Below are 69,709 nucleotides of genomic sequence, written 5' to 3' on the forward strand. Positions count from 1 at the left end.
TTACAATTACTTTCCAATACCTATCACCTATGTTAGAAAATATTTACAGTTACTTTACAATATTTACCAAAGAATATTTACAATTACTTTCCAATACCTATCACCTATGTTAGACAGTGAGCTTCTACTCTAAACCAATCTAAAAGTGCCACCATCACAGCAGAAGATGAAGAAGAAGGAGAAAGGCTGGGCACACCCAGATTCCTCCATCTTGTTCCCTGAACCCCCATTCTAAAAACCCCAAAAAATCTATTTTCCACTCTGTGGTGAATTCACTGTCATTCTGCTTTAACTGTCGTGGCTTGTAATTCTTCATACAAGGTTGGTAATTGTTTTTTCCAAGGGCTAAATCAGAGGCACAGGGCAGCCAGAATAATTTCCTGGGTTCCCACAGGCAGGAGATATGGGGGGGGATGGATGAGATTTCTGCCTCTGCATTGCAGAACTTGGTGGGGTTTGGGCACTGGGTCAGGCAGTGGAGGTGGAGGGTGATGCACAAGGGGCTGACCTGCTGTGGAGGTGCTGTCAGCAAAGCTTGGCTCCAATTCCCTGGCCAGAAGGAAAAATGAGTGTTCAAGGGGCTTTGGGGGTGAGGTTTCCTGTGGGGTCGAGAGGAGAGAAGGAAAATCTGAGTTTTTAAGAACGAGGAGCAGAGTCAGAGGCTCGTGATGGAGCCCAGCCAGGAGCTGGTGGAGCTGAGCACCAGAGGCTCCTTGGCTTTTCTCTGGCTGCCTCTGCTGCTGCAGAGCTGTTTGTAGAGTGGGTGCAGATCCCAAAAAGGGAGAAAAAGAGACAAGGAGCAGAGAAATGACTCGGGAAGTCACTTGGGTGACTCCTTCCCACAGCGCTGGGCCAAACTCTGAACTCAGATAAGCAGTGGTGGGCTGGGGTCAAACCCTGATGCTAACGGGGTGGGAAAGGGGGATGAGTCACTCACTGCAAGTGTTCTGCCTCGGGCTGTGGTTTGCTGAGGGCTGGGGGCTCTAACTGATGCCTTCACTTGGGAAAAATGTGAGAAACAGCTCGTCTGTGATAGCACCGAGCTGGGAGTCAGCATCCTGCAGCCAAGAAATCCAGAGCTGCTGCTGGGGGATGTGAAAAACGCCAATCGCTTGTTTTTAAAATTGTAAAAGTTTAATAGTAATAAAATGGTTATGAAAATAGTAATGCAATTAGAGTAATAATAATTTGGACAAACTGAATTAGGACAATATGAGACAATAGAGACAAAGAGTTATGGACATCCGGGTACCTTTTTCTGGGCAGCACCTGCCCAAAAAAGGACCCACGTTAACAAAGGATTAACCCTTATAAACAACAGCCTGTTGCATATTCATACACTTCATACATGATGCATAAATTCCATTCAAACACAGGATTCTGTCTGGTCATCATCAACTTCTTCCTCTGAATCCTGACAGCGCCTTTGAGGCGGGAAGAAGTTAATTTCTTGTGATAAGAGGGCAATAAATTCTCTTTCTCTGAAAGATTGAGATGTCCTGTGGCTGCTATCTCACTGCAAGTCCTTTCTTTAAAAAAAAGTATCCTACATAGCATCGTTTCTATTTTAACATTTTGTTATAACCTAAAACTACTTAAGAGAATTAATCCAGCATTACTTTCTAACACAACACATACCATATTCATTTGAATATTTGCGAAAAGCCAGTCATAAAATACATGCATTTTTCACAGGGGAGAACAGGATGTGCTTCTGCAGCCGTGGGCACAGGAAGGGTGAGGGAGGGAGATGACAGACTCCCTGAAGAGCCTCGGACCCAGCCCATATCCCTGGGGAGATGCAGGGAGGAGTTTGCTGTGCTGCTGCTCCAGTTTAGCCTCCCTCAGCCCGGCAGAGCAAAGCTACGGGCACCTTCTGCTCATCACAGCGATGATCACAAAGTTCTGAGCATTCTGAGCTGGAAGAAGCGTTGGGGAAGATGGAACAGGAAAGCCTTATAAATGTGATTGTCTGGCAAAAGATTTTGAGAATATAGAAACTATAAGTGAGATTGAAATGAAAGGAAGCTTTGAGATCCTTTAATTACTGAACACCTGGAAAACAATGGTGTGCTCACTGAAGGTAATCCCCTTTTGATGGAACAACACCCTCTGCTTGCAGACAGCTCCAAGGCTCAGAGCAGACCCTGCCAGCTTGGCAGAAGGGGTCCAAAGAGGAGTTTTTAGGGTTTATGATGTAACACAGTGTGGTAATGTAATGATTCTTATAAGCTGTATGGAAATGCTATAGGATTTGTATATTGTACTAGATTGGTTAGTGAGAATTACAATATTCAACACAGAAGAAGATTTATTGTGTTGTAACAGAAACCTCACCCTCTTAGGCTTTTAATCTCTTACCCTTTTTACTCTCTTACCCATTTTACTCCTTTGCTCTCTCACCCTCTCAACCCTCTCTACCCCTCTCTTCTCTCAGGCCTGCTCCGAGCTGTGGCTGCAGCTCCCAGCAGGGCCCTGCACCCAGGCCCTGTGCAATAAACCCCAAATCCCAGCAGGGCCCTGCACCCAGGCCCTGTGCAATAAACCCCAAATCCCAGCAGGGCCCTGCACCCAGGCCCTGTGCAATAAACCCCAAATCCCAGCAGGGCCCTGCACCCAGGCCCTTTGCAATAAACCCCAAATCCCAGCAGGGCCCTGCACCCAGGCCCTGTGCAATAAACCCCAAATCCCAGCAGGGCCCTGCACCCAGGCCCTTTGCAATAAACCCCAAATGCCAGCAGGGCCCTGCACCCAGGCCCTGTGCAATAAACCCCAAATCCCAGCAGGGCCCTGCACTTGGCCCTTTGCAATAAACCCCAAATGCCAGCAGGGCCCTGCACCCAGGCCCTGTGCAATAAACCCCAAATTCCAGGACCTGGCTTCAGAGATCTCTTGTCTCCATCCATCCTGACCATCCTACCCCCCGACACTCCTACAAAGAAGCTTCCAGTTCAACCTGCTGCCACCAAAATTGATGCCCCTCCTTGAAAAGAGGCTGGGGGGACTGGGGAGCAGGTGGAGGACAAGGGCACCCCGATGCCTTTCTTCCTTGTGGGGCTGTTTGCTGTGCTGTGTGTGCCATGGCCAGGCCAGGCTGGTGTTGGGGACAGTCACTGCTTGTCCTGTGCCTCCTTTGAGAAAAGCTTCCTCCATCCTTGGAGATGGAGGAAGGAGTTGTGGCAGCCCAGAACACAGCACCATTGTGTGCCTGTGCTCTGCTCCTGGCCAGAGGGGGTGATGGGGAAGCCTCTCTGATGCCTTTTTGGAGGGCAGGATAAATCCAGAGGGACTCGAGTGGTGGGGCAGCCCCCTTGCACAACCCTCCAGAGCCTCAAGGGATGGGAACACCATCGCTCCATCAGGGATGGGGAGAGGGGAATTAAATTAAATTAATTAAATTAACCATTGCCCTGCTGTCTCTGGGCTCACAGAGCCCATCCCAGCACAAGGGGGGACTTTGCCAGCCCAAGAGGTTTTTCCTGAATTCCCAAAGGGAACATCATCCCTCCACCAGGGAGAGGGAGAGGGGAATTAAATTAACCCTTGCCCTGCTGACTGTGGGCTCAGAGAGCTCCATCCCAGCACAAGGGGGGGGTTTGCCAGCCCAAGAGGCTGCTGGAGGCCGATGCAGAACTGAAGTCGTTCACCCTGAATTCCGAGTCGTTTTCCCTGAATTCCCAAAGCTGTGCCCTGCAGATAAAGGGATGTTTGTTACCCGGGCACACTGTGTTTTGCCGAGCAGAACAATAAAGAGAAAGACACTCACAATGGGAAATTGTGCTTCCTCCTCCCCGTGCGCTCCTCGGGGAGGTGTTGGAGAGGGGACAAAATAAAAGAGAAGAAAGCAGGAAGAGACGGTGACAGGGCAGGGCACCATGGGAGCGGGCATCAAGGGCCAGGGGGGTGCCAGGGCACTGCCCGCCCCAGCACGGTGACAGGGGAGGGCTGGCTGGGAGCACCTGCTCGCCACCTCCCGTGTGTCCCCGTGTCACCTCTGTCTCCGTGGGACCCCCAGCCCCACCATGGGGTGTTGGTGACAGAGGAGGGCAGCAGCAGGAGCTGCTCGTGGGCACGGGGCATTGGATGGGCACAGCGGATCCCCCAAGGACCTGGCTGGGCACGGTAAGAGAGCGGGGCAGTGCCAGCAAGGAGGGTTGGCACGGGCTGTGGGGTCCTGCAATCCATGTCCTCTCTGCACAGCAAATGCCACAGAGACCCCCCCCCCGAGCAGGGTGAGACCCTCCGGGCCCCCCCAAAGCTGGGATGTGTCCCTCTGCATGTCCCTGACCCCTGTGTTCCCCCCAGGCTCTGTCCTGCCCCCGGCTCTGAGGATGCACAGGCTGCTCCTGCTCGGCTGCCTCTGGCTCCTGGCAGCACCCCCAGGCTCCAGCATCTTCCAGAGGCCAACGGGGACCCCAGGTAGGGAGCGGGAACTGGGGGGCAGGATGGCGGGCCCTATAGGGTGCAGGGAGTGGGGGACAGGATGTGGGACCCTATAAATATATATATACATGTATATATATACATATGGATGTGGAACCCTGTAGGGTGCAGGGCCTTTGGGGCAGGACATGGAGCCCTATATATATATATATATATATATATATATATATATATATATATATATATGGATGTGAAGCCCTGTGAGGTGCAGGGCCTGGGGGGCAGGATGTAGAGCCCCTGTAGGGAGCAGGGTCTGGGGGGCAGGATCTGGAGCCCTGTGGAGTGCAGAGCCTAGGGGGCAGGATGTGGGGCCCTACATATATGCATATATATGGATCTGGAGCCCTGTAGGTGCAGGGCCTGGGGGGCAGGATGTGGGGCCCTATATATATGGATATATATGGATCTGGAGCCCCTATAGGGTGCAGGCCCTGGGGGGCAGGATGTGGAGCCTTATAGGGTGGATTTCCTGGGGGGCAGGATGTGGAGCCCTATATATATGGATATATATGGATATATATGGATATATATGGATATATATGGATATATATGGATGTGGAACCCTATAGCGAGCAGGGAATGGGGGACAGGATGTGGGGCCCTATATATATATATATATATATATATATATATATATATATATATATATATATATATATATGGATGTGGAGTCCTGTACATGTGTATATATATATGGATGTGGAGCCCTGTAGGGTGCAGGGCCTGGGGGCCAGGATGTGGAGCCCTATATAAATGTATATATATATGTATATTTATTGATATATATATATATATATGGATGTGGAGCCCTTGTAGAGTGCAGGGCCTGCAGGGAGGACTGGGCACTGCTGTTTGGACTCAGTGCTGGAGAGGGGAGGTGATTTTGGATGAGTCCAGCCCGGGCAGGAGCTGAGCTGTGCCTCCTGAAGGTGCAGGAGAGGTGCAGAGGAGCCAGGATGGATGATAGAAACCATCAGATGCTGCTGAGAGTTGATGCAGAGGGGCCGGGATGGATGATAGAGACCATCAGACACTGGAGAGGGTTGATGCAGAGGAGCCAGGATGGATGATAGAGACCATCAGACACTGGAGAGGGTTGATGCAGAGGAGCCAGGATGGATGATAGAAACCATCAGACACTGCTGAGGGTTGATGCAGAGGGGCCAGGATGGATGATAGAAACCACCAGATGTTGGTGAGGGCTGAGGCTGCTCAGGGGGTGTCAGAGGAGTGGTGCTGAGCCCGCCTGGGGGGCTGCAGCCCCCCTGCACCTGCAGTACCTGCTGGAGCCCCTGCACCCCACGGTGCACACGCAGCGCGGCGCCACGGCCACCCTGCCCTGCGTGCTGCGCGCCCTGCCTCGCAACTACCGCGTCAAGTGGAGCAAGGTGGAGCCGGCCAACTACGGGGAGAACATCATCATCATCACCAACGGGCTGTTCCACAAGAACTACGGGCCCCTGAGCCCGCGGGTGCGCCTGCGGCACAGCCACCGCTACGACGCCTCGCTCACCATCAGCGACGTGGCGCTGGAGGACGAGGGGCGCTACCGCTGCCAGCTGGTCAACGGGCTGGAGGATGAGAGCATCTCGCTCACGCTGCACCTCGAGGGTGAGATTGGAATCATCTCTGGGAGATGAGAGCTGCTAATGCTGCCAGCTCACCAATGGGCTGGAGGATGAGAGCATCTCGCTCACACTGCACCTCGAGGGTGAGATTGGGGTACAGCCCTGGGGAATGAGGGCGTCTCACTCACGCTGCACCTTGAGGGTGAGCTTGGGGTGCATTATAACAGTCTGAGGTTTTGGGGTCCATCTGACCCCGGCTGCCATTGGTGTCTCTGGTAAACAAAGTCCCCCAACAAAGGCAGGAATGATGTGCCTGACTCGATCTTATCAGAAGGCTAATTGATTACTTTATTATACTATATTATATTAAAGAATACTATACTATACTAAAGAATACAGAAAAGATGCTACTGAATGCTAAAAAGATAATGAAAACTCATTACTCTTTCCAGAGTCCCAACACAGCTTGGCTGTAATTGGCCAATGAGTCAAAACAACTCACACTGGAGTCCAATAAAAAAATCACCTGTGGGTAAACAATCTCCTAACACATTCCAGACAAGCACAACACAGGAGAAGGAAATGAGATAAGAATTGTTTTCCTTTTCTCTGAGGCTTCTCTTGCTGCTTTTCAGCTTCCCAGGAGAAAAACCCTGGGCGAAGGAATTTTTTCAGAGAATGTGAATGTCACAGATGTCCCAGATAGAGGAGTACCACTCAGCACAACCTGCCCAGGTCCCTCAGGCAGGCTCCCAGCCGCAGGCAATCTTAGCAAGCGGCTCAGCTCTTAAGCGAGATCAGCTCTTTGGTGAATTCAGCTCTTTAGTGATTTCAGCTCTTTGCTTGCTAAGTGCCTCTGCAGATGCAGGGATGAGAGAGGAGAAGTGTTGTGTGAGGTTCCATAGTGTCTTAATTAGCAGCTTCTGTGAAGGGTGACAGTGACAGCTCTTGTCCTGAACCCACATACCCTATATAAAGCCCTAGTTCTGCCTGAACTGGGCAGAAATTGGGTTTTATATAGGGTATGTGGGTTTTGGGAAATAGTCCAAGAGTAAGGGTCGAGGTGAATGTCACCTGTGGTCTTAGAGAGAGATAATGAGGGTCTGAAGGCAGAAAAGAGGTCTCTTGGTCCAGTCATCATGACTAGGCATTTCTTATCTTCTTATCAATTGACATTGCAGGCCCTGTGGCTGCTACAGTCCATCCCTGGGGGATGTGGCAGGAAGGGGATGCTCAGCTGGAATGTGCCTGTGGCTCTGTGCCTCCACCCCCATTGCATCCCCATTCCCCAGCCTTAAATTCAGCACTGAATCCCCAGGGGTGTTGAGTCAAAGCCTCCTTGGGCAGAGCAATGCCCTCACCCCATCTCTGTCCCCCCAGGTGTTGTCTTCCCTTACCAGCCCAGCAACGGGCGCTACAAATTCAACTACCACGAAGCCAAGCGAGCCTGCGAGCAGCAGGACTCCCGCCTCGCCACCTACCAGCAGCTCTACAAAGGTGAAGCATCCAAAAAACCTCCTTTTCAGCCCAAACCCACGCCTGTCTGGGGATGGGGAGGGGGGAAACACCAGTGTTATGGATATGAACGAGGTGAAACTTTCTCTGGAGAAAGAGGTTCTTGTTTATTAAAATGGCTGCAAGGAATGGAGTACCCAGGATAAGCCTGAGGGCCCAAACAGCCAAAAACAGAACGGTGTGCTACCCCCAAGTGCACTGGGTTGTCCCCACAAAACAAGTTTCCAAAAAGAACCTAGACCCAATTAACTCCCCCATTTATAGCCACCTTTGAGTCCAGGATTGGTCCATTTTGGATCTGCATGGTGATTGATCGATTTCCAGGCTTCTCATTGGTCTTTAACACCATTCATTCTGGACCAACTGTTTCTGCAGGGCTTCGAATGATTGCTCAGATCTTCCATCCAATCTCGCTTTGACCTCACCTTGCCCTGCCAGACTGCCCTTCCACCAAACCCTGGACCCTTCTCCTAGAACATTCTAAAAACCTCCCCTCTTAACATAATACAATTAATATAACATAATTAATACAATATAATTGAACTATAATTTAACATAACTTTTACCTACAACACCATGACTGAGCTGCCTCTCTCCCCACAGCCTGGACAGAGGGGCTGGACTGGTGCAACGCTGGCTGGATCCTGGATGGGACCGTGCACTACCCCATCATCAACTCGCGGGAGCCGTGCGGCGGCCGCCTCCTCCTGCCCGGGGTGCGCTCCTACGGCGCCAGGGACAAGCAGAAGGACAGATTCGATGCTTTCTGCTTCACCTCTGCCCTTCAAGGTAGTGCTGCGTTCCCCTGTGCTGCTCACAACGCCCCCGAGCCCTGCTGCCCACCTGGATCTGCAGCAGGTTGTTTCGTGTATTTGCGGGGTACGCAGATGTCTTGGTTTGGAAAGAGAGGAGTCCGCTAAGGAAGGCAGGAGGCTCCCCTGAAATGGAGAATGTAAAACCCTCCCCACCCCTCCGAATTGCTATAAATTTTAAATTAAGGGGCTCTCGGGCAAAAATATGGGAGCAGGAAATAACAGTTCTTTAATAGGGAAGGGAAATATAAGAAGATAAAATAAACAATGCAGTTCACTAGAACAACACTGACAGAGTCAGAACCCAACCTGACACTCTGTGGGTCAGGGTGTTGGTGGCAGTCCCATTGGAATTGTGGCTGCAGCCCTCCTGAAGTGTCAGGTGTGGCTCTGTTGGAGCAAGGGGGATCTGTAGAGAAGGATGTATTCTTCCTCTGAAGATCCAGTGGAGGAAGAGGCAGCTGCTGTTCCTCTGGCGAATCCTGTGGAGAAAGCCGTGCTGGTGTCTCAAAACTCTGGATTATATCTGGGTAGCAATGCTTGGCTCCTCCCTCTGGATGGAGCATTTCCCAATGGGATGCTGTAGTTCTTATCAGCCATGCAGTGACATTCAACATGCTGTTATCAGCAATGTCCCCTCCCGAGGGAGGTGTGAATGTGGTCACACAAAGAGAGAGATAAAGCAAACTGCCCACTTGACAAAGATAATCTGCCATGCAGATGGTAATGGAAAACATCTTGCATTGCAATCTGGAACACCAGATGAAGGAAGGAGTGATGAATCTTACTCCATGTTCTTAGGAGGCTGATTTATTATTTTATGATGTATATTATATTAAACAACGCTATACTAAAACTATGTTAAAGAATACAGACAGAAGGCTAAAAGATACTAATGAAAAATTCGTGACTCTTTCCAGAGCCTTGACACAGCTTGGCTGTGATTGGTCATTGAGTCAAAAACAATTCACATGAAACCAATGAAACAACCGCCTGTTGGTAAACAATGTCCAAACCACATTCCAAAGCAGCAAAACACAGGAGAAGCAAATCAGAGAATTGTTGTTTTCATTTTTTCTCTGAGGCTTCCCAACTTCCCAGGAGAGAAATCCTGGGCAAAGAGATTTTTCAGAAAATATGATGGTGGCAGTTGTTTGCAGGAAAGGTGCTCACGTGCTGTGTCCCCCCTCCATCCCCCAGGCCAGGTCTACTTCATCTGGGGCCACCTGAACTTCAAGGCCACATGTGGACTTTCATTCACATGAAACCAATGAAACAACCACCTGTTGGTAAACAATGTCCAAAGCAGCAAAACACAGGAGAAGCAAATCAGATTGTTTTCATTCCTCTTTGAGGCTTCTCAGCCTCCCAGGAGAAAAATCCTGGGCAAGGGGATTTTTCAGCAAATATGACAGTGACGGTTGTTTGCAGGAAGGTTGCTTACCTGCCGTGTCCCCTCTTATATTGGAATATTACCAATATAGCCAGATGGGACGTGCCTGAGCTTGTCTGGCCCTTGATGCTGAACAAAATAGTGGCAACTGTGGTGTTTCACCCCAGAGACACTTTTGGCCGGCTGGGTGTGTGGTGTTTCACCCCAGAGACACTTTTGGGTGGCTGGATGTTGCAGTTGGGTGCATGGAGACAAATCCAGGCCTGCAGGAGCTCTGGTGATGATGGGATGGATCTTCCCCCATAACAGGGTCTCTTCCTTGGGTTTATCTCTGCTGGAGAAGCTTTAAGGTGATGGTGAAGGAAAGGAGTTGATTCTGATGGAGGGTTTGGATCCAGAGCTTTATTCTGGCCCACAGGCCTCTGAATGCAGCACCAGCTCCAACAGAACTCCCTGAGCCCGTGGTTGCTGCTCCTTTGAACCCCAGGGAGAGGGGCAGGGAAGGGGTAGGAAGCCACCAACCAGGGACAGGAGGGGAGGGACAAAGGGACAAAGGACACCTGGATGGCCCAATGCCCCCCCAGGGGTTTGAATGTGCCAATCACTCGATTCCTTCTGGAATTCCAGGACTGGCAGACAGTGCTGGGAGGGAAAAGGAGAGGTGACTGACACACCTGGGAGGGAATTATCAGGGGAGGGACCTGAATTTCTGAGCTAAACCCTGAAATCACAACAGCAACACCCTCTCCATCCCCCAGGCCAAGTCTACTTCATCCGGGGCCACCTGAACTTCAAGGAGGCGGCGCAGGCGTGCCGAAACCAGGGTGCTGCCCTGGCCAAGGTGGGCCAGCTCTACTCAGCCTGGAAGTTCTCCCAGCTGGATCGCTGTGACGGGGGCTGGCTGGCGGACGGCAGCGTGCGCTACCCCATCACCACGCCCCGGCAGCGCTGCGGAGGGCTGCCCGAGCCCGGCGTGCGCAGCTTTGGCTTCCCCAGCAAGGAGATGAGGACCTACGGCTCCTACTGCTTCGTGGGCAAGTGAGGACATGTGGCCGAGAAGATGGGACACCGCTGGTGTGGCGTTTGTTTGAGGACACACAGGACAGCGCTGGTGTGGCGGTGTTTGAGGGTCCCCAGGATAAGGGAAGACATGAGAACACCATGTTTGAGAAGGCTGATTTATTATTTTATTGTATGTATTATATTAAAGGAAAATTAAATACTAAAACTGTACTAAAAAGAAGAGAAAGGAGGACCTACGGCTTCTACTGCTTTGTGGGCAAGTGAAGACATGGGGCTGAGCAGCTGGGACAGCGGTGGTGTGGTGATGTTCGTTTGGGGACACAGGGGACAGACAGTGCTGGTGGGGTGGTGTTTGAGGGTCCCCAGAACAAGGGAAGACATGAGAACACCATGTTTCACAAGGCTGATTTATTATTTTGTGATGTATATTATATTAAAATGATACACTAAAACTATACTAAAGAAAGAGAAAGGAGGATCTACGTCTCCTACTGCTTCATGGGCAAGTGAGGACACAGGACTGGGCAGCTGGGGCACCAAACCAGGGGTGGGCTGGGCACCAAACCAGGGGTGGTTTGGTGGCATTTGAGGACAAAGAGGACAGCGCTGGTGTGGTGGTGTTTGAGGGTCCCCAGGACGAGGGAAGAGATAACAACGTTGTGACTCCATGTTTCAGAAGGCTGATGTATTATTTTATGATGTATATATTATATTAAAAAAAAATATATACTAAAGAAAGAGAAAGGAGGACCTAGGGCTCCTGCTGCTTCGTGGGCAAGTGAGGGCACGGGGCTGAGCACAGGGGACAGCCCATGTGTGATGGTGTTTGAGGGTCCCCAGGACGAGGGGAGAGATGAGAACACCTTGACTCCATGTTTCAGAAAGCTGATTTATTATTTTATGATTTATATTATATTAAAGGAAAATTATGCACTAAAACTATGCTAAAGAAAGAGAAAGGAGGACCTATGGCTTCTACTGCTTTGTGGGCAAGTGAAGACACGGGGTTGAGCAACTGGGACAGTGCTGGTGTGGTGGGGTTTGAGGGTCTCCAAGATGAGGGAAGAGATGAGAACACCATGTTTCAGAAGGCTGATTTATTATTTTATGGTGTCTATTATATTAAAGGAAAATTATATGCTAAAGCTATACTAGAGAAAGAGAAAGGAGGACCTAGGGCTCCTACTGCTTCATGGGCAAGTGAGGACACGGGGCTGAGCACAGGGGACAGTGGTGGTTTGTTGGTGTTTGAGGGTCCCCAGGATGAGGGCAGAGATAAGAACACCTTGACTCCATGTTTCAGAAGGCTGATTTTTTATTTATGGCATATAAATTTTATATTAAAAGAAAATGCTATACTAAAACTATACTAAAGAAAGTGAAAGGAGATATCAGAAAGCTAGAAAGGAATAAATAATAAAATCTTGTGACTGACCAGAGAGTCCAACACAGCTGGACCGTGACTGGTCATCAAGTAAAAACAATCCACATGAGACCAAAGATGCACCTGTTGGTGAACCATCTCCAGACCACATTCCACCACCATCAGTTATTGTTTGCCTTTCTTTTCTGAGGTTTCTCAGCTTCTCAGGAGAAAAATCCTACTGAAAGGATTTTCATAAAATATGTGAGTGACAGTGGTGGGTCACCAGAGCTCATCACCTGGGCAGAGAGGTGGAGGTGAGGAAGGAGGGGTGATCTTCTCCCAGAAGGTTTGGGTGGTTTGTGCATCCTCTGGTAGGGCTGGGTGTGGGTTCTTGGTGCATCCCCTGATGGAAAGGGTGCCCATGTCCCACCCCAGCAGGCTTGTGGGGTGTTTGGGACTCCCTGTGGGGTGTTTGGGACGTGTTATGTGTTTGGGATTCCCTATGGAGTGTTTGAGACAACTTGTGGGGTGTTTAGGACAACTTGTGGGGTGTTTGGGACACATTATGGGGTGTTTAGGACTCCCTGTGGGGTATTTGGGCCTCTCTGTGGGGTGTTTGGGACATGTTGTGGGGTGTTTGGGACTCCTCATGGGGTGTTTGGGACACGTGGGGTGTTTGGGACTCCTCATGGGATGTTTGGGACATGTTGTGGGGTGTTTGGGACACCTTGTAGGGTGTTTGGGGTGTTTGGGATTCCCTGTGGGATGTTTGGGACACCTTTGTGGGGTAATTGGGACTCTCTGTGGGGTGTTTGGGACATGTTGTGGGGTGTTTGGGACATGTTGTGGGGTGTTTGGAACACCTTGTGGGGTGTTTGGGACTCCTCATGGGGTATTTGGGACTCATTATGGGGTGTTTGAGACACATTATGGGGTGTTTAGGACTCCCTGTGGGGTATTTGGGACTCCCTGTGGGGTATTTGGGACTCCTCATGGGGTGTTTGGGACTCCTCATGGGGTGTTTGGGACTCCTCATGGGGTGTTTGGGATTCCCTGTGGAGTGTTTGACACAACTTGTGGGGTGTTTAGGACAACTTGTGGGGTGTTTGGGACACATTATGTGGTGTTAGGGACTCCCTGTGGGGTATTTGGGACTCTCTGTGGGGTGTTTGGGACATGTTGTGGGGTGTTTGGGACATGTTGTGGGGTGTTTGGGACACATGGGGTGTTTGGGAGTCCTCATAGGATGTTTGGGACATGTTGTGGGGTGTTTAGGACACCTTGTAGGGTGTTTGGGGTGTTTGGGATTCCCTGTGGGATGTTTGGGACACCTTTGTGGGGTATTTGGGACTCTCTGTGGGGTGTTTGGGACATGTTGTGGGGTGTTTGGGACTCCTCATGGGGTGTTTGGGACACATTATGGGGTGTTTGGGACGTGTTATTTGTTTGGGATTCCCTGTGGAGTGTTTGAGATTACTTGTGGGATGTTTAGGACAATTTGTGGGGTGTTTGGGACACATTATGAGGTGGTTTATCCCTGTTTCTGTGACTCCTGGGGGTGTCTCTGAGATTTGGGGGCATTTTGGGGTGGTTTGTCGCTGGTTTTGGTGGCTCCTCTGGTGTCTCTGTGCCCAACTGTGGCACTTTGGGTGGTGTCTGTGGCTCCTGGGGGTGTCTCTGGGATTTGGGGGCATTTTGGGGTGGTTTATCCTTGTTTCTGTGACTCCTGGGCGTGTCTCTGGGATGTGGAGGCATTTTGGGGTGGTTTCCCCCTGGTTTTGTGGCTCCTGGGGGTGTCTCTGAGATTTGGGGAATTTTGGGGTGGTTTATCCCTGTTTCTGTAGCTCCTGGGGTGTCTCTGGGATTTGGGGGCATTTTGGGGTGGTTTGTCGCTGTTTTCGGTGGCTCCTCTGGTGTTTCTGTGCCCAACCGTGGCACTTTGGGTGGTGTCTGTGGCTCCTGGGGGTGTCTCTGGGATTTGGGGGCATTTTGGGGTGGTTTATCCCTGTTTTTGTGACTCCTGGGGGTGTCTCTGGGATTTGGGGGCATTTTGGGGTGGTTTATCCCTGTTTTTGTGGCTCCTGGAGTGTCTCTGTGCCCAGGCTCTCCCCTGCTGCCACCCTCCTTGCTTTGGGGCTGTGCAGTGCCACCCACCACTGTGCCAGTCCCGCCCGCCCCCCCAAATAACCAGCTCACCACTCTGTGCCATCTGTTTACTGGTTTTAATGCCCACAGCAGCACAGGGAGGGGGTTTGGGCAGCAGGTCCCCGCTCCAAGCCTGCTGCAGCAGCTTCTGCCTCTCCAGGGAGGTGCAGGAGCCCCCCCAGGCCCCTCTGGGTGGGTGCTGAGCTGCAGCAGAGCCCGGGTGTCCCCATGCCAACCCCCAGCTGCATGGGAGGGTGATGCTGGCACGTTTCTGCCCGTGGTGTCTCCTCTGGATTTCAGCTCTGCTGTGACTTCGAGGACAAAATTCCTGTGCTGCATTTTGGGGCTCTGGGGGCTCCCTTCAATGGGCTCTTTTAATTTTTTTTTTTTAGGATATTTTTGTACAGATATAAAACAAACAAAGGGGGCAGACACCCAACAGCGAGGTTTCACTCCATGGAGGTCTCCCAGTGCTGTCGCCATCCACACCAGTCCAGGCACTGGGGACCCCCTCACTTGTTGGGGGGCTCAGCCACACCTGGGGGGACACAGAAGTGCCAGATGAAGGGAAAGCACCACCAAAGGGGTGTCAGAACCCAGCACATCCCTCTGGGTGTCCAGAGTTGTCGAAGACCCCGTCAGGGGGCTCGGACACCCTGATGTAGTATATGATAGAGATAATTCATGCTATTAATGTATAAAATATTGTAAGATCCAAACTATGTCTTTTGACCACCCTGGTCAGGAGCAGTGTCTTATTCATATTCATCTAGTTCCAAGACTATGTTGAGATAACTTTGGGGTTTTTAACATAAGAATGGAAACTTCCAGGTGATAATCACCTGCTTCCCTGGGTGCCAGGACCACTCAAGAGTGATTTTCACCTCGAAGATTGCATCGTGGACCACCCTGTTACATGTGAATACTGACTGCCCTTGGCTGTGGTGGTTTTTGACGATCAAAATTCAATCTCACTGACAAATTAATAAATCATTGCTAAATTTTCTTATAAGTTGGCCCTCGATTTGATCATTTATAACACTGGCATGCTGCCCAGAACACCTGGGGATTTGATTTTGACCCTTGGAGCAAGTTGCCAGCTTTGTATGAGGACCTGAAAGTCACACAGGTTTGAATGGAGTAATAACAAAATGATCACAGGGTGAAAAAGTAGATTTTAGGATTTTTGATTATGGGGACAAGATGGAGGAATCTGGGCATGTCCTGCCTTTCTTTCTTCTTCCTCTTGTTCTCCATTTTCTGCTGTGATGTTGACACTGAGGGATTGGTTTAGAGTAGAAGTGCACTGTCTAACAGAGGCAATGGGTATTGGGAAGTAATTATAAATATGTTATATTTAGAGTACAAGCTCACTGTCTAACACAGGTGATGGGTATTGGGAATTAAGTGTAAATATGTTATATTTGGAATAGAAGCTCACTGTCTAACATGGGTGATGGGTATTGGGAATTAAGTGTAAATATGTTATACATAGTTTGCAGTATAAAAGGACAATACAGAGAGTGCCTGTGGCTGCCTTGCTGAGCAGAATCCACAAAATCAGAGGGTTTTGGGAAAGCTGCAAAAGGCAGGCCTCAGATACAGCAGAACTGTGGTTAGAGCCAAGCAGCAGCCATGAGATAGGTCAGCAGAAAAATTGTTTAAACTGTAGAAAAAGCAAGAACAAATAGAACAATGGCCTGTGTATTAACGCTTGTCTGAATAGCTCTCTAAGCTGCAGAAAGTTTATCTAGCAAGATATTAGGAAGGTTAAAGGTTAATAATGGAGCTCTGTGCGTTGTGTTTTAAAGCTCACAAGCAGGTATTGTATAGGAAATAAGTAAGCATTGTTTCAACCAAAGGTACCTGTACTTATGGTAATTGAATAGAACTACTGTCAATGTGCTTTTGCTTTGTGTGATTGGTCAAGAAGCTTATAAAGTAAGTTGTAACATTAAGATTTTGGCTTGCTGCCTGGAATGTGAGCTGCTGGCATCTTCCCATTGTCATAACCATGTAACGAGACTGATGCTGAAAAAAAAAACAGCTCGAGGCACTTCCCAGAGCAGCCCCATCTCATTCGCATCTGTAAATAGCCCCCCTTGCTGGTGTCACAGACCTCAGCTGGGCAGAGAGAATATTTTATAGATAACAATTAATAAACAACCTCAAGACCAAAAAGTGAAAAGTCCAGATTAGTTCTTCAGCCACGTGGGCCGAAACAGAGACATCCTGCACATCTATTGAAGATTGCAATGCAAGATGTTTTCCATTACCATCTGTATAGCAGATTATCTTTGTCAAGTGGGCAGTTTGCTTTATCTCTCTCTTTGTGTGACCACATTCACACCTCCCTCGGGAGGGGACATTGCTGATAACAGACTATTGAATGTCACTGCATGGCTGATAAGACTATAACTATAACATCCCATTGGGAAATGCTCCGCCCAGAGGGAGGAGCCAAGCATTGCTACCCAGATATAATCCAGAGTTTTGAGACACCAGCATGGCTTTCTCCACAGGATTCCCCAGAGGAGCAGCAACTGTCTCTTCCACTGGATCTTCAGAGGAAGAATACATCCTTCCCTACAGATCCCCCTTGCTCCAACGGAACCACATCTGATACTTCAGGAGGGCTGCAGCCACAATTCCAATGGGACTGCCACCAACACCCCACAGGGTGTCAGGTTGGGTTCTGACTCTGTCAGTGTTGTTCTAGTGTACTGCATTGTTTTATTTTATCTTTATTTTCCCTTCCCTATTAAAGAACTGTTATTTCCTGCTCCCATATTTTTTCCTGAGATCCCCTTAACTTAAAATTTATAGCAATTCGGAGGGTTGGGGTGGGTTTACATTCTCCATTTCATGGGAGCCTCCTGCCTTCCTTAGCGGACTCCTGTCCTTCCAAAACCGAGACAACATCTCGGGGCAGCAACTCTCAACACAACCCGAGATGGGGGGGGTTCAGTGGGGGGCTCAGCACTCACCAGGCCGGCAGGAAAGCTGGGGGGGCTCCCAGGTGCCATCCTCGCGGCAGCGGATGATGGGCGAGCGCCGCGGGGCGAGCCCGGGCCGGCAGCGGTAGCGGGCGGTGGAGCCGATCTCGTAGCGCTGCTTGGCTCTGCCGAAGGCTCGGGCGTTGATGAGGGCGGGGGGGGGCCCACACTGCACTGCAAGGATGGGGGGTCATTGTAGTAAAGCCCCCCCAGCCCGGAGCACAAACAGGAACATTGCATTTCCCAGCCCGGAAAGCCCAAAGGGGGATAAAGTCCCCCCTAGCCCTGAGCCCCAACAGGGGCATTGCAGTAAAGCCCCCCCAGCCCAAAAAGCACAAACGGGGGTAAAACCTCCCCAGCTTGGAGCCCAAATGGGGGTAAAGCCCCCCCCCAGCTCAGAGCCCAAATGGGGGCATTGCAATAAAGCCCCCCCAGCTCGGACAACCCATACAGGGCATTGCAGTAAAGCCCCCCCCAGCCCAGAGTTCAAAAAGGGGGAATTTCAATAAAGCCCCCCCAGCCCAGAAAGCCCAAACGGGGGTAAAGCCCCTCCAGCCTGGAGCTCTAACAGGGGTAAAGCCCCCCCAGCTTGGAGCCCCAACAAGGACATTGCAGTAAAGCCCCCCCCCCCAGCCCAGAGCACAAACAGGGGAATTGCAATAAAGCCCCCCCAGCTTGGAGCCCAAACAGGAACATTGCATTTCCCAGCCTAGAAAGCCTGAACAGTGGTAAAGCCCCCCCAGCCCAAACGGGGGTAAAGCCCCCCAATCCCAGAGCCCAAAAAGGAAGAATTGCAGTAAAGCCCCCCCAGCCCAGAGCCCAAAAAGGGGGAATTGCAGTAAAGCCCCCCAGCCCAGAGCCCCACAAGGGCATTGCAGTAAAGCCCCCTGCCCTGAAAGCCTAAAGGGGGTTAAAGCCCCCTCCACCCAGAAAGCCCACACAGGGTAAAGCCCCCCCCCCCCCCCAGCCCGGAGCACAAACAGGGGAATTGCAATAAAGCCCCCCCAGCTTAGAGCCCAAACAGGGGAATTGCATTTCCCAGCCCAGAAAGCCCAAACAGAGGTAAAACCCCCCCATCTCGGAACCCAAATGGGGGTAAAGCCCCCCCAGCCCTGAAAGCCCAAATGGGGGTAAAGCCCTCCCCCATCCCAGAGCCCAAAAAGGGGGAATTGCAGTAAAGCCCCCCCAGGTTGGAGCAAGCCCCAAAAAGCCCAAACAGGCTGAGGGCCCCATGCCCAGGACTCGTTTCCCCGCTGTGGAGGTGGTAGCAAAGCCCCTCCTTGGGGTGGGGGGGTGAGACAGAGTGGAAATTTTCCAGAAATCCGTTTTGATTGAGGTGAAATGTACATCTTTGTGTTAGCTCTGTAGCTTGCAAACATTGCTGTTTAATCTGACTGCCCGTTCTCCTGAAAATCAATGCTCTAAGAAACTGCTTCAGTGAAGGACAGAGATTAAAGGGGAGGGCAGACAGAGCAGGGCAACCTGACCCAGGAATTCTTGCTGATAAAGAAAAATTAGCGGCAAATGTCACGCAAAATTTGTAAAAATGAATATGTATGAACCTACTGTGAACTTGTGAAACAATGAAATTATGACCAGTTGTGCAATTACTTGCATGTGGATTTGAGAGGGAGCTAAAAAAGGATCTGGAATTCCCAGAGGCACTCATGTCATTTTAAGGGGAACCATCCTAACAATCGCTGCAATAAACATGCAACTTTCACAAATTTACAAACGTCACAAATTTACAACTTTACAATTTCACAAAAATCGTGCGGTTTGCTTGCTCCCACAAATCAGGGTCCAGCCCAGCTTACCGAGCCCCATCTTGCAGGTGTAGGACAGGTGGTAATTGCAGGGCACATCACTCCATTGCCCACCGTCGTGCCACACGATGACCACGCAGTTCTCCCCCGAGAGGAAATAGCTGTCAGGCTGCCCAGGGTGCCAGTTCTCGTAGAGCTGTGGGCACAGGGGGCACAGGGGGGTGCAGGGGGCATCCAGCACACCCTGCAGGTGTGGGGGCAACATCCTGGCAGTGCCACCCCCGTTGGGACAGAGGTGCCACCTCCATGGCAAAGCCCAGGTGTGGCTCCCTGGGGTTGTTCTTGGATAGAAGTGGAAATAGGATGGGGGGTGGAGAGGGTTAAGAGTATTGTGAAAAATGCATGTATTTTATCATTGGCTTTTTGCAAATATTGAAGTGAATATTATATGTGTTGTGTTAGGAAGTAATGCTGGATTAATTCTCTTAAGTAGTGTGCTAAATATAGTTTTAGGTTATAAAAATTGTTAAAATAGAAACTATGCTATGTGGGATATTTTTTTTAAAGAAAGGACTTGCAGCAAGATAGCAGCCACAGGACACCTGAATCTTTCAGAGAAAGAGAATTTATTGCTCATTATCAGAAGAAATGAACTTCTTCCCACTTCAAAGGTGCTGTTAGGATTCAGAGGAAGAAGTTGATGATGACCAGACAGAATTCTGTATTTGAATGGAATTTATGCATCATGTATGAAGTGTATTAATATGCAATAGGCTCTTGTTTTTAAGAGTTAATCCTCTGTTAACGTGGGTCCTTTTTCGAGCCTGTGCTGCCCAGAAAAAGGCACCTGGACATCCACAACTCTTTGTCTCCATTGTCTCATATTGTCCTAATTCAGTTTGTCCAAATTATTATTACTCTAATTGTATTACTATTTTTATAACCATTGTACTACTATTAAACTTTTCCAATTTTAAAAACAAGTGATTGGCGTTTTTCACAGCATGAACGTGTTTAGGACTAGTGAGAGGTCCATGACTTTCACTTGGACCTGCACCAAGATGAGTGGCTCCTAAAACCACTGTGTTACTATTATCCTTGGAAAGTAAGGAGACTGAGGTTTTATACTCAGATACAAGAGTTAGCAGTTCTCACTGGTTTTACCTCTCCTTGGCCGGTAAGAAGGGTTTAACTTCTATTTTTTAGAGTCTAATGTTTTGGTTGAAACTCTACTTGCAAATGGGGATACCAGAGATTAGTTCAGGTTTGAGGATTAGGAGCATTATGGCGATTTTATGTGGGGCTATGAGGAGATGTTCTGGTGTGGAGGAGTTTTGGACTGATGTGATGTGGGATGGGACAGGGCCTCGGTGTGACCATGTTCACAGGGGTTCTTGGATGAGGGAAGAGATGAGGATCTGACTCCATGTTTCAGAAGGCTTGATTTGTTATTTTATGATATATATTATATTAAAACTATGCTAAAAGAATAGAAGAAAGGATTTCATCAGAAGGCTGGGTAAGAATAGAATAGGAAGGAATGATAACAAAGGTTTGTGACTGGGGCTCTCTGTCTGAGCCAGCCAGGCTGTGATTGGCCATTAATCAGAAACAACCAACATGGACCAATCAAAAATCTACTTGTTGCATTCCACAGCAGCAGATAATCAATGTTTATATTCTGTTCCTGAGGCCTCCCAGCTTCTCAGGAGGAAAAACCCTAGGGAAAGGATTTTTCAGAAAAGATGTCTGCGACATGTCGTTGTGTCATTATGAGCACGCACAGGGTGTTTGAGGCAATAAGGTGGATTGCATAGGGTGAAAGAGGCAATAAGTAGGATTGCAGCTCCTGTTAGGATAATTGTGAAGGCAGATCAGTTGTAAAGTGTGATTACGACTGTCAGTCGTGCTGTGAGCTTTGCTGTTTGTTAGCTTAGCTAGGAGTGGGGATGCTCAGCCAGGTGAGGCAGGCACCTCCTGCTTGGGAGCCCCAAAACCCGAGTTGTGGGGGAGGATAAGGAGGTGCCAGGCTGGCGGTGCCCGCCCTGTGAGGGCACCCAGGGCTTGGCAGCCCCACTTACCAAGGGGCTCCCGTCAGACCACTGGAAATCGCCCTCGATGGTGCGGTCGTTGAGGCCGATCCACTGGTACTCCCTGTACTGGTCTGGGGGACACGGGGGGTGTTGGGGACAGGGACACAGCCAGGTGGCACCTGCCAGGAGAGGCTGAAGGGCTGCTAAGGGACACGGGGTGTGATGGGGACAGGGACACAGCCAGGTGTGGGACGCAAGGACACACACAAGGTGTGTCAGGAGGGGACTGAAGGGCTCCTGGGGGACACAGGGCGTGGTGGGGACAGGGACACAGCCAGGTGCCACCTTCAGGAGGGGGCTGAAGGGATATTGGGGGACACAGGGGATGTTGGGGACAGGGACACAGCCAGGTGGCACCGTCAGGAGGGGACTGAAGGGCTCCTGGGGGACACAGGGCGTGGTGGGGATAGGGACACAGCCAGGTGCCACCTGGGGGACACAGGGGATGTTGGGGACAGGGACACAGCCAGGTGCCACCATCAGGAGGGGCTGAAGGGCTGCTGGGGGACATTTGGTGTGTTGGGGACATGGACGCAGCCTGGTGCCACCTGTCAGGAGGGCACTGAAGGGCCCCTGGGGGACACAGGGCGTGGTGGGGACGGGGACACAGCCAGGTGCCACCTGTGGGACACAGACGGTGTTGGGGACAGGGACACAGCCAGGTGTCAGGAGGGGGCTGAAGGGCCGCGCTCAGGGGGATTTGGGACCTGGGGGTGTCCCTCGTGCTGCAGCAGGAAGGTGCTGGGAGGTTTGGGGACACCCCAAAGGGACATCGGGGAACCCCTTTGCCCCTCAGCCCCGGGGAGGCGGGACAGGAGCGGCCGGGAGAGGGCGGCAGAGCCCGGGACCCGCCCGTCCCCAGCTGTCCCCGCCTGTCCCCGCCTGTCCCTGTGAGTCCCCACCTGTCCCCATCCGGTTCAGCTGGTCTCCACCTGTCCCTGCAGGTCCCCACCTGTCCCCGCCTGTCCCCGCCTGTCCCTGTGAGTCCCTACCTGTCCCTGTGAGTCCCCACCTCGCCCTGCCAGTCCCCACCTGTCCCTGCAGGTCCCTGCCTGGCTATGCCAGTCCCACCTGTCCCTGCAGGTTCCCACCTTGCCCTCCTGGTCCCCACCTGGCTATGCCAGTCCCCACCTTGCCCTGCCAGTCACCACCTGTCCCTGCAGGTCCCCACCTGTCCCTGTGAGTCCCTACCTGTCCCCTCCTGTCCCCATCTGTCCCTGCCAGTCCCCACCTGTCCCTGCAGATCCCCACCTGTCCCCACCCGGTCCTGCTGGTCTCCACCTGTCCCTGCAGGTTTCCACTTGTCCCCGCCTGTCCCTGCCTGTCCCCACCTCTCCCTGCAGGTCCCTACCTGGCTGTGCCAGTCCCCACCTGTCCCTGCAGGTCCCCACCTTGCCCTCCTGGTCCCCACCTGGCTATGCCAGTCCCCACCTTGCCCTGCCAGTCACCACCTGTCCCTGCAGGTCCTCGCCTGTCCCTTCGGGTCCCCACCTGTCCCTGCAGGTCCCCATCTGTCCCTGTAGGTCCTCACTTTTGCCCTGCCGGTCCCCACCTGTCCCCACCCGGTCCTGCTGGTCTCCACCTGTCCCTGCAAGTTTCCACTTGTCCCCGCCAGTCCCCACCTCTCCCTTTCAGGTTCCTGCCTGTCCCTGCTTGTCCCCACCTGTCCCTGCAGGTTCCCACCTTGCCCTCCTGGTCCCCACCTTGCCCTGCCAGTCCCCACCTGTCCCTGCAGGTCCCCACCTGTCTGCACCTGTCCCCACCTGGCTCTCCCAGTCCCCTTTCAGGTCCAGCCAGTCCCTGCCTGTCCCTTTGTGTCCCTTTGTGTCCCTTTGTGTCCCTGTGAGGTCTCTCCTGCCCCTTCCTCCCCCGCCGCCCTCAGTTCCTTCAGGTTCTTTGCTCCCTGTCCTGTTCCCACAGCACTTCTGCCCTGCTCTGCCTTCCCCCATCCCTCCGAGGCTGATTTCAGGCGGGTCCTGGCTTTGCCTTCACATTTACACCCCATTTTCAAATTTACACACCCACCCCTCCGCTGCTCTGCCCACCCATCACCGGACTGTGGGATTTTGTTGGAAAAGGGACGAGATCATGGAGCCCAGCCATCCCCCACAGCCAGGGGCACCTCTGTCCCCAAGTGCCACATCCACAGGTCTCCTAAACCCCTTCAGCCACCGGCAGCATCTCCATGGAGGAACGTTCTCAATATCCAACCTAACCCTGCCCTGGTGCTGCTTCTCCTGCTCCTCAGCCTTTTTCCCTGCGAGCAGAGCCGGACCCCCAAGTGATTCCACCTTGTAAAAAGGGAGAATGTCCCCCCTGAGCCTCATTTTCTCCAGGTTGAGCCCCCTCTGAGCTCCCTCAGGAGTTCCAGAGCCCCTTTCCCAGCTCTGGACACTCTCTGACCCCCAAGTGACTCCACCTTCCAGTCAGGGAACTATTGAAAGTGAAAAGGTCCCCCCTGAGTCCCACCTAAGCTCCCTCAGGTGCTCCAGAGCCCCTTCCCCAGCTCTGTTCCCTTCCCTGGACATTCTCCAGAGCCCAACCCCCAAGTGACTCCACTCTGTAAAAAGTGAGAAGGTCCCCCCTGATCCTCCTTTTCTCCAGGCTGAGCTCTCCCCATAACCCTCAGATGCTCCAGAGCCCCTTCCCCAGCCCTGTTTCCATCCCTGGACACTCTCTGACCCCCAAGTGACTCCACCTTCCTGTCAGGGAACTATTGAAAGTGAAAAGGTCCCCCCTGAGTCCCACCTAAACTCTCTCAGGTGCTCCTGAGCCCCTTCCCCACTCTGTTCCCTTCTTTGGACACTCCAGACCCCGACCCCCAAGCGACTCCATCGTGTAAAAAGTGAGAAGGTGCCCCCTGATCCTCCTTTTCTCCAGGCTGAGTTCTCCCCACACCCCTCAGGTGCTCCAGAGCCCCTTCCCCACTCTGTTCCCATCCCTGGACACTCTCTGACCCCCAAGTGACTCCACCCTGTAAAAAGTGAGAAGTTCCCCCCTAATCCCACCCTGAGCCCCCTCAGGTGCTCCAGAGCCCTTTCCCCACTCTGTTCCCATCTCCGGACACATTTCAGGTGGCTGAACCCGTCTGCTCCCACGTCTCTGCGTGCACCATCCCTGTTCTGTCTGTCTGTCTGTCTGTCTGTCTGTGTCTGTGTGTCCATCCATCCCTGCAGGGCCGGGCTCCACCTCCTGCAGGGCTCGGCAGCAGGGAGGGGACAGCAGTGTCACACACGGGCAGCAGGGAGGGCACAGCAATGTCACACAGCGGCAGGGAGGGGACAGCAGTGTCAGGGAGGGGACAGCAGTGTCACACAGCAGCACGGAGGGGACAGCAGTGTCACACAGCGGCAGGGAGGGGACAGCAGTGTCACACAGCAGCAGGGAGGGCACAGCAGTGTCACACAGCGGCAGTGTCAGTACCGTTGATGAAGTCCTGCTCCTCGGGGGTCAGGATGGTGGCCAGGTGCCCCCCGTGGTGCCGGCACTGGCTCTCGGCGTCCTCCCAGCTCCTCCGGGTGGGGAAGTGTCGGTAGCAGGAGCCCTGGAAGCTGTCCCAGCCCGGGCTGCAGCTCCTCAGGGCTGAGCCGTGCCAGGGCAGAGGGGACAGGGTGAGCACGGAGCCCAGCTCACCCCAAACTCCTCATCGCCCCTCCTGTGTGCCCGCCGGGCTGCTGGGAGCTGGGCAGCGTGGCCAGGGTGCCACCAGGGCACTCACATGGGCACCCAGGGCACTCACATGGCCAGGGTGGCACCAGGGCACTCACAGGCCAGGGTGGCACTCACATGGCCAGGATGGCACCAGGGCACTCACATGGGCACCCAGGGGACTCACATGGCCAGGGTGGCACCCATGGCAGTCACATAGCCAAGGTGGCACTCACATGGCCAAGGTGGCACCAGGACACTCCAGTGGCCAGGGTGGCACCCAGGGCACTCATATAGCCATGGTGGCACCAAGAGCACTCACATGGCCAGGGTGGCACTCACAGGCCAGGCTGGCACCCATGGCCAGGCTGGCACCAGGGCACTCACAGGCCAGGCTAGCACCCATGGCCAGGCTGGCACCGGGGCACACACATGGCCAGGCTGGCACCGGGGCACTCACATGGCCAGGCTGGCACCCATGACCAGGGTGGCACCCAGGGCACTCACAGGCCAGGCTGGCACCCATGGCCAGGCTGGCACCGGGGCACTCACAGGCCAGGCTGGCACCCATGGCCAGGCTGGCACCGGGGCACTCACATGGCCAGGCTGGCACCCATGACCAGGATGGCACCAGGGCACTCACAGGCCCGGCTGGCACCCTTGGCCAGGCTGGCACCGGGGCACTCACATGGCCAGGCTGGCACCCATGGCCAGGCTGGCACCCATGGCCAGGATGGCACCGGGGCACTCACAGGCCAGGCTGGCACCCATGGCCAGGCTGGCACCCATGGCACTCACAGGCCAGGCTGGCACCGGGGCACTCACAGGCCAGGCTGGCACCCACGGCCAGGCTGGCACCGGGGCACTCACGTCTCTCACAGCTGCTGCCCCCGTAGCCGGGCAGGCACAGGCAGGTGAGCCGGGCGCCGTCCTCCACGCAGGTGCCTCCGTTCAGGCAGGGGTTGGGGACACAGCCACCTGCAAGGGACAGCAGCCGTGCTCACCACAGGGCTCAGCACCTCCCCGGTGCCCAGCGGTGCCACCTGGGCATCCTCAGCTCAGAGCATTTCTGCCAGCCTGAGCCTGGGAATTGTACAGGAAAGAACTCGAACAATTATTATCTGTTTCTGTTGTGGTGTGCTGTAATGTCCCATTTTGGCCTTCCAGGTCATCCCCCCAGGTGTGCCTGTACCTCTCTCCCTTCCCCCTTGCCCCCATGCTGAGTGAGTCCTGTCAATCAGGCTTAACATTCCAGCAAGGCCTCGTGTGGTTGGTCAAGTTCAAAGGATGCCCCTATGCCCAGGGGTCATTGGCCTGTCTGGGTGTCATCTTCCCCTGAGACCCTGCCCCTCTCACCTGGTTGGTGGCTCACCTGTACCTCCCCTCCCCCTGTCCCTGAGCTTAAAAAGGTGATCAGACCATGCGGCCGGGTTCTGTTGGAGCAGTTGCTCATGTTCAGACCTCTGTAACCACGGAATAAACCTCTGGACATTAAACCCTCCAGCAGAATCCTCTCCTTTTTCTCTTCACCATCGCCTGAAGCCATTCCTCCTGAGGTAAACGGGGTTCCTAAAAAGCCTGGACTCGTTCAGTGCCCAGCTGCAACCTCCAGCAAGCCAAGGTATCTCTGGGGTGATACACCGCAGTTGCTGCCTTTGGCCCAGCAGCGAGGGTCAGACCGGCCCAGGCACAATCTAACTGGGAATATTGGGAGCATTTTTCCAATATGTTTCTATCAGCATCGGTTGGAGTTGTGCTTCTCCACTCTGTGTTATTCATGGGCACTGATAGTGTGGGATGTTTCTACTTTGAGGCCAATTAGATAATTCTAATTTGGAGCTCACCAATAGTGGGAGATGTTTGTAATTTGAGGCCAGTTAGATGTTTCAAATTTTGAGCTCACCAATAGTGGGAGATGTTTCTGTTTTCAGACCAATCAGATGTTTCTCATTTTGAGCTCACCAATAATGTGATATGCTGCTAATTACAGACCAATTAGATGTGTCTAATTCTGAGCTCACCAATAGTGTGAGATGTTTCTGCTTTCAGGCCAATTAAATATTTCGGATTTTGAGCTCACCAATAGTGTGGGATGTTTCTGCTCTCAGACCAATTAGATGTGTCTCGTTGCTTTGAAGCCAATTAGATTTTTCTGATATTTATTAGATATTAGATGTTTCTGATCTTTAGCTCACTAATAATGTGAGATGTTTCTGCTTTCACACCAATTAGACATTGCTCATTTTGAGCTCACCAATAAAGTGTGAGATGTTTCTACTTTGAAGCCAATCAGATATTTCTAATTTTGAGCTCACCAATAGTGTGAGATGTTTCTACTTTGAAGCCAATCAGATGTTTGTCATTTTGAGCTCACCAATAGTGGGAGATGTCTGTAATTTGAGGCCAATTAGATAATTCTAATTTTGAGTTCACCAATAGTGGGAGATTTTTGTAATTTGAGGCAAATTAGATATTTCCAATTTTGAGCTCACCAATAGTGTGGGATGTTTCTGCTTTCAGACCAATTAGATTTTTCTGATTTTGAGCTCACCAATAAAGTGTGAGATGTTTCTACTTTCAAGCCAATTAGATATTTCTGATTTTTAGCTCACCAATAAAGTGTGAGATGTTTCTGCTTTCAGACCAATTAGATGTTTCTGATTTTGAGCTCACCAATAGTGTGAGATGTTTCTACTTTGAAGCCAATCAGACATTTCTCATTTTGAGCTCACCAATAAAGTGAGATGTTTCTAATTTGAAGCCAATTAGATGTGTCTCATTTTAAATTCACCAACAGTGTGAGATGTTTCTGTTTTCAGACCAATTAGATGTTTCTCATTTTGAGTTCACCAATAGTGAGAGATGTTTCTACTTTCAGACCAATTAAATATTTCTAATTTTGAGCTCACCAATAGTGTGAGATGTTTCTACTTTCAGACCAATTAAATATTTCTAATTTTGAGCTCACCAATAGCGTGAGATGTTTCTAATTTGAGACCAACCACCTTAGAGAGTCCCATTATTAAAGACCCTCTACTCTCACTAAACAAAGCCTTCTGATCCACCTCAAGAGTGGAGTTTTCTTTCCATCCCTGACTCAACATCCTCACCCCTGCAGTGTCCCACAGCAAGCAGGGCTCTGAGCTGCCTCTGGGGCCACCAGCTCTGGGCCAGGTGAGGCTCTCAGGTGCACCAGGAGGTGCCTGGAGCAATCCCACACCTCCCGTCCACCTCTGGGTGTGCACAGCCCAGCATCCCTGGCCCAGAGCTGGCCACACCTGGGGTTTTGGCCTCCCCTGGAGTGCAGAGGTGAGAGATGGATGCTCTTATCTCCCTTTCCTTCAGAGATGGATGCTCTTATCTCCCCTGGGCTCATTGCCACACCAGCCCCTGCCCCACTCCCTCTGCCCGGCTTGGGGCAGACATCTTTTATGAAAAATCCTTTCCTTGGGATTTTTTCCTGCTGAGAAGCTGAGAGGCCTCATGAAAAAAAATTGTAAACAATTATTATCTGCTGCTGTGGAATGCAACAGGTGCATCTGGGATTGGTCTCATGTGGTTGTTTCTAATTAATGGCCAACCACACAAGCCTTTGTCATCATTCTTTCTTTTTCTATTCTTAGCCAGCCTTCTGATGAAATCCTTTCTTCTATTCTTTTAGTATAGTTTTAATGTAATATATATTAATATATATTCATATATATTCATATATATTCATATAATATATATAATATCAATATAATTATTAATATAATGTATATGAATAGAATTTATTAAAATAATAAATTAAGCCTGCTGAAACGTGGAGTCAGATCCTCGTCTCTTCCCTCATCCCCAGACCACTGTGAATGCAACCACACCATTTCCTGCTTTTCCCTGGCTGATGCAGCGTTTTGGGAGGGAAGCACAGACCATAAAGCCTTCGGCACATCCCAGCCCCGTGTCCTTGTCCTGTCCTTCTGGTGTCACCTGCAGCCTGGCCAAGGCTGGTAACTCAGCCAGCACTGCCCCAGGAGCCCGTTGTGGTCATTAATGAAGGCGGAGCACAGCGTGTGCTCCCAGCTCAGTGTGATGAACGGCTGCTGCTCAGAGTCCTTGACCCATTCCAGCCCAATCACGCTCTGTTTTATGCTCCTGGGTTTGTGACAAGGACAATGCTGCCACCCTCACCCTCCCCGTGAAGCGCTGGTGGCTCCCTGTGCAGCCCATCCATCCCCAGGCATGGCACAGGATGGGTGCCCCAAAATGTCCCACGGCTGGCTCCTCCTGGGCATCTCTCCTTGCCAAGGCAAGGGCAGCCATGCCACGGGGTCTGGGCACCCTGCACAGAGCCTCCCTGGTGCCCTGGGGCTGGTCTGGGCACTGCCCTCTCTGTCTGCCTCTCACAATGCAGGAGGAGAGTGGGAACTCGGAATTTTGGGAGGAAATCACAGAGCTGGAGGCTGCCAGGCTGTGGATGCAAATGGAATTCCTAATTCAGGGCATTTCTTAAGCCCTGTGTGTGTTCCTGTTATGCGCTGGGGAGGGAGGGCAGGGACCCCACACGGTGCCCTGTGCTGCAGGGAGCGGGATGGGGCAGGGGATTGGCACTGGGATGGGCATCAGAGCTGGCATCACCCCAGGGGTGACCACCCCCATCCACCCACAGCAGCTCGTGGTCCCTCTGCTCACCCATCTCAGCCCCTGGGGGATGTGGCCCGAAGGATCTGCAGTGATTTTAGGGAGAGCTGCACAAGGCAGGGTGGTCTTGGTGGGGCTCTGTGTCCCCCGTGTGCCCCCCTGCTCGTGCCAGGCAGCATCCAGCCCTCACCCCCCTCCCAGGGCAGGGCAGGGTCGGTCCTGGGGGGGACATGGAGGGGGAAAAGCAGCCCCTGGTCAGTCCTGGGGGCTCAAGGAGGGGGAAAAGCAGCCCCAACCCTCCCAGGGTCAGTCCTGGGGGCACATGGAGGGGGAAAAGCAGCCCCAGGGCAGTGTAGGGTCAGTCCTGGCGGGACATGGAGGGGGAAAAGCAGCCCCTGGTCAGTCCTGGGGGGGACAGGGAGGGGGAAAAGCAGCCCCTGGTCAGTCCTGGGGGGACATGGAGGGGGAAAAGCAGCCCCAACCCTCCCAGGGTCAGTCCTGGGGGGCACATGGATGGGGAAAAGCAGCCCAACCCTTGCCCCCCCTCCCAGGGCAGTGCAGGGTCAGTCCTGAAGGGACAGATGGAGGGGGAAAAGCAGCCCCAGCCCTCTCAGGGCAGTGCAGGGTCAGTCGTGGGGGCACATGGAGGGGGAAAAGCAGCCCCTGGTCAGTCCTGGGGGGACAGGGAGGGGGAAAAGCAGCCCCTGGTCAGTCCTGGGGGGACAGGGAGGGGGAAAAGCAGCCCCTGGTCAGTCCTGGGGGGGATATGGAGGGGGAAAAGCAGCCCCAGGGCAGTGCAGGGTCAGTCCTGGGGGGACATAGAGGGGGAAAAGCAGCCCCTGGTCAGTCCTGGGGAGGACATGGAGGGGGAAAAGCAGCCCCTGGTCAGTCCTGGGGGGCACATGGAGGGTGCAAAGCAGCCCCAGCCCTCCCAAACCCCCCCACCAAGGGGTCCCTTCCACCCCATTCCCGGGCAGGGCAGGGCCGGGGACAGGGATTAGTTCGTCAGTGGGAGAGGCGCAAGGACGAAGGGAAGAGCTCGCCGAGATGCTTGTTCTACAAAGCTTTTAATTAATTCCCTTTATTAGTACCACGGTTAGTCAGAGCAGGGGCTGGGGCCGCCTTTCCACTTATCGGGGCTTTTTCATGGAAACAGTCATTAAAACACTTCACAGAAGTAGAAGAGATTTAAAGTGCATGCAGAGATCAGACCAATTTGTTTGACAAATATGTGCTTCTCCAGACCTGGAACCTTCCCTTACCCAGCTGAGAGAGAGAGAGAGAGAGAGAGGAGACACGGACGGACAGACAGACAGACAGACAGACAGAGGGCAGCAGTGAAGGAAAGGTGTCGCCTATCTCTAGTGCCACAGAGCGGCCAGCACGGCTGCCCCGAGGGCAAGGCTGGCACGGCAGGGACGCCGGGCAGAGCAGGCGCCCGCCCCGACGCTGGCCCGCTCGGTGGGCACGGCGGGCAGGGGCACGGCCGAGCTGGGGGTCCCTGGCACCACCACCCCCGAGGTGCCAGGACGGGGAGAGCTGAGGCCATCCCTGCGGGTCCCACCTGCTTCTCCCGGAACGGCCGTAAGGAAACCCTCCACGGTGCCAACGGAGGGATGCTCTTCCTCCTCCTCCTCCTCATCCTCCTCATCCTCCTCCTCGGAAGGTGCAGCGGGCATCCCTCGCCGTGTGCCCGGGGCCGGTGCGGCGCTGCTGCGGGGCAGCCACGGGGTCGCTGCGGGCGAGGGGAACCACACGGCCCCCGAGTGCTCCTCTCCGTCCTCCTGCGGGGGCGCGGGGGGCAGCGGGGACACAGCGAGGGCATCTCCGACATCTCCGGAGAGCTCGGCGTCCTCAGCCCCGGAGAACGGGGTGCTGGCCCCGCCGGATTTGTGCCCGCGGCGGGGGCTCCCGGCGCCTTCTCGGCTCTCTGAGGTGGCAGAATTGGCACCGGTTGGCGATGGCGCTCGGTGCCCGGGTGGCCCGGGGGTGGCAGGGCCGCCCGGCCGCCCCAAGGCGTCCCGTGGAGGGTCCGGGCGCTGTGTGGGAGGGCGAGGGAAGCCCTCGGGAGGCTCCGTGTCACCTGCGGGGGCAGCCGTGGGTCCCTCCGGCTCCGTGGGGTGCCCGCGGTGCCGCCCTCCGGCCGGGCGCTCCGGGGATGCGCTGCCAGCTCTGCCCGGCGCTGCTCCCTGCGGCTCCTCTGCAAAGGGCAAGGCGGAAAGGCAGTGAGGGCCGGCAGCCAGCCAGGGCACAGGGCACTGCGGGCACTGCCAGCGGTGCCCACCCTGCGGGCGCTGCCCACCCTGCGGGCACTGCCAGCTCTGCCCATTCTGTGGGCACTGCCAGCGGTGCCCACCCTGCAGGCACCGCCAGCTCTGCCCACCCTAAGGGCACTGTCCACCCTGCGGGCACCGCCAGCTCTGCCCACCCTAAGGGCACTGCCAGCTCTGCCCACCCTAAGGGCACTGCCCACCCTGCGGGCACTGCCAGCTCTGCCCATCCTGCGGGCACTGCCAGCGGTGCCCACCCTGCGGGCACTGCCCATCCTGCGGGCATCCAGCCAGAGCCCAGGGCTGCGGGCACTGTCAGAGGTGCCCACCCTGCGGGCACTGCCAGCTCTGCCCACCCTAAGGGCACTGCTGGCACTGCCCATCCTGCGGGCGCTGCCCACTCTACGGGCACTGCCCTCTCTGTGGGCACTGACAGCTCTGCCCATCCTGCGGGCACTTCCAGCCAGAGCTCAGGGCTGCGGGCGCTGCCAACGGTGCCCACCCTGCGGGCACTGCCAGCTCTGCCCATCCCGCGGGCACAAAGCTGTGCGGGCAGATGGGAGTGGCCCCGAGCCCGTGTGCCGCTGTCCCCCGTCCCCTCCGCAGGGCGCGGCTGCCCGAGCTCTGCCCTCACCGCTGCCCGGTGCCCCTCCAGCTGCCAGCCCCCTCCTGCAGCTCCTGGTGCTGCCAATCCCCGCTCCAGCAGTGCCCTGCATGCTGGGACACGCAGATGTCCCTTTGTCCCTGCACTGCCCTACACCATCCATGGGGAAGGACGGGGGCAGCTGGGGTGACCTGGGCACCATCTGTGCCTGCTCTGTGCCCAGCCCTGGCACCACCGTGACAGCCCCCGCTGTCCCCCGTGCTCCTGGGCAGGGATGAGCTCCGCGGCTGAAACAGGACCTGCCTGGGGGCTGGCCGGGGCTGTGGGGAAAGGGGAGGCGGGGATGGGGTGACCTGAGGACACAGAGGTAGCTAGTGGCCCCGGGGTGTCTCCAGGGCTCTGGCTTGGCTTGCCCAGGTCAGGGTCCTCAAAGAGGGGCACGGCGTAAATGGCCCCTCGCGACTCGAGCTCCACGGGCGCTCGGGGCAGCTGCAGCTCCTCCAGCTTTTCTGCCACTGTGACAATCTCCTGGAGGAGATTCTCCTCGGGCTCTTGGCCTTGGTATTTTCCTGCAGCCTCAGGGAAAGAGTTTGTCCCTTCTGTGGGCAGAAAGAAAGTGGGATATTACTGCCCTGTCGTGGCTCCGCAGCGCTCAGAGACGAGCGCACCCCACAGCAGGCCTGGAGCCTTGGCACCCCAGCTCTCCTCAGCCTCCCCTTCCCCTTCTAGACGGGGTCAGCAGGGGGAGGATCAGGCCCTCCCAGGCAGTGCCACCAGAGCTGGCAGTGCCACCAGCCCCAGCAGGAGCTGGCAGTGCCACCAGAGCTGGCAGTGCCACCAGCCCCAGCAGGAGCAGTGGGGCTCAGCAGCACCTGGCGGGGCCAGATCCTAAAGCGTGCATTCCCCTCGCTCTGAGGATCCTCCTCTGCACCCCCATCCCCACCCCGGGGAGGGCAGACATGCAGGGGGGGTTAGTGGGTTACAGGGGTGGTGGAGTCACAGCACGGGTCCATCCTGCCTAAGCCAGAGAGATGGGGAAACTGAGGCGCAGAGATGCTCAGCATCCCCACACTGGGAGCCCCCGCGGCCCTGAGCAGACACGCAGAGATGTGGGGTCAGGCAGGAGGAGTGCGGGGACAGCTCTGATCCTTCTGTGCCCCTTATCCCTGCCAGCCTGCGTCCTGCCTCACTGCTCACCTTGCTGCTCCCCACAGGTCTCCTTGTGTTGTGGTGTGCTGTAATGTCCCATTTTGGCCTTCCAGGTCACTTTCCCAGGTGTGCCTGTACCTCTCTCCCTTCCCCCTTGCCCCCATGCTGAGTGAGTCCTGTCAATCAGGCTGAACATTCCAGCAAGGCCTCGTGTGGTTGGTCAAGTTCAAAGGATGCCCCTGTGCCCAGGGGTCATTGGTCTGTCTGGGTGTCATCTTCCCCTGAGACCCTGCCCCTCTCACCTGGTTGGTGGCTCACCTGTACCTCCCCTCCCCCTGTCCCTGAGCTTAAAAAGGTGATCAGACCATGCGGCCGATTTTTCTGTTGAAGCAGTTGCTCACGTTCAGACCTCTGAAACCATGGAATAAACCTCTGGACATTAAACCCTCCAGCAGAATCCTCTCCTTTTTCTCTTCACCATCGCCTGAAGCCATTCCTCCTGAGGTAAACGGGGTTCCTAACAAGCCTGGACTTGTTCAGTGCCCAGCTGCAACCACCAGCAAGCCAAGGTATCTCTGGGGTGATACACCGCAGTTGCTGCCTTTGGCCCAGCAGCGAGGGTCAGACTGGCCCAGGCACAATCTAACTGGGAATATTGGGAGCCTTTTTCCAATATGGCACTAAACTGGGAATATTGGGAGCCATATTCCAATACCCTCCCCCTGTCCCTGAGCTTAAAAAGGTGATCAGACCATGCGGCCGATTTTTCTGTTGAAGCAGTTGCTCACGTTCAGACCTCTGTAACCATGGAATAAACCTCTGGACATTAAACCCTCCAGCAGAATCCTCTCCTTTTTCTCTTCACCATCGCCTGAAGCCATTCCTCCTGAGGTAAACGGGGTTCCTAACAAGCCTGGACTTGTTCAGTGCCCAGCTGCAATCTCCAGCAAGCCAAGGTATCTCTGGGGTGATACACCGCAGTTGCTGCCTTTGGCCCAGCAGCGAGGGTCAGACTGGCCCAGGCACTATCTAACTGGGAATATTGGGAGCCTTTTTCCAATATCCTTGCCGCCCAGCATCACCCCAAACCAGCCTGGCAGGCTGTGCCCCACAGCCCCAGGGCCCAGGAGTGCCCGCCAGGCCTGCAGCCCTGGGGGATGAACCCTCCTGGAGCTGTGCCCACAGAGCCCACGCACAGTGATGGTGCCATGCAGGACACCCCTGGTCTGTCACAGTGAACTGGCACCAAGGGCATGCAGGGCCTCCCTCCTCTGCCACAGCGTGTCTGCATGCACTGCTGGGACCCTCAGAGCATCCCTGCTGCATTGAGAGCTGTCTGCATGCACTGCTGGGACCCTGCAGGGCATCCCTGCTGCATTGAGAGCTGTCTGCATGCACTGCTGGGACCCTGCAGGGCATCCCTGCTGCATTGAGAGCTGTCAGCATGCACTGCTGGGACCCTGCAGAGCATCCCTGCTGCATTGAGAGCTGTCAGCATGCACTGCTGGGATCCTCAGAGCATCCCTGCAGTACTGAGAGCTGTCACCTCACAGTGTCAGGACCCTGCAGAGCATCCCTGCCCTATGGCGAGGGGTCAGCATGTCATTCTGGGACCCTGCAGAGCATCCCTGCTGTACCAAGAGCTGTCAGCATGCACTGCTGGGACCCTCAGAGGATCCCTGCCCTATGGAGAGCTGTCACATGCAGTGTCAGGACTGTGCAGAGCATCCCTGCCCTATGGAGAGGGGTCAGCATGCAATTCTGGGACCCTCAGAGCATCCCTGACCTACTGAGAAGTGTCACCATGCAATTCTGGGACCCTGCAGAGCATCCCTGCTGCATTGAGAGCTGTCAGCATGCAATTCTCAGAACCTCAGAGCATCCCTGCCCTATGGAGAGGGGTCAGCATGCAATTCTGGGGCCCTGCAGAGCATCCCTGCCCTATGGAGAGCCGTCACATGCAGTGTCAGGACCGTGCAGAGCATCGAAGTGTCAGCATGCAGTGTCAGGACATGCAGGTTACGCCTCCCCTCTCAGCTCTACCAGCATGCAGGGCACCCCTGTCCTAGCACCGCAGCTTCAGCCGCTGTCGAACACCCCTGCCCTGCCCCGACAGCGCAGCAGCAGCACCGAGAGCACCCAGGGACCCCGGCACAACCCCGGCACACGCACCCCAACCCGGGGCGACCCTCCCACCCATCCCCGTTTACCTCGGAAGCAGTACGCATCGTATCTGCTCTGGGCATCGGGGAATCCCGTCTGGTTGCGGAACACGAAGATGGTTTTGACGCCGGGCAGGGCCCCTCCGCAGCGCTCCCGGGGGGTGACGATGGGGTAGCGGACGCTGCCGTCGGCCAGCCAGCCGGGGCTGCAGGCGTCCAGCCCCGCGTTCCAGGCGGCGTACAGCTGGCCGGGGCTCGCCAGCTCGGCGCCCAGAGCCCGGCAGCGCTGCGCAGCCTCCTCCAGGGTGAACCTGGCCGGGGATGTCTCCAGAAAGATCTCACCTGGGCAGAGAGGAGGGAGAGGGGGGTTAGAGATGGGGCTGGGAAGGGCGGGGGGAGCCCCCTCGGTGGGTCCGCTCTGGGCGTGAGCCCAGGAGAGGGTGTGGAGATGGAGAATGAGGCGTGTGGAGGAAGAACGGGGGCTGGAGGAGGGCTGCGTCCCTGCCTGCATCCCTGCCTGCGTCCCTGCCTGCATCCCTGCCTTCCTGAGTGCTCCCCTGCATCCCTGCCTGCATCCTTGCAACCCTGCCTGCTTCCCTGCTTCCCTGCCTGCATCCCTGCCTGCATCCCTGCCTGTTTCCCTGTTTCCCTGCATCCCTGCCTGTTTCCCTGCTTCCCTGCATCCATGCCTGCTTCTCTGCCTGCTTCCCTGCCTTCCTGAGTGCTTCCCTGCCTGCATCCCTGCCTTCCTGAGTGCTTCCCTGCATCCCTGCCTGCCTCCCTGCCATCCTGAGTGGTTCTCTGCCTGCACGCCTGCATCCCTGTATCGCTGCCTGCTCTCCTGCATCCCTGCCTGCTTTTCTGATTCCCTGCTTGCACCCCTGCCTGCATCCCTGCATCCCTACTTAACTGCCTGCACCTCTGCCTGCATCCCTGCCTTCCTGAGTGCTTCCCTGCCTGATTCCCTGCCTGCATCCCTGCCTGTTTCCCTGCTTCCCTGCATCCCTGCCTGCTTTCCTGCCTTCCTGAGTGCTTCCCTGCCTGCATCCCTGTCTTCCTGCCTGCATCTCTGCCTGCATCCCTGCCTGCATCGCTGCATCCCTGCCTCCCTGAGTGATTCCCTGCCTGATTCCCTACCTGCATCCCTGCCTGCATCCCTGCCCTCCTGAGTGCTTCCCTGCCTGCATCCCCGCATCCCTGCCTGCATCCCTGCCTGCATCCCTTCATCCCTGCCTGCATCCCTGCCTGCATCCCTTCATCCCTGCCTGCATCCCTGCCCTCCTGAGTGCTTCCCTGCCTGCATCCCCGCATCCCTGCCTGCATCCCTGCCTGCCTCCCTGCCTGCATCCCTTCATCCCTGCCTGCATTCCTACCTGCTTCCCTTCATCCCTGCCTGTATCCCTGCCCTCCTGCCTGCTTCCCTGCCTGAGTGATTCCCTGCCTGCATCCCTGCATCCATCTCTGCATCCCTGCCTGCATCCCTGCCTTCCTGAGTGCTTCCCTGCCTGCATCCCTGCCTGCCTTCCTGCTTCCTTGCCTGTTTTCCTGCTTCCCTCTCTGCCTCCCTGCCTGCTTCCCCACCTTCCTGAGTGCTTCCAACTCTTTTCTGCATCCCAGCCTGCATTCCTGCCTGCTTCCCTTCATCCCTGCCTGTATCCCTGCCCTCCTGCCTGCATCCCTGCCTTCCTGAGTGCTTCCCTGCCTGATTCCCTGCCTGCATCCCTGCCTGCATCCCTGCTTCTCTGCCTGCATCCCTGCCTGCTTCCCCGCCTTCCTGAGTGCTTCCCTGCCTGCTTCCCTTCATCCCTGCATCCCTGCCTGCATCCCTGCCTGCATCGCTGCATCCCTGACTCCCTGAGTGATTCCCTGACTGATTCCCTACCTGCATCCCTGCCTGCATCCCTGCTTCTCTGCCTGCATCCCTGCCTGCTTCCCCGCCTTCCTGAGTGCTTCCCTGAGTGCTTCCCTGCATCCCTGCCTGTTTCCCTGCCCGTGCACAGAAAGCCAGAGTGCAGGCACATCTGGAGCTCTCACGCCACGTGGGATTGATCCCTGCCCTTGCAAACAGAGCTGAGACTTTGAAGCGGCCCTGAACGGGATTGCAGAGGAGCAGGTGCATGCCCTGCACTGAGCAATCCGCGTGTGGGACCTTTCTGAGGACACCTGCAAGCCCAGCGAGCACCTGGGTGAGGCTCCATGCTCAGGAGGGCTGGGGACCACTGCCCCAAAGCACAGCATGAACCAACCCCACAGCTGCCCCTGCCTCCCTGTCCCTCATCCCCGGCACCAACCAACCCCAGAGCAGCTGCCACCACCAGCGGGGACCCCAAAAGGAGGGACCAGCCACCCCCAGGCACACAGAGCCAGGCAGGATCTGCAGCCCTGCTCCTCATGCAAAGCACAGCACACACACAACCAAACCCAAACCACCCAACCCAGCGTGCTGCTGGTCTGGGGCACATCACTGCGGGCACAGCCCAGCCTGGGCACTGCCTGCTGCCAGGGACAGAACCCCACACCAGCCCAAAATGAACCAGGAATGCTTTAGGAAACACACAGCAGGTTCCCACACCCAAAGACAGCACCTGCAGCTTTTCACTTGGGTTCACAACGGGTTACAGGGGCAAGTTAGCGTGGGAGCAAAAGCAGAGGAGGGCAAGAGGTGGCACCACGGGCACCTGGCAGGTCCTCAGCGTAGCAGTACACGTCATACATGTCCTCAGGGTCCACCACGCCGTAGTTCCTCACCCCTGGGAAGCCGTTCATGTCTCCATAACAGGCCTCACGGGGGGTCTGGATGGGGTACCTGGGGCAGGGAGCACAGGGGAGCTGCTGACTCCCTGGGGAACGGCTGGGAGCAGTGCCAAGGTGTTACAACCAAACAAACTCCAAGGGAGCACACACAGATGTGTTACAACCAAACAAACTCCAGGGGAGCACACACAGATGTGTTACAACCAAACAAACTCCAAGGGAGCCCACACAGAGGTGTTACAACAAAACAAACTCCAAGGGAGCAGTCTCAAGGTGCTACAACCAAACAAACTCCAGGGGAGCACACACAGAGGTGTTACAACCAAACAAACTCCAGGGGAGCACACACAGATGTGTTGCAACCAAACAAACTCCAAGGGAGCACACACAGATGTGTTGCAACCAAACAAACTCCAAGGGAGCACACACAGAGGTGTTACAACAAAACAAACTCTGAGAGAGTACATACAGAGGTGTTACAACCAAACAAACTTCAAAGAAGCACACACATATGTGTTACAATCAAACAAACTCCAAGGGAGCACACACAGAGGTGTTACAACCAAACAAACTCGGAGAGAGCACACACCGATGTGTTACAACCAAACAAACTCCAGGGGAGCACACACAGAGGTGTTACAACCAAACAAACTCCAGGGGAGCACACACAGAGGTGTTACAACCAAACAAACTCCAGGGGAGCACACACAGATGTGTTACAACCAAACAAACTCCGAGGGAGCACAGACAGATGTGTTACAACCAAACAAACCCAAAGGGAGCACACACAGAGGTGTTACAACCAAACAAACCCAAAGGGAGCACACACAGAGGTGTTACAGCCAAACAAACCCAAAGGGAGCACAGACAGATGTGTTACAACCAAACAAACCCAAAGGGAGCACACACAGAGGTGTTACAACCAAACAAACCCAAAGGGAGCACACACAGAGGTGTTACAACCAAACAAACTCCAGGGGAGCACACACAGATGTGTTACAACCAAACAAACCCAAAGGGAGCACACACGGAGGTGTTACAACAAAACAAACCCAAAGGGAGCACACACGGAGGTGTTACAACTAAACAAACCCAAAGGGAGCACACACAGATGTGTTACAACCAAACAAACCCAAAGGGAGCACACACGGAGGTGTTGCAACCAAACAAACCCAAAGGGAGCACACACAGATGTGTTACAACCAAACAAACCCAAAGGGAGCACACACGGAGGTGTTGTAACCAAACAAACCCAAAGGGAGCACACACAGAGGTGTTACAACCAAACAAACTCCAGGGGAGCACACACAGATGTGTTACAACCAAACAAACCCAAAGGGAGCACACACGGAGGTGTTGCAACCAAACAAACCCAAAGGGAGCACACACAGATGTGTTACAACCAAACAAACTCCAAGGGAGCACACACAGAGGTGTTACAACCAAACAAACTCCAAAGGAGCACACACAGATGTGTTACAACCAAACAAACTCCGAGGGAGCACACACAGAGGTGTTACAACCAAACAAACCCAAAGGGAGCACACACGGAGGTGTTTCAACCAAACAAACCCAAAGGGAGCACACACAGAGGTGTTACAACCAAACAAACACTGAGGGGGCACACACTGAGGTGTTACAGCCAAACAAACTCCAGGGGAGCACACACAGATGTGTTACAACCAAACAAACTCTGAGGGAGCACACACAGAAGAGCGCTGACAACAGGATTACAACAGTTTATAAAAGGGGGCAGTCCAGGGGAGGAGACTGCCTACAAACCAATCAGGAGACAGCAAGGAGGAGCATGGGTGTTGCAGACATATTTTATGAAAAATCCTTTTGCCAGGATTTTTTCTCCTGAGAAGCCTCAGAGGAAAATAAAAACAATGATTATCTGCTGCTGTGGAATGCAACAGGTGCAGCTGTGATTGGTCTCATGTGGTTGTTTTTAATTAATGGCCAATCACAGTCCAGCTGTCTCAGACTCGCTGGTCAGTCACAAGATTTTATTATCATTCCTTTCTATTCCTTGCTAGCCTTCTGATAAAATCCTTTCTTCTCTTCTTTTAGCATAATTTTAATATATCCTTTTAATGTGATATGATATGATTGATATAACGTAACGTAACATAACATAACATATAATATATATAATGAAATGATAAATCAGCCTTCTGAAACATGGAGTCAAGATTTTAATCTCTTCCCTCATCCTGGGACTCCTGTGAACACCACCACACATGGGGTGGGCTCACATCAACCTAACACCAATGAGGAAGAAGGAGGGAGGAGTGAATAGATAATTAGCAAATGGGTGAAGGGAAACAGCCTCACTGATGCAGAACTTTCTGGCTAAAGGGGTGTAAAAAAACCATCACTGACAAGCTGTAGGGGATGGGTTTAGAGGATTGACAGGGTAGAGTTTGGGAACATGCGAGGGGCGGAGGAGATTGACATGGGGATTGATATGAGGGAAAAATATGGGGTAAACAACTCAGGGAAGAACCCTTTGGGAGACTGAACAGGGGGGTATGGAACGAACCGTTTTTCTAACATAGAACAATCTAACATAATACGAATTAAACAATTAAGACCCAAAAGCAAACCACAACAGGGCGAGGCACAGGGGTGCCCACCTGACGGTCTGGTCAGCGATCCATCCGGCGTCACACTGCTCGTAACCCCCCAGGTAGGCGGCGTAGAGCTGCTCGGGGGTGGCGATGCTGGCACCGATCCTGGCACAAGCCTCCTGTGCCTCGGAGAAGGTGTAGGCATAGCGCATGGAGCCCTCCCGGTAGTGGAACACCACCCCTGCGGGCACACGCACGGATGTGGGCAAGGGGCTTCATGGCAGCCCCCCACAAATGCACCTAGGGTTTGCTGCAGCTCCCTTCACAGAGAAATCCGTCCCAGGATTTCTCCTGGGGAAGGCAGTGAGAGAGCTCAGGGAAGGGAATGAAAACAATTCTTATCTCTACGTGCTGCTCCTGTTGTTTATCACACGCGGAATATGTTATGGGGATTGTGTACAGGAAGGGGTTTGTTGATTAGACACTGGTGATGGTTGTTTGGATTGATTGACCAATTAGGTCAAAGCTGTGTTGTGATTGTTGAAAAAGCGCCACGGGGATTTTTTTAGTATTAGTATAGTATATATAGTATAGTATATATAGTATAGTATATATAGTATAGTATAGTATAGTATAGTATAGTATAGTATAGTATAATAGTAATAGTAATATTATAGTATAGTGTAGGATAGTATAGTAATAGTAATAGTAATAGTAATAGTAATAGTAATAGTAATAGTAATAGCAATAGCAATAGTAATAGTAATAGCAATAGTAATAGTAATAGTATTAGTAATAGTATAGTACAGTTTCAGTATAGTATAATACAGTTATAATAGCTTATAAAGCAATTAGTTAATAAACTAATTGCGTAATAAACTAATATAAAGCAATTTGTTAATAAACTAATTGCTTAATAAACTAATATAAAGCATTTAGTTAATAAGCTAATTGCTTAAAAAACAATTGTTTAATAAACTAATAAACTAATTGCTTATAAAGCAATTGGTCCGTAAACAGTTGCTTAATAAAGCAATTATTTAATAAACTAATAAAGTTTATTATAAAGCTTATAATTTACTATAGCATAGTATAGCATAGTATAGTTTGTGTAGTAGAATATAGTTATAATAGTTTATAAAGCAATTGGTTAATAAACTAATATAAAGCATTTAGTTAATCAACTAATTGCTTAATAAAGCAATTACTTAATAAGCCAATAAACTAATTGCTTATAAGGCAATTGTTTAATAAACTAATAAAGTTTATTATAAAGCTTATAGTACAGTATAGCAAAGTATAGTATAGTTTGAGTGTAGTATAATGCAGTTATAATAGCTTATACAGCAATTATTTAATAAACTAATTGCTTAATAAACTAATATAAAGCATTTAGTTAATAAACTAGTTGCTTAATAAAGCAATTGTTTCATAAACTAATAAAGTTTATTATAAAGCTTATAGTATAGTATAGGAAAGTATAATACAGTTTGAGTGTAGTAAAATAAAATATCTTATAAAGCAATTGGTTAATAAACTAATATAAAGCAATTAGTTAATAAACAATTGCCTAATAAAGCAGTTATTTAATCAACTAAGAAACGAATTGCTTATAAAGCAATTATTTAATAAACATATGCTTATAAAGCAATTTAATAAACTAATAAACTAATTGCTTATAAAGTAATTATTTAATGAACAATTGTATAATAAAGCAATTCTTTAATAAACTAATAAACAATTGCTTAATAAAGCAATTGTTCAGCCTTCTGAAATCACTAGTCATTGCATGTTATTCCCATGCTGGGGGTCATCCTGCTACAACACCCAGGGCAGCATTTGCCGAGCCAGGAGAGGGCCTCTGGCTGCCCCCAGTGCCACCTGTGCCCACCCTGAGGTACCTTTGACTTTGACGTGGAGGATGTCATGGCCGTCCTCATTTAAGCAATTGTTTAATAAACTAATAAACAATTGCTTAATAAAGCAATTGTTCAGCCTTCTGAAATCACTAGAGTCATTGCACATTATTCCCCTGCTGGAGATCGTCCTGCTACACTACCCAGGGCAGCGTTTGCTGAGCCAAGCTGCCCCGAATGCCACCTGTGCCCACCCTGAGGTACCTTTGACTTTGACATGGAGGATGTCGTGGCCGTCCTCATTAAACAATTGTTTAATAAACGAATAAACAATTGCTTAATAAAGCAATTGTTCAGCCTTCTGAAATCGCTAGAGCCATTGCACATTACTCCCCTGCTGGAGATCGTCCTGCTACAACACCCAGGGCAGCGTTTGCCGAGCCAGGAGAGGGCCCCAAGCTGCCCGAATGCCACCTGTGCCCACCCTGAGGTACCTTTGACTTTGACGTGGAGGATGTCATGGCCGTCCTCATTTAAGCAATTGTTTAATAAACGAATAAACAATTGCTTAATAAAGCAATTGTTCAGCCTTCTGAAATCGCTAGAGTCATTGCACATTATTCCCCTGCTGGAGATCGTCCTGCTGCACTACCCGGGGCAGCATTTGCCAAGCCAGGAGAGGGCCCCAAGCTGCCCCGAATGCCACCTGTGCGCACCCTGAGGTACCTTTGACTTTGACGTGGAGGATGTCGTGGCCGTCCTCATTAAACAATTGTTTAATAAACTAATAAACAATTGCTTAATAAAGCAATTGTTCAGCCTTCTGAAATCGCTACAGTCATTGCACATTACTCCCCTGCTGGAGATCGTCCTGCTGCACTACCCAGGGCAGCGTTTGCCAAGCCAAGCTGCCCTGAATGCCACCTGTGCCCACCCTGAGGTACCTTTGACTTTGACGTGGAGGATGTCGTGGCCGTCCTCGATGCCGTGCTGCACGTCGCAGCGGTAGATGCCCGAGTCGTTGGGGCGCAGCTCGGTGAGCAGCAGCGAGGCGTTGGTGTAGCGCTGGTGGAAGATGGGCAGGGAGGCGCGCAGCCGATAGTCCTCGCTCACCTTCACCCTGTCCCCGCGAGCTACCAGGATCTCCACCTCCCTGCCCTCAGAGATGAAGGTCCACTTCACCCGGGGTGTGCCCAGGACGGCGCGGCGGCCGCCGGTGCTGGCGGTGGTGGGCTGGGGGCCAAGGTAGGTGATGAGGCAGGGGATGGTGACATCTCCTGCCAGCACGGCCTCCAGGGCTGGGTGCCGTGGCATGGACACCTGCAGAGCCTTGGGGTCCTCTGGGTGGGAGAAGAGAGGAGATGTGAGCAGGATTGGTGTGAGGAGCCCCCCCGAGATCCTCGCTAGGGCACCAATGGGGCGCTGAGTTACCTGTGCCATCTCCAGGGCCAAACACCTCCGGGAGCGCCGTGGGGACAAACAGCCAGAGCAGCAGCAGGGGGAGGGCTGGGGCCATGCTCTGCCCTGCAAGGAGGGAGAAAAAACCACCCAGATGTGCTCAGAATCCATAAAAGCACCAAAAATCTCCCATCCCTGCAGGAGGGGAAGTGGCTTGGAAGAACCTGGGGGGCGTGGGGTGACGGATGTGGAATTGGGGCACAGAGGGAAGGGAAGATTTGGGAAGTTTTGGGAAGTTTTGGGAAGTTTTGGGAAGTTTTGGGAAGGGAAGTTTTGGGAAGGGAAGTTTTGGGAAGGGAAGGGAAGTTTTGGGAAGGGAAGTTTTGGGAAGGGAAGTTTTGGGAAGGGAAGTTTTGGGAAGGGAAGGGAAGGGAAGGGAAGGGAAGGGAAGGGAAGGGAAGGGAAGGGAAGGGAAGGGAAGGGAAGGGAAGGGAAGGGAAGGGAAGGGAAGGGAAGGGAAGGGAAGGGAAGGGAAGGGAAGGGAAGGGAAGGGAAGGGAAGGGAAGGGAAGGGAAGGGAAGGGAAGGGAAGGGAAGGGAAGGGAAGGGAAGGGAAGGGAAGGGAAGGGAAGGTGCCCTGGCTTACAAGAGGAAGAAGACAGCATGAGCACCCAGGAGCATTGGCTGGGAGCCACTGGGTGCCATCCAGCCCCTCTGACCTCCCCTGGGGACAGCAGAGCCCAGCCTGGCCTGCCCAGCACAGATGGTGCCAGCCCAAGGCCTGGCTGCAGCGGGCAGGGAGGCGATGCCAGCGCCAGGGCCGTGTGCCCGTGGTGCCACCGTGAGAAAGCTCGGGAAGGGTTTGGTGAGGGAGGAGGTGCTGAGGGAGCTCAGGGAGCGGGCAGGGCACACTTCAGGTGTGCACACACGTGTGCATGCCCTCATGCACGCCTGCCCTGCCAGGGGGGGCTCGAGGAGGGAGCTGAGCTCAGTGAGCAGGGGGGCACAGCCCAGAGCACACCCAGAGCCCGGGGCAGGGGGGAGGGAAGGAGCAGGACGGCTCCTTTGCCATTCAGCTCACGCCCGTGCGCGGGCTGGGAAAAGCGAGGCTGCCCAAAGCAGCCTTTATGTCCCGTGCCTCCCTCAGGCTGCCGGGCACAAAGGGCTGCCACCGGTGGGGTGGGCACCAGCGCTGAGAGAGAGCCCCGGGGCCAGCACTGGCATCACCCAGCCCTCTCTGGGGAGCAGCACAGGGGATGATGAGGACATTATGGGGGTGTCCTTGCTGAAAGAGAGCCCTGTGGCCAGCACTGCCCATCACCCAGCCTCTCTGGGGAGCAATAGAGGGAGTGGCAGGCAACTCATGGGGGGCTTTGGGTGTCGTTGCTGAGAGGAGAGCCCTGTGGGCTGCACAGGGGGTGATAAGAACATCATGATAAGCACATTATGGGGGACTCTGGGTGTCCTTGCTGAAAGAGAGCCCCGTGGCCAGTCCTGTCATCACCCAGCCTCTCCAGGGAATATCACAGGGGGTGATAAGAACATCATGATAAGCATATTATGGGGGGGCTCTGGGTGTCCTTGATGAAAGGAGAGCCCAGTGGCCAGCCCTGCCATCACCCAGCCCTCTCCAGGGAGTAGCACAGGGGGTGATAAGAACATCATGGGGGACTCTGGGTGTCCTTGATGAGAGGAGAACCCAGCCCTGCCATCACCCAGCCCTCTCTGGGGAATAGCCCAGGGGGTGATAAGGACATTATGGGGGGCTCTCGGTGTCCTTGCTGAGAGGAGAGCCCTGTGGGCAGCACAGGGGGTGATAAGAACATCGTGATAAGAACATCATGGGGGGCTCTGGGTGTCCTTGCAGTCCTGCTGCTCTTGCAGCCATCCAGAGAGGAGGCTGATGCTGGCAATGTGGGGAAATGTCCCTGCCTGGTGCACTGCTCCGTACCCCTGACCCCTCTGCAGAGGCTCCTCGTGGCTCCTCAGCCTCCCGTGCCAGGGCTGCATCGTGCCCTTGCCAGGGAAGCGAGCAGCCTGAGGCTCTGAGCTGATTTGTAATTTACGAGCTCTTTGCGCTGCGTTGATTTCGGCAGCCACAGGAGCAGCTCAGGCCGTGCCCAGGCTCTGGCTGCAGGGACAGACTGACAGCGTGCTGCCCTGTCACCTGTGTCCCCCCTCCAGCCGTGTTCCCAGAGTGTGCCCAGGGCACCACTGCTCCGGGAGAGGCTGTGAATCCAGCCCTGGCACCGCACAGCGTGGGCACACATCCCCTAGAACCCTGGCACCACACACCATGGGTATACAGCCCCTGGCACCACACACCATGGATGTACAGCCCTGGCACCACACACCATGGGTACACAGCCCCTGGCACCACACACCATGGGTACACAGCCCCTGGCACCACACACCATGGATGTACAGCCCTGGCACCACACACCATGGATGTACATCTCTGGCATCACACACCATGGGTACACGGCCCCTGGCACTATGGATGTACAGCCCTGGCACCACACACCGTGGACACACATCCCCTAGAACCCTGGCACCACACACCATGGATGGGCAGCCCTGGCACCACACACCATGGATGGGCAGCCCCTGGAACCACAAATATACATCCCCTGGCACCACACACCATGGATGTACAGCCCTGGCACCACACACCATGGATGGGCAGCCCCTGGCACCACACACCATGGATGGGCAGCCCCTGGAACCATGGTCATACAGCCCTGGCATTTCACACCACGGATATATAACCCTGGCAGTGTACACCATGGGCATACAGCCCCTGGAACCACAAATATACATCCCCTGGCACCACACACCATAGCTGTACATCCCTGGCACCACACACCATGGGTACACAGCCCCTGGCACCACACACCATGGCTGTACATCCCTGGCACCACACACCATGGGTACACAGCCCCTGGCACCACACACCATGGATGTACATCCCTGGCACCACACACCATGGACACGCAGCCCCTGGCACCATGGATATACAACCTTGGCACCACACACCATGGGTACACAGCCCCTGGCACCACACACCATGGGTACACAGCCCCTGGAGCCATGGCTGTACATCCCTGGCACCACATGCCATGGGTACACAGCCCCTGGCACCACACCCCATGGATATACAATCCCTGGAACCACAGATATACATCCCTGGCACCACACACCATGGGTACACAGCCCCTGGCACCACACACCGTGGGTACACAGCCCCTGGAGCCATGGCTGTACATCCCTGGCACCACACCCCACGGGTACACAGCCCCTGGCACCACACCCCATGGATGTACATCCCTGGCACCACAGATATACATCCCTGGCACCACAGATACACACCATAGTACACAGCCCCTGGCACCACACACCATGGATGTACAGCCCTGGCACCACAGATATACATCCCTGGCACCACAGATACACACCATGGGTACACAGCCCCTGGCACCACACACCATGGATGTACATCCCTGGCACCACACACCATGGGTACACAGCCCCTGGCACTATGGATGTACAGCCCTGGCACCACGCACTATGGATGTACATCCCTGGCACCACACCGTGGGTACACAGCCCTGGCACCACACACCATGGGTACACGGCCACTGGCACTATGGATGTACAGCCCTGGCACCACACACCATGGGTATACAGTCCTGGCACTAAACACCATGGATGTACAGCCCTGGCACCACACACCATGGGTACACAGCCCCTGGCACCACACACCATGACTGTACATCCCTGGCACCACACACCATGGACACACAGACCCTGGCACCACACACCGTGGGCACACAGCCCCTGGAGCCATGGCTGTACATCCCTGGCACCACACCCCACGGGTACACAGCCCCTGGCACCACACCCCATGGATGTACATCCCTGGCACCACACACCATGGACACGCAGCCCCTGGCACCATGGATATACAACCTTGGCACCACACACCATGGGTACACAGCCCCTGGCACCACACCCCATGGATGTACATCCCTGGCACCACACACCATGGGTACACAGCCCTGGCACCACACACCATGGATGTACATCCCTGGCACCACACCATGGGTACACAGCCCTGGCACCACACACCATGGATGTCCATCCCTGTGGCACCACACCGTGGGTACACAGCCCTGGCACCACACCACACGGGTACACAGCACCAGGCGCTGTGCATGCACAGCTCCCAACGCCAACAAAAATCCCCTGGCACCACATCCCGTGGGCACCAACCATCCAGTGCAGACCACAGACATCCCCTTCCCAGGAGGGGCAGCCAAAGCTGGGCTGCCCAGCGGTGCCAGGGCCAAGGCAGGGGCTGTCTGTGCTCCAGACAGATATTTTGAATGCAGCCCCATGGCTCTGTGCGAGGGACAAAACCCTCCTGCGTGGCAGCCGTGGCCAGGCTCCAGCCCGGGGGCTGGTGCCACCCCCTGGGCAGCCTGGCAAGGCAGGCTTTTGTCACTGGCACCTTTTCTTCCCGTCCCCAAGGCGCCGGGGTGGCGCGGACAGCGGCCCTGAAATCCCGGGGAGGAAATCCAAGAGATAAAATTCCACAGGAATTGGGCAAGCTGGAGTGGCTGCCCTCCTCCTGTGCCCATCCCTGAGTGTGCGCTGGCACTGGGAATGGGGTGTGGAAAGGGTTAAAGCAAATTTCACCCTGCCCCATGAGCAGAGACTCTCAGACTTTGGGGTTCGGGGTTGGATTTTTGCGCTGGGTATCTTTCCTGTTTGCCACAAATGGAAAATCCTTCAACCCACAAATTCTGAGGGAAAAGCTGAGAGCAGGACTAGGGAAGAGCAGCCAAAAAACGTTGAATAATCATAATGTCAGCAACTCGTGAGGCTCAGAGTTGTCCCAGAGACCTCAGAGCTCAGGAGCTGCCGGGCTCAGACAGACACACGGGCAGGCACGTGGCAGGGCCGGCTAACCTCCATTTCTGTGGGAAACCAGGTGGAAAATGGAGCTGGGATCTATTTCGGGACAGAGCTGCTCCTCCTTTCTGCCCTGAGCTCGGCCCTGCTTTCAGAGCTGGCTCCTTGAACGTGGCACCTGCAGCCCCTGGGGCTGTGCCTGTGGGTGTCCCTGAGAGGGGTTTGTGGTGTCCCTGAGAGGGGTTTGTGGTGTCCCTTAAAGGGGTTTGTGGTGTCCCTTAGAGGGGTTTGTGGTGTCCCTGAGAGGGGTTTGTGATGTCCCTTAAAGGGGTTTGTGGTGTCCCTTAAAGGGGTTTGTGGTGTCTCTTAAAGGGGTTTGTGATGTCCCTGAGAGGGGTTTGTGATGTCCCTTAAAGGGGTTTGTGGTGTCCCTGAGAGGGGTTTGTGATGTCCCTTAGAGGGGTTTGTGGATGTCCCTGAGAGGGGTTTGTGGTGTCCCTTAAAGGGGTTTGTGGATGTCCCTTTTCATCTCCAGAGAGGAGTTTGAGGATGTCCTTTAGAGGAGTTTGTAGATGTCCCTTTTTATCTCTGGAGAGGGGTTTGAGGATGTCCCTTACAAGAGTTTGTTGATGGCTCCTTTTATCTCCAGAGGCAGGTTTATGATGTCCCTTAGAGGGGTTTGTGATGTCCCTGAGAGGGTTTGTGGTGTCCCTTGAAGGGGTTTGTGATGTCCCTTAAAGGGGTTTGTGATGTCCCTTAGAGGGGTTTGTGGTGTCCCTTGAAGGGGTTTGTGATGTCCCTTAAAGGGGTTTGTGATGTTCCTCAGAGGGGTTTGTGGTGTCCCTTAAAGGGTTTTGTGATGTCCCTTAGAAGGGTTTGTGATGTCCCTTAAAGGGGTTTGTGGATGTCCCTTAGAGGGGTTTGTGATGGCCCTGAGAGGGGTTTGTGATGTCCCTTAGAGGGGTTTGTGATGTCCCCTGTTATCTCCATACAGGGATTTGTGATGTCCCTTAAAGGGGTTTGTGGATGTCCCTTAAAGGGGTTTGTGGATGTCCCTTAAAGGGGTTTGTGGATGTCTCTTAGAGGAGTTTTGAGGATGTCCCTTACAAGAGTTTGTGGATGTCTCCTTTTATTTCCAGGGGCGGGTTTATGATGTCCTTTAGAGGGGTTCGTGGATGTCCCTTAAAGAGGTTTGTGGATGTCCCTTAGAGGGGTTTGTGGATGTCCCTGAGAGGAGTTTGTGGTGTCCCTTAAAGGGGTTTGTGATGTCCCTTAAAGGGGTTTGTGGTGTCCCTTAAAGGGGTTTGTGATGTCCCTTAGAAGGGTTTGTGATGTCCCTTAAAGGGGTTTGTGGATGTCCCTGAGAGGGGTTTGTGATGTCCCTTAAAGGGGTTTGTGGAGGTCCCTTAAAGGGGTTTGTGATGTCCCTTAAAGGGGTTTGTGATGTCCCTTAAAGGGGTTTGTGATGTCCCTGAGAGGGGTTTGTGGTGTCCCTTAAAGGGGTTTGTGATGCCCCTTAAAGGGGTTTGCGGGTGTCCCTCAGAGGGATTTGTGCTGTCCCTGAGAGGGGTTTGTGGTGTCCCTTAGAGGGTTTGTGATGTCCCTTAGAAGAGTTTGTGGATGTCCCCTTTTATCTCCAGAGGGGGGGGGGGGGGGTTATCATGTCCCTTAGAAGGGTTTGTGGTGTCCCTTTTCATCTCCGGAGGGGTTTTCCTCCTCTCCCTTTTCATCTCCAGAGGAGTTTTCTCCTGTCCCTCCACGTGATGCTGCTCACGCCGCTCCCAAGGTGCCCTGCCAGCCCGCAGCGATCCGGAGCAGCAGGAGGAGGAGGAGGAGGGAGCAGAGCGGTGCCTTTCCAGGGATGCTCAGCTGCAGAATGAGTCAGCAGCCTCCGGCACAGCCTGGCCCTGCTCCAGCCCCGTCCCCACCGGCAAAGGGCTCCGGACACGCCGCTGCCGCACGGGCACGGGCACGGACCCGCTGTCCCGGCTGCCGTTCTCTCCTGTCCCCTCCGTGTCCGTCCCCCGGCAGCTGCAAACCCCCAGGATCCGTGCCCACCCCTGCCCCAAACCCCCAGGATCCGTGCCCACCCCCAGAGGGGTCCCCGGGGGGGAGCGAGGCCGTGCCAGGCGGTGCCAACCCCGGGAGCGCCCGGAGGGCTCCTGGCAGCGGAGCTGGCAGAGCTGAAAGGCCGGAAGGAGGTGGGGAAGGGGGGGAAGGTCCCTGCAGCTGCCAGGAGCCCGAGCCCCCCGAAGAAAGGGGCTCCTTGTGCGGGGGAGAGCGCGGGGAGGGTCCCCGGGGGAGGTTCGGAGGGGCGGGGGGCGAGCAGAGCCCGCAGGAGCCGCCAGGGACACCCCGGCACGTGCAGCCCTGGCTAAGTGTGTCACACGCGCACGTGGAAGGTTTGCACACCCACCCCCGCCTTCCCGGGGCTCTGCTGGGGAAACTGAGGCACGGGGTGGGGCAGTAGCGTGCGGGTCCCTGATTTCAGCACCTCCCAAACTCGCATGTCCCCCACCCCTCCCAGCACAACCTCACCCCAGCTGCCAGTTTAAACCATTCCCTGAGAAACAGCTCTAAAATATCCAGCTCAGCCTCTAAAATATCCAGCTCAGCCTCTAAAATGTCCAGCTCAGCCTCTCCCTGCCGTGCAAAAGGCTCCGGGATGGGCACAGGGGGGGATTCTCCCACCCCAAGTGCCAGCCAGGAGGAAGAGCAACAGGTTCTGGGGTGGGCTGAGCCCGGAGAAGTGACAGGGGCAGAGGTCCCTGGCAGGGATGCTCAAGGGCAGCCCCTTCACCCTGGGGGTGAAATGTTCCGGCTGCGGGAGGGGAAAAGGGCAGCGGGGAAAATTCCCCCCCTCCCCGAGACACCCCCGGCGGGTCTGGGCTTCACAGCGGGGCTGGTGGGTTGGAAAAAAGCCGTGAAAATCCCGAAATATTTCACCTCTTGCCCCCCTCCTGCCTCCCAGCAGAGAGAGCTGGGGGAGGACGGGGAAAACCATCCCAAAATCCCAAACTTTGGGATTTTCCAGACCGGACAGCTTTGCCCCTAGCTCAGCCCAGCGACACGAACGGGAAGGAGCTGGGGGAGCCTGATCCCTGCCCGGCTCCGTGCCTCAGTTTCCCTCTGCGCTGCTGCAGCCTCCTTGGGACACGGAGCAGGGACTCTGCAGGACAAACGGAACACACCAACCCCATCCTGGACTCTCAGCCACTCTCCCAAAACGGGGTTCCCGAGGAAACAGCCCCGAAAATGCCCTTTGTGCCCAACACCTCGGAGCCCTGCTGCTGCGCTGGGCTGGGCTCTAGGCTGGGCTCCAGGCTGGGCTCTAAGCTGGGCTCCAGGCTGCAGCAGCCGGGCGGCACCAAACTCCTTTCCCCTCCCAAGTTGGCAGAACCCCCCCAGCCCCCGCTGTGCCCCCGGCGCTGCGGAGCCGCCCCCTCCAGAGACCTCGGGGACAAGGACAAAGCCACCCGAGCCCCCCCCGCTGCAGGGCAGGACGGTGCGAGGGGAAAAACCCCGGGGAAACCTCGGAGCTGAGCCAGCCCGGCTCTCGTTTCGCTTTCTGTGCGGGGCTGAATGAAAGGCGAGACCGGGATGGAAAGCGCGGATCTCGGGGGCACCGCAGATCCTGTGGGCACCAATCCCGGGGCACCAATCCCAGGGGCACCGCAGATCCTGTGGGCATCAATCCCGGGGCACCGCGGATCCTGTGGGCATCAATCCCGGGGGCACCAATTCCGGGGGCACCGCAGATCCCGGGGCACCGCAGATCCTGTGGGCACCAATCCCGGGGGCACCGCAGATCCTGTGGGCACCGATCCCGGGGGCACCACGGATCCCGGGGGCACCGCGGATCCTGTGGGCATCAATCCCGGGGCACCAATCCCGGGGCACCGCGGATCCCGGGGCCACCGCAGATCCTGTGGGCACCAATCCCGGGGCACCGCCGATCCCGGGGGCACCGCAGATCCTGCGGGCACCAATCCCGGGGCACCGCGGATCCTGTGGGCATCAATCCCGGGGCACCAATCCCGGGGCACCGCGGATCCCGGGGCCACCGCAGATCCTGTGGGCACCGATCCCGGGGGCACCGCAGATCCCGGGGCACCGCAGATCCTGTGGGCACCGATCTCGGGGCAGCAATCCCGGGGGCACCGCAGATCCCGGGGCACCAATCCCGGGGGCACCGCGGATCCCCGGGGCACCGCAGATCCTGTGGGCATCAATTCCGGGGGCACCAATCCCGGGGGCACCGCAGATCTCGCAGATCCCGGGGTTCCCCGGTACCCCCAGCTCACCTGGCTCGGTGCGGGCCCGCAGCCCCGGCCCCGGGGCCCGGCGTGCGGCTGAGCTGCGGCTCCTCCGGGGCAGCGCGGGCAGTTCGGCAGCAGGGCTGGCACGGAGCTGCACCAGGCATAAGTGCAGGCACCGAGAAAAGAGCCTTCTGTGTGTGTGTGTGTGTGTGTCCGTGTCCTCCACTCCGCTTTTTTTTTTTTTTTTTTTTGCTTTTTTTCCCTTCCCCTTTCCCTCCTCCTTTTATATTTATTCCTTCCCCTAATTAAGAAGGAGAAGAAAGAAAAAAAAAAAAAAAAAAAGATACTACCGTGTTGGCAGGCTGCTCGTCCCTCCCCGTCCCTCCCTCCTGGCAGCTGGCAAAGCCCGCACGAGAGGAGAATGAGGAGGATGAGGAGGATGAGGAGGATGCTCAGCCCGATGCAGCAGAATTGGGGAGCAGAGAATGGGGGTGTCCTCCCCACAGACCCCTCCGTGGCTCGGGAATGCCTTGGGGTGGCGATTCCTGGGATTTGGCAGCTTCGGCTGGATGGGGAGGGGGCGGCGGGCGGGGGTCCCGGTAGCCAGCAGAGGCTTTGTCATGTAAAACCCCTTTTGCTGCGGGGCCGAGGTGGGTGGAGGAGTCCGAGGGCTTTGCCAGCCCCCACAAACCCCTCTGAGGGACATCACAAACCCCTCTGAGGGACATCACAAACCCCTCTAAGGGACATCACAAACCCCTCTAAGGGACATCACAAACCCCTTTAAGGGACATCACAAACCCCTTTAAGGGACATCCACAAACCCCTCTGAGGGACATCCACAAACCCCTCTGAGGGACATCACAAACCCCTCTAAGGGACATCCACAAACCCCTCTAAGGGACATCACAAACTCCTCTGAGGGACATCACAAACCCCTTTAAGGGACATCACAAACCCCTCTGAGGGACATCACAAACCCCTTTAAGGGACACCACAAACCCCTCTAAGGGACATCACAAACCCCTTTAAGGGACATCCACAAACCTCTTTAAGGGACATCACAAACCCCTTTAAGGGACATCACAAACCCCTCTGAGGGACATCCACAAACCCCTCTAAGGGACATCACAAACCCCTTTAAGGGACACCACAAACCCCTCTGAGGGACATCACAAACCCCTTTAAGGGACATCACAAACCCCTCTAAGGGACATCACAAACCCCTCTAAGGACATCCACAAACCCCTCTAAGGGACATCACAAACCCCTCTGAGGGACATCACAAACCCCTTTAAGGGACATCCACGAACCCCTCTGAGGGACATCACAAACCCCTTTAAGGGACATCACAAACCCCTCTAAGGGACATCACAAACCCCTTTAAGGGACATCACAAACCCCTCTAAGGGACATCACAAACCCCTCTGAGGGACATCCACGAACCCCTCTGAGGGACATCACAAACCCCTCTAAGGGACATCCACAAACCCCTCTAAGGGACATCACAAACCCCTTTAAGGGACATCACAAACCCTCTAAGGGACATCACAAACTCCTTTAAGGGACATCCACAAACCCTCTAAGGGACATCACAAACCCCTTTAAGGGACATCACAAACCCCTCTGAGGGACATCACAAACCCCTTTGGTTGTGGGAGCAGCCAGAGCCGAGCTGGCACAGCACAGCACTCGCAGTGCCTCAGTTTACCCGCATCTGCGGCAGGGCCAGGATCATTGATGCATCTTTAGGCTGCAATGCCTCAAATCCTCAATCCTGCAGGAATTTTGGGGACCTGGGCACCCCTGGGTGGGGTCTGGTGGGCAGCTGGCACAGCCCGCTGGCAAAGGGGCAGCGCCCAGCTGGCACCGAGGGTTTTTTAAAGCAGATCTCGCCGAAAGTTTGCCTGGCACGGAGCCTTCCCCGGCCGGGGGGGCGGCGCGGAGCTGCCAGGGAATTGCTCGGGTGAGTTTGCAGAAAGCCTCGGCTCCGTTCCTGAGCTGAATTAATCATTTGGCACCCTGGGAAATAATTGCGGGCGGCAGAGGCGGCACCGGCAGCGCTGCAGCTCCGGGGAGGGGAATGGCCGGGGGGGTGATGGGACACAGCGCGGGGTGGGAATTGCACTCACACTTACACTCACACTCACACTCACAGCATGGGGTGGGAATTGCACTCACACTCACACTCACACTCACACTCACAGCGCGGGGTGGGAATTGCACTCACACTCACACTCACACTCACACTCACAGCGCGGGGTGGGAATTGCACTCACACTCACACTCACACTCACAGCATGGGGTGGGAATTGCACTCACACTCACACTCACACACTCACACACTCACACTCACAGCGCGGGGTGGGAATTGCACTCACACTCACACACTCACACTCACACTCACAGTGCGGGGTGGAAATTGCACTCACACTCACACTCATACACTCACACTCACACTCACAGCACGGGGTGGGAATTGCACTCACACTCACACTCATACACTCACACTCACACACTCACACACTCACAGCGCGGGGTGGGAATTGCACTCACACTCACACACTCACACTCACACACTCACACTCACAGCACAGGATGGGAATTGCACTCACACTCACACTCACACTCACACACTCACACTCACAGCGCAGGATGGGAATTGCACTCACACTCACACTCACACACTCACACTCACACTCACACTCACACACACACACAGCACGGGGTGGGAATTGCACTCACACTCACACTCACACACTCACACTCACAGCGCGGGATGGGAATCACAGTCACACACTCACACTCACAGCGTGGGATGGGAATTGCAGTCACACTCACACTCATACACTCACACTCACACTCACACACACACACAGCACGGGGTGGGAATTGCACTCACACTCACACACTCACACTCACAGCGCGGGATGGGAATCACAGTCACACACTCACACTCACAGCGCAGGATGGGAATTGCACTCACACTCACATTCATACACTCACACTCACACACTCATACAATGCGGGATGGGAATTGCAGTCACACTCACACTCATACACTCACACTCACACACTCATACAGTGCGGGATGGGAATTGCAGTCACACTCACACTCACACACTCACACACACACACTCACACACTCACAGCGCAGGATGGGAATTGCACTCACACTTACACTCACACTCACAGCGCGGGATGGGAATTGCACTCACACTCACACTCACACACTCACACACTCACACTCACAGCATGGGGATGGGAATTGCACTCACACTCACACTCACAGCGCGGGGTGGGAATTGCACTCACACACTCACACTGACAGCATGGGGTGGGAATTGCACTCACACTCACACATTCACACTCACAGCACAGGCATGGGAATCACACTCACACACAGTCACACTCACACTGATAGCACAGGGATGGGAATCACACTCACACACTCACGCTCACACTCACACTCACAGCACAGGATGGGAATCACACTCACACACTCACACTCACAGCACGGGGATGGGAATCACACTCACGCTCACATTCACAGTCACACTCACAGCACAGAGATTGGAATCACACACTCACACTCACAGCACAGGATGGGAATCACACTCACACACTCACACTCACAGCACGGGATGGGAATCACACTCACAGTCACAGCACAGGGATGGGAATCACACTCACACACTCACTCACACTCCCAGCAGAGGGCTGGGAATCATACTCACACAGCATGGGACTGGACATTGACACACTCACAGTATAGGGCTAGACACACACTCACACTCACACTCACAGCACGGGGCTGAGAACTCACACTCACATTCACACTCACAGGACAGGGCTGGACACTCACACTCACAGCATGGGGCTGGACACTCACTCACACACTCACACACTCACACTCACAGCACGGGGATGGGCATTCACACTCACACCGTGGGGTTGGACACTCACACTCACAGGGCTGGACAATCACACTCACACTCACTCTCACACCGCACTGCTTGGACACTCACAGTGCTGGACACACTCACTCACTCACACTCACTCTCACACCACAGGGCTGGACACTCACTCTCACTCTCACACTCACACAGGGTGCCCACAGCCGTGCCAGGACGGGCACTGGGACATTCAGGGCTGAACCCCCAGGGCTGCCCCAGCTCCATCTCCCCAATCCCAGCCCATGAGGTGCCATCCCGCTCCAGATGGGCACCACCCACAGAACTGTGTGGCACAGGGCTGTGGCACAGGGCTCTCCAGTCCCAGCCCATGGGGTGCCATCATGCCCCAATGGGCACCACCCACAGAACTGCACTTTGTGAGGCAGAACTCCCCAGTCCCAGCCCAGGAGGTGCCCAACGTGGGGCACCATCAGTAAGAGCCTGAATGAGGGACACGGGTCTTCTGCAGCTGACAGCTGTAGGCACAGCTCTGTCACCCATGACCCTGGACTGCTGTAACATCTTTGATGGAATAAACTGCATTTTGAAGAGCCCCTGGAGTCCCACATCTCTCATTTTGGCTCAAACAGTGGCGCCCAACGTGGGGCACCATCAGCAAGAGCCTGAATGAGGGACATGGGTCTTCTGGATCTGACAGTTGTAGGCACAGCTCTGTCAGCCACGACCCTGGACTGCTGTGATTCTTGGATATAATAAACTGCATTTTGAAGAGCTGCCTGGAGTCCCACATCTCTCATTTTGGCTCAAACAGTGGCGCTCAACGTGGGGCACCATCAGTAAGAGCCTGAATGAGGGACACGGGTCTTTTGGAGCTGACAGCTGTAGGCACAGCTCTGTCACCCACGACCCTGGACTGCTGTGACACCTTGAATACAATAAACTGCATTTTGGAGAGCTGCCTGGAGTCCTGCATCTCTCATTTTGGCTCTTACAGGAGAGGAGCAGGTAGGAGCAGGGCACAGCCCCTGTTAGACCCCCCAGAGGATCCCCATCCATTCCTGCAGCTCTGCAGATGCTGGGGCTCAGCCCCCCCAGCCAAGCAGCCCAATCCCAGCAGCCAGGGCATGGAAAGGCACAGGGGACCCCCACAGGACACCCAACTGCTGGAAGGGGCAGGAAAGAAGGGAGAGAAGAGGGCAGGAGAGAAGGAAGAGGAGCAGGCAGGAGAAGGGGACACCCCAGAGGATCCCCATCCCTTCCTGCAGCTCTGGAAGTGCTCTGGCTCAGCCCTCTCCATCAGCCAGGGCATGGAAAGGCACGGGGGACCCCCCCAGGCACCCCCAGCCCCCCCAGCCCCAGCTGTGTTCAGGCTGGAAGGACCTCAGTGCCCAGCTGTGCTTCCTCCTCCTCCCCCTGCTCCTCCAGCCCTGCTCGGAGTCACGTCCCAGCCGGTGCCATGCACCCTGTGCCATGCGCCCCGTGCCAGGCACGTGCCATCTTCCACCCTGGGACTGCAGGGCACCCTCAGACTGCCACCCCCACAAAGTCCAGGAACAGGAGTCTCATAATCTCTTGGAGATCTATTTCACGCCCAAGACAGCTCAGCTACCTTAGGAGGCATCAAATCAGCAAAATGGCTTCTGTGGCAGTGCTGGAAACAAAAAGGTTTTATTGAAAAGGCAAAATAACAAACTCTTTACAGAGAAAAACCAATCCAAGTACAAGAAGCCGTCCTGCCCCTAGTAAAACACCTCACAAAGGCAATTAGTTTCTTTGTTCTCTTCTTTTTCTAATAAATTGCCCAAACAAAACTTTTTAGCTCCTGTCCAATTATATCCTGAAGGTTGAAATCCCCCAGTCCTATGAGATGCTTTTTTCACCTAATCAAAAATAGAAACTTCTGGGCTTCTTTCCTTTTTAAAGGAACAAAAGGAACGAAAACAAGGAACAAAAAGGAACAAAAGTTAATTTTGTCACTCTGTCAACAAAGAGCACATTCCTACAAAGCTGTACCACTGCTGAACGGCCACCTGAGCACCCCACAGGGACAAACATCCTGTTCCCAGGGCGTTCTGATGCCAAGAACCCCCCAGTGGTGCCATCCCAGGGGGTTCTGACCCTAAGAACCTCTCAGGGGAACAGACATCCCATTCCCCAGGGACACCAACATCCTCATCCTGGGGTATCCTGAGCTCAAATATTCCCCAGGGACAGGGACATTCCCATCCTGGGGCATCCTGATCCCCAGCATCCCCCAGGGACACCAACATCCCCATCTTGGGGCATCCTGAACTCAAACATCCCCCAGAGGTCCAGACATCCCCATCCTGGGGCATCCTGAGCTCAAACGTCCCCCAGTAACACCAAAATCCCCACCCTGGGGTATCCTGAATTCAAACATCCCCCAGGGACACAAACATCCCCATCCTGGGGCATCCTGAATTCAGACATCCCCCAATAACACCAAAATCCTCATTCTGGGGCATGCTGAGTTCAAACATCCTCCAGTGACCCATCCTGGGGCATCCTGATCCCCAGCATCCCCCAGGGACACCAACATCTCCATCCTGGGGCATCCTGAGCTCAGATATCCCCCAGGGATCCAGTCATCCCCATCCTGGGGCATCCTGAGCTCAAACATCCCCCAGTAACACCAAAATCCTCATTCTGGGGCATCCTGAGCTCAGACATCCCCCAGTAACACAAAAAACCCCATGCTGAGGCATCCTGAGCTCAAACATCCTTCAGTGACCCAAAAAAACTCATCCTGGGTCATCCTGATCCCCAGCATCCCCCAGTAACACCAACATCTCCATCCTGGGGCATCCTGAGCTCAGACATCCCCCAGTGACACAAAAAACCCCGTGCTGAGGCATCCTGAGCTCAAACATCCCCCAGGGACACCAAAATCCCCATCCTGGGGCATCCTGATCCCCAGAATCCCTCAGGGGCACCAACATCCCCATCCTGTGGCATCCTGAGCTCAAACATCCCCCAGGGACACCAAAATCCCCATCCCGGGGTATCCTGAGCCCTCCCTGGGCTGCAGGGTTTGGCCCATCCTGCTGAACCCTGCTGCTGGCTCAGACAGAGGGGCCAGGCACCCCAAAAGGCAGGAGGAGGAGGAAGAGGGTGACAAGGCCAGGGAGGAAGGAATTTCTCACTCCTTCCCCGCCATGAGCACTGGGGGCCTTTTTGCAGCAGTTTTGGGGGCTCCTGAACATCCCAGGTGGGAAGAGGAGGAAAGTGGGAGCAGGCAGGCAGTGAGGAAGGGCAGCCCTGCAGCAGATGTGCTATGGAAATGAGGAGGAGGAAGATAAAAACACATGTGACAGTGTTCACTGGGGTTTTCAGATTGGGGAAGAGACGAGGATCTGACTCCATGTTTCAGAAGGCTTGATTTATGAATTTATTATATATATTATCTTAAAACTATACTACAAGAATAGAAGAAAGGATTTCATCAGAAGGCTGGCTACGAATAGAAAAAGAAAGAATGATAACAAAGGTTTGTGTCTCGGGGTCTCTGTCCAAGCCAGCTGACTGTGATTGGTCATTAATTAGAAACAACCACATGAGACCAATCCCAGATGCACCTGTTGCATTCCACGGCAGCAGACAATAATTATTTACATTTTGTTCCTGAGGCCTCCCAGCTTCTCAAGAGGAAAAATCCCGAAGAATGGATTTTCCATAAAAGACATCTGCGACAAGCACACGGCATCACCTCAGCGAGACCCCAGATCGATCCTCCAACCTCAGCCCTCCCTGGGCTCCTTAACAGCGTTCCAATCTTGGCTGTGAAAGGCAAACCAGAGCCGGGCCGAGGAGCCAGACAGGATGTCTGGCCGGAGATGAGCCGGAAAGATGATGATGATGATGCCCTTGGGGACCCCCGAGCCGGTTCATCCCCTTTCCATCCCCGCTCCAGGCACCAGGGATAACCCCGACCCTCACAGGGGACAACCATGACCCTCCTGGGGCTGCTGCTGCTGCTCTCCTGTCCCCAGCAGCCCCTGGATGATGCTGGAGATGCTTTGCCAGCAGAGGGGACTGTTGCTTGTCTTGTTGCTTGTTTTTCCAGAAGCCTGTCCCTGTAGGGAAGAGACATTCCTGTCCTCCTTGCCCTGCTGAGGATCCTCCCGGTGGGAAAAATCACCGTCTCCAGGGAGAAAATGCTGGCAAGTCTCTCCCCCCAGCGATATTCTCCTCGTTTTCCTGCTCCTTTTGTTCGCCGAAAACCTCCGAGTTTGAAATTGTGAATCTCCGCCCCTCGCCAGCGCGCTGCCCTTCCCCCAGAGAAGTCATCTGGGGTAAATAAAGAGAGAAAAACAAAACAAAAAAATATAAATATTAAAAATATCCAACTGGGACTGCTGGACCCCGTCAGTGGAAGCTCTGACGGAAACCAAGTTTCAAAGAAGCTGCTCCCATTGGGCTCTTGCACATCTGGAGAAGAGGGAAGATCACAGCTGGGCACAGCTGGGCACAGCTGGATGCTCTGCAGAGGGATTTCCATAGGATGGATGCAGGGACCTGCCCAGAGATGTCCTCAGTGCAGCCATCACCTCGCCAGGACTGTGAGAGAAATGTGCCAATGGATCAAAGAAATGAATGTTCTCTGTGTTTCATGAAGCTTCAGAGACTTTAAAGGAATCTGGTCTTTTAACTTGTCATAGAATCAAAAATGCAAATCCTAACAAAAATTACCAGGTTCTCTGAAGTTAGGACAGGGAACCAATATTTTTGATTATTGATTTGAACAGGAACTCAAAAGGGGTGGTTTTTAATGATTTCTTTTTACGTTATTTATATTGTTATTGTCTCTTTGTCTCTTTATTTTGTTTCTTACTTGAAGACGATGGTGGAACCACCTGATTTATCTGTAAATCCAAAGCGTCTGAATTAATACAGATGTTTGGAATTAGAACTCAACTTTATCCTTTCTACATTTTTTTTTTCTCTCATTTTCCACAAAAAAAAAAAAAAAAAAAAAAAAAAAAAAAAAAAAAAAGTAGTTTATTTATTGAAAGACAAAGTTCCAATGGAACATTTCTCAGGCAAAGATTTATCAGACCCAACACGAACTTTGATATATATCTATATCAAGGGGCTGTGAGACCCTCGGGGGGCTCCTCTGGGGCTCCGAGCCCCCTGAGTTTTGGGGGAGCACGGGGCTCACAAGCCTGTAGGATGGACAAAGACGAGAGATCTCTGAAGCCAGGGCGTGGAATTTGGGGTTTATTGCCATGGGCCTGGGTGCAGGGCCCTGCTGGGATTTGGGGTTTATTGCACAGGGCCCTGCTGGGATTTGGGGTTTATTGCAAAGGGCCTGGGTGCAGGGCCCAGCCACAGCTCAGAGCAGGACTGAGAGAAGAGAGGGGTAGAGAGGGTGAGAGGATAAGAGGGTAAGAGTGTAAAAGCACACAAGAGTAAAAGGGTAAGAGAGTAAAAAGGATAAGAGAGTGAAGTTCCCGTTACAATACAATAAATCTTCTGTGCTGAATATTCTAATTCTCACTAACCAATCTAGTACAAGATACAAATCCTATAGCATTCACATACAGCCTGTAAGAATCATTACATCACCATACTGTGTTGCATTTAAAACCCTAAAAACTCCTCTTTGCATCTCTTCTGCTAAGCCTAAAAACTGCTCTGTGGAAACCCCAAAAACTCCTATTTGGAGTAGTTTTAAACCCTAAAAACTCCTCTTTGGACCCCTTCTGCCAAGCTGGCAGGGTCTGCTCTGAGCCTTGGAGCTGTCTGCAAGCAGAGGGTGTTGTTCCATCAATAGGGGATCACCTTCAGTCCAGCCACGCCATTGTTTTCCAGGTGTTCAGTAACTAAAGGATCTCAAAGCTTGCTTTAATTTCAATCTCACAGTTTCTATATTCTCAAAAATTTTTTTTTTTTTTTTTTTTTGCTAGACAATCATATTTATAAGGCTTTCCTGTTCCATCTTCCCCAACACAGGGATGATGCAGCCGGGCTGGGCATCTGCCAAGTGCCCTTGGACACCTCCCAAACTCCTCGCCGAGCCCCAGGGCAGCCCTCCAGCTCCCTGGCACGGCCCTCGGGCTTTAGGGAGAGGATCCAAGCCCTCAAATCACCCTCCTGATTGAGGGCTTGGAAGTGGGAAGCGGCACCACGCTCTTCCTCACGGCCGGGAAATCTGAGCCCGGCGCGGAGCCCACGTGGGCTCGGCTGTGCAAGGGTTAAACGCAGCTGCTCGTCCGGGTCTCGGGGGCCTCCCACTCGGCAGGCAGGGTATGAATAGCTGCGCTCCCCTCTGCTCGCCGGCACTCTCTGCTTCCCTCCCCGCCTTCCCCTCCTCATCCTCCCACGATGGCCATGCTGAGCGCGGAGAGTTTGGCGGCGCCCAGAGCCCTGGGAGAGGAATCGCTGCAGATGTGGGACCTCAACAAGCGCCTGGAGGCCTACCTGGCCCGCGTGAAGTTCCTGGAGGAGGAGAACGAGGTGCTGCGAGCCGAAATCCAGAGCAGCAAGAGCGGCCGGGCGGGGGAATCGTGGAGGGCCAAGTACGAGGAGGAGCTGCGAGCGCTGCGGGATGCGCTGGATGTCGCCTTCAGGGACAAATGCACGGCCGAGCTGGCCAGGGACAACCTCTACGAGGAGGTGCAGCAGGTGAGGAGCAGGTGCCAGAAGGAGCAGGCAGCCCGAGAAGCAGCCAAGAAGGAGCTGTCCTTGAGCAGGAAGGAGCTGGAGGAGGAGAGGAGAGCGCAGATCTGGCTCAAGGAGAGAGCGGCGCAGCTGGAGAAGGAGGTGCAAGCCCTGCTGGAGGTGCACGAGGAGGAGAAAGCGGGGCTGGACCAGGAGATCGCCACTTTCTCGCACAGCCTGGAGAGTTTCCGCTGTGCCCCCGTGGCCCTGCAGCCCGTGGAGGTGGAGGATTACTCCAAGAGGCTCTCGGAGATCTGGAAAGGGGCGGTGGAGACCTACAAGGCAGAGGTGGCTCAGCTGGAAGGTTCCCTGTGCCAGGCCAAGGAGAACCTGTGGAAGGCGGTGGAGGACAACCAGCAGAGCCAGCTGCAGCTGCAGCACCTGGAGAAGGACCTGGCGGGGCTCAAAGCTCGCAAGGAGATGCTGGAGGAGAGCCTGGCCCGGCAGTGGCAGGAGCAGCGCGGGGAGGCGGAAAAGTTCCAGGCGAGTGAAAAATCCCCAGGGGAGGGGACAGCAGAGGGGCTGGGGGTGCTGGGTGGGCACACAGGGCACGACCCTGAGCAAAGAGATGCGAGAGATGGATGGGGGGAGGCGAACAGAGCGAGCTAGCCCCAGGGAAGGGAGGGAGGATGAGCTCAGAGGAAGAGCAAAGCGGCTTGGGGACATCTCAAAGCGGCTTGGGGACATCTCTGTCCCTGGGGACAACAGACACCCGGGGTCACCAAACTGCAGCGGAGCAGCAGCAGCCACCGGGGGCTCCCCCAGAACCCCTGCCCGCGTTCGGGGTGAGGATCCCGGGGCAGCCGCAGCCCCCGGTGTGCGGGAAGGACAAACTCCCAAAAACTCCCTCCGAGTTCGCCGCAGCTGCGACCCGACAGCTGCAAAAGCCATTCAGCGCAGGGAGGAGGAGGCGGAACGGGCTGGAAATACCGGGAGCGGCGTCAGCACCGCCCGGGGAAGGGTCTCCCTTTGTTCCAGCTGCTGGGAGCAGCCCTGGGTGTCCCGGGGCAGAGGATGCCGCCGCCTCCGCTGCTCTAATGAAAGTTATTTCTTTCCCACGCTGGTTGTGAATCAGCCCGGCCTTTCCTCCCTCTTCCCGTCCCCTTTCAGCCCTGCTCATTTCCCTCACCCTCAGCCCCCGGGGCTAAAATGAGCTCCGGGGCTCATCCCTGAGCATCCTGCGGGCATCAGCGGAGCCACCGAGCCCTGCCCAGGTCCGCGGGGTTCGGGCAGGGCTGGGGGTGACCGTGCCCATGGAGTTGGTTCTTTCCCTCGCTGTGAATCAATCAGCCCGGCCTTTCCTCCCTCTTCCAGTCCCCTTTCAGCCCTGCTCTTCTCCCCCATCCTCAGCCCCCTGTGCTAAAATGAGCTCCGGGGCTCATCCCTGCGGGGATCCTGAACCCCGCGGGGACCGGTGGAGGTCAGGAAGGGCTGGGGGTGACCCTGACCCCCCTGTGGTGCCTGCAGCTGCCCATGAAGTTGTTTCTTTTCCACCTGGCCATGAATCATCAGCCCGGCCTTTCCTCCCTTTTCTCCCCCACCCTCAGCCCCCGGTGCTAAATTGAGCTCCGGGCTCATCCCTGAGCATCCTGCGGGGATCCCGAATCCCGCAGGGGTCAGGGGAACTCAGGAAGGGCTGGGGGTGACCTAGCTGACCACGGAGGCCCTGAAGCAGGAGCAGCAGAGCCATGGAGTTGTTTCTTTCCCAATCAGCCCGGCCTTTCCTCCCTCATCCCATCCCCTGCTCTTCTCCCCCATCCTCAGCCCCTGGTGCTAAATTGAGCTCCGGGCTCCTCATCCCTGAGCATCCTCCGGGGATCCCGAACCCCGCGGGGACCAGGGGGGCTCTGCCAGGGCTGGGGGTGACCCTGGCCGCCCCCTGACCCCCCCTGTGGTGCCCACAGCTGGCCATGGAGGCCCTGGAGCAGGAGCAGCAGAGCCTGCGGGCGCAGATCGCGCGGGTGCTGGAGGACAGGCAGCAGCTGATGCACCTCAAGATGTCCCTGAGCCTGGAAGTGGCGACCTACAGGTGAGCCCCGGCTGGGCACAGGTGGGCACAGGTGGGCACCGCAGGGACGGCCCCGTGCCCCTCGAGCGGGCCCTTCCTTCCAGATGGCCCCGCACGGAGGGGCCGTGGGCACGATTAGCATGAGAATGGGGCTGGCCCTGCGCGGCCGAGCGTGATGTCACCGTGCGGGGACACTGATCCGGGCCGCGGGGGGAGGGGAGGGCAGGGGGCACGGCAGCCAGGGGGGCTCCTTCGGGCTCCGCAGCGAGCCGTGCCAGGGCGGCGGGACCGGCCGTGCCTCAGTTTCCCCGCCCTGTGTCCAGCAGAAGCAGCCGTGCCTCAGTTTACCCGCCCTGTGTTCAGCAGAAGCAGCCGTGCCTCAGTTTACCCGCCCTGTGTCCAGAGCAGCACAACTCCCGTGCCTCAGTTTACCCACCCTGATGCCCTGTGCCCATAGAAGCACATCCAGCCGTGCCTCAGTTTACCCGCCCCGATGCCCCCTGTGTCCATAGCAGCAGAAGCAGCTGTGCCTCAGTTTACCCACCCTGACACTGTGTCCAGAGCACCTCAAGCTCCCGTGCCTCAGTTTACCTGCCCTGACCCCCTGTGTTTAGCGCACCAGAGCAGCACATCCAGCCGTGCCTCAGTTTACCCACCCTGATGCCCTGTGTGTCCAGAGCAGGAAAGCAGCCGTGCCTCAGTTTACCCACTCTGACACTGTCCAGAACAGCACAGGCAGCCGTGCCTCAGTTTACCCGCCCTGTGTCCATAGAAACACATCCAGCTGTGCCTCAGTTTACCCACCCTGTATCCATAGAAACACATCCAGCTGTGCCTCAGTTTACCTGCCCTGATGCCACAAGCACCTGTGCCTCAGTTTACCCACCCCGATGCCCCCTGTGCCCATAACAGCAGAACCAGCCGTGCCTCAGTTTACCCACACTGTGTCCATAGAAACCCATCCAGCTGTGCCTCAGTTTACCCACCCTGATGCCCCCTGTGCCCATAACAGCAGAACCAGCTGTGCCTCAGTTTACCCGCCCTGTGTCCAGCAGAACCAGCCGTGCCTCAGTTTCCCCGCCCTGTGTCCATAGCATCGTGGGGGCAGCCGTGCCTCAGTTTCCCCACGCCGGGGTGCCCGGGGAGCCCCCTGCAGCACCCCCAGCCCCTCTGCTCTCCCCCAGGACCCTGCTGGAAGCCGAGAGCAGCCGCCTGCAGGTGCCCGCCGGGGAATTCAGGGTGACAAACGGGCTGAGAGGTAAGGGACCCCCGGTGCCACCCCTGGAGGGGTTAAATGGGTTAAAATGTGGATTTAGGCACCTTTTCCTGAAGGGTTAAATGGGTTTAAATGTGGATTTAGGCACCTTTTTCTGGGGAGTTAAATGGGTTTAAATGTGGATTTATGCACCTTTTCCTAAAGGGTTAAATGGGTTAAAATGTGGATTTAGGCACCTTTTCCTGAAGGGTTAAATGGGTTTAAATGTGGATTTAGGCACCTTTTCCTGGGGAGTGAAATGGGTTTAAATGTTGGTTTAGGCACCTTTTCCTGAAGGGTTAAATGGGTTTAAATGTGGATTTAGGCACCTTTTCCTGGGGAGTTAAATGGGTTTAAATGTGGATTTAGGCACCTTTTCCTGGGGGGGGTTAAATGGGTTTAAATGTGGATTTAGGCACCTTTTCCTGAAGGGTTAAATGGGTTTAAATGTGGGTTTAGGCACCTTTTCCTTGGGGGGTTAAATGGCTTAAAATGTGGATTTAGGCACCTTTTCCTTGGGGGGTTAAATGGGTTTAAATGTGGATTCAGACAAATTTTCCTGGTGGGGGTCAGATGTGTTTAAATGTGGATTTAGGCACCTTTTCCTGAAGAGTTAAATGGATTTAAATGTGGATTTAGACACCTTTTCCTGGGGAGTTAAATGTGTTTAAATGTGGATTTAGGCACCTTTTCCTGAAGGGTTAAATGGGTTAAAATGTGGATTTAGGCACCTTTTCCTGGGGGGTTAAATGGGTTTAAATGTGGATTTAGGCACCTTTTCCTAAAGGGTTAAATGGGTTAAAATGTGGATTTAGGCACCTTTTCCTGAAGGGTTAAATGGGTTTAAATGTGGATTTAGGCACCTTTTCCTTGGGGGGTTAAATGGCTTAAAATGTGGGTTTAGGCACCTTTTCCTGAAGGGTTAAATGGATTTAAATGTGGATTCAGACAAATTTTCCTGGGGGGCTTAAATGGGTTTAAATGTGGATTAAGGCACCTTTTCCTTGGGGGGTTAAATGGGTTTAAATGTGGATTTAGACACCTTTTTCTGGGGAGTTAAATGGGTTTAAATGTGGATTCAGACAATTTTTCCTGGTGGGGGTTAAAGGGCTTTAAATGTGGATTTAGGCACCTTTTCCTGAAGGGTTAAATGGGTTTAAATGTGGGTTTAGACACCTTTTCCTGAAGGGTTAAATGGGTTTAAATGTGGGTTTAGGCACCTTTTCCTGAAGTGTTAAATGGGTTTAAATGTGGATTTAGGCACCTTTTCCTGAAGGGTTAAATGGGTTTAAATGTGGATTTAGGCACCTTTTCCTGAAGGGTTAAATGGGTTTAAACGTGGATTTAGACACATTTTCCTGGGGAGGTTAGATGTGTTTAAATGTGGATTCAGACACATTTTCCTGGAGAGTTTAGATATTTTTAAATGTGGATTCGGACACATTTCCCTGCATTTTCCTGGGGGGAGTTTAAATGTGTTTAAATGTGGATTCAGACACATTTTCCTGCATTTTCTTGGGGAAGTTTGCATGTGTTTAAATGTGGATTTAGACACATTTTCCTGGGGAGGTTACATGTGTTTAAATGTGGATTCAGACACATTTTCCATGGGGAGGTTAGATATTTTTAAATGTGGATTCGGACACATTTCCCTGCATTTTCCTGGGGGGAGTTTAAATGTGTTTAAATGTGGATTCAGACACATTTCCCTGCATTTTCCTGGGGAAGTTTGCATGTGTTTAAATGTGGATTTAGACACATTTTCCTGGGGAGGTTAGATGTGTTTAAATGTGGATTCAGACACATTTCCCTGCATTTTCCTGGGGAAGTTTGCATGTGTTTAAATGTGGATTTAGACACATTTTCCTGGGGAGGTTAGATGTGGTTAAATGTGGATTCGGACACATTTCCCTGCATTTTCCTGGGGAAGTTTGCATGTGTTTAAATGTGGATTTAGACACATTTTCCTGGGGAGGTTAGATGTGTTTAAATGTGGATTCAGACACATTTCCCTGCATTTTCCTGGCAGCGATAGGAAGGTGTGAACAGCATCCAGGGGGCTCTTGGCACGGGGCTCACAGCCCAGATAAGCCTTATCTGCTCCTTCACCAGCCTTATCTGCTCCTTTGCCTCGTTTTTAATTCCCTTCCTTTCATGGGAAGGGCAGCACAGGACGGGAGGGCTGTGCTAACAAGCTGAGCATTTCCTTTTTCCTCACAACAAACCAAACAAAAAAAAAAAAAAGAAAATCCCAAGGAAAGCTTTGTCACCTGCACGCTTGTGGCTGCAGCTGGGTGTGATGGAGTTCATAGAGGATGAGGGAAGAGATGAGGATCTGACTCCATGTTTCAGAAGGCTTGATTTATTATTTTATTATATATTTTATATTAAAACTATACTAAAAGAATAGGAGAAAGGATTTCATCAGCAGGCTGGCTAAGAATAGAAAAAGAAAGAATGGATAACAAAGGTTTGTGGCTGGGACAGAGTCCGAGCCAGCTGACTGTGATTGGCCATTA

At 54.3% G+C, this 69,709-nt stretch overlaps 3 protein-coding genes across 7 annotated transcripts in view; 2 read left to right on the forward strand and 1 right to left on the reverse strand.

Moving 5' to 3' along the window:
- Positions 1-3,775: 3,775 nt before the first annotated feature.
- On the forward strand, positions 3,776-11,079 carry LOC134429449 (hyaluronan and proteoglycan link protein 2-like). The gene is made up of 6 exons (XM_063176623.1): positions 3,776-4,122; positions 4,306-4,419; positions 5,704-6,054; positions 7,392-7,508; positions 8,130-8,315; positions 10,490-11,079. The coding sequence occupies exons 2-6, from the start codon at positions 4,332-4,334 to the stop codon at positions 10,771-10,773; spliced, it is 1,026 nt and encodes a 341-aa protein (XP_063032693.1). The 5' UTR covers positions 3,776-4,122; positions 4,306-4,331; the 3' UTR covers positions 10,774-11,079.
- A 3,249-nt stretch (positions 11,080-14,328) lies between these two features.
- LOC134429446 (brevican core protein-like) lies at positions 14,329-53,520 on the reverse strand. Of its 3 annotated transcripts, none has more exons than XM_063176620.1 (15): positions 53,372-53,518; positions 44,188-44,280; positions 43,701-44,096; positions 40,967-41,141; positions 38,252-38,379; positions 35,622-35,915; positions 32,616-32,861; positions 31,472-31,588; positions 30,953-31,318; positions 25,639-25,746; positions 24,544-24,702; positions 21,109-21,191; positions 19,079-19,223; positions 17,253-17,430; positions 14,329-14,803 (listed from the first exon to the last, which is right to left on the reverse strand). In XM_063176620.1, exons 2-15 carry the CDS (start codon positions 44,270-44,272, stop codon positions 14,794-14,796), a joined length of 2,490 nt encoding a protein of 829 aa, XP_063032690.1. In that variant the 5' UTR covers positions 44,273-44,280; positions 53,372-53,518; the 3' UTR covers positions 14,329-14,793. The 3 variants fall into 3 exon arrangements, with proteins under 3 accessions (XP_063032690.1, XP_063032689.1, XP_063032687.1); XM_063176619.1 differs by having other exon boundaries at positions 17,253-17,435; XM_063176617.1 differs by having other exon boundaries at positions 17,253-17,435; positions 30,953-31,588; positions 53,372-53,520.
- Positions 53,521-63,382: 9,862 nt separating this feature from the next.
- The window catches only part of NES (nestin), a 13,347-nt gene continuing 7,020 nt past the window's right edge, over positions 63,383-69,709 (forward strand). For all 3 annotated transcript variants that reach the window (XM_063176232.1, XM_063176234.1, XM_063176233.1), the window contains exons 1-3: positions 63,383-64,410; positions 65,832-65,956; positions 67,120-67,193. In XM_063176232.1, coding sequence (XP_063032302.1) covers positions 63,592-64,410; positions 65,832-65,956; positions 67,120-67,193 — 1,018 coding nt within the window. In that variant the 5' untranslated portion in view covers positions 63,383-63,591. The remainder of the gene's footprint in view (positions 64,411-65,831; positions 65,957-67,119; positions 67,194-69,709) is intronic.

The sequence above is a fragment of the Melospiza melodia genome, chromosome 25 (genome assembly GCF_035770615.1).
Source record: "Melospiza melodia melodia isolate bMelMel2 chromosome 25, bMelMel2.pri, whole genome shotgun sequence".
In the NCBI taxonomy this organism is placed as follows: domain Eukaryota; kingdom Metazoa; phylum Chordata; class Aves; order Passeriformes; family Passerellidae; genus Melospiza; species Melospiza melodia.

Excerpts from the sequence above, each read along its gene's own strand:
- LOC134429446 (XM_063176617.1), bottom strand. The coding sequence starts at position 44,272 with ATGGCCCCAGCCCTCCCCCTGCTGCTGCTCTGGCTGTTTGTCCCCACG. Across the intron at positions 24,703-25,638 it reads GGGCAGCAGCTGTGAGAGAC|CCCTGAGGAGCTGCAGCCCG; the intron begins GTGAGTGCCCCG and ends GGCACGGCTCAG. Across the intron at positions 17,436-19,078 it reads CACCTGCAAGATGGGGCTCG|TGCAGTGTGGGCCCCCCCCC; the intron begins GTAAGCTGGGCT and ends CCATCCTTGCAG.
- LOC134429449 (XM_063176623.1), top strand. The coding sequence starts at position 4,332 with ATGCACAGGCTGCTCCTGCTCGGCTGCCTCTGGCTCCTGGCAGCACCC. Across the intron at positions 4,420-5,703 it reads GAGGCCAACGGGGACCCCAG|CCCCCCTGCACCTGCAGTAC; the intron begins GTAGGGAGCGGG and ends GGGGGGCTGCAG. Across the intron at positions 8,316-10,489 it reads CTTCACCTCTGCCCTTCAAG|GCCAAGTCTACTTCATCCGG; the intron begins GTAGTGCTGCGT and ends TCCATCCCCCAG.